Source organism: Schistocerca serialis, chromosome 1, assembly GCF_023864345.2.
Source record: "Schistocerca serialis cubense isolate TAMUIC-IGC-003099 chromosome 1, iqSchSeri2.2, whole genome shotgun sequence".
Lineage (NCBI taxonomy): Eukaryota > Metazoa > Arthropoda > Insecta > Orthoptera > Acrididae > Schistocerca > Schistocerca serialis.
Genome location: NC_064638.1, coordinates 537987379 through 538059467, shown reverse-complemented (window position 1 = coordinate 538059467; position 72089 = coordinate 537987379). Strand labels below are relative to the sequence as shown.

At 42.4% G+C, this 72089-nt stretch overlaps 1 non-coding gene across 1 annotated transcript; it reads left to right on the top strand.

Annotated features, from left to right (window-relative positions):
* Positions 1 to 33513: 33513 nt before the first annotated feature.
* Positions 33514 to 33589, top strand: Trnaa-ugc (transfer RNA alanine (anticodon UGC)). Its single transcript has one exon. It is a non-coding gene; the product is annotated as a tRNA-Ala (tRNA).
* The last annotated feature ends 38500 nt before the right edge of the window (positions 33590 to 72089 follow it).

Below are 72089 nucleotides of genomic sequence, written 5' to 3'. Positions count from 1 at the left end.
ATATTCCTAGCTGCTTCAAAAATATCAGCAAGATATTAATTCTAATAACTTTCTGATGAGCAATGACTACTTTTTGGCTAAGTGAGGAGTTTTAGCAGAATATCATCCCAAAAGACATCAGTAAATGAAAATATGCAAAATATATTAATCCACCAACTTATGCACCCCTAAGTGAATGTTGATTGTAACAGTAATAGTGCATTACAGAAGAAAAAGAACATACGAAATTTACTTGACACTCGGTTATATACATAAATTACACACTTGGATCACGAACACATCTGTGCAACATGAAAGTCCACAGAGCACTGAACATGAGGAAAGAGAGTCAAGAACATGACCTGCCTCTGTCGGTGATTAGGTTTTGCAACTGAAATAATTTCAGCGCCATAGCCCCAAAGTTGACAATTATTCCCATGGCAAAAGCAGATGAACCGATATATTTTAGTGCGTCTAACATACAGTTTTTCCTCTTTACGTTTTCAGCAATATGCTGCAACCTGGGAACATAGAATTTTCTGCGTCATTTATTATTTCTTGGTGGTACACTAAATTAATAGGTTGCGTCATTTTTTGAGTGTTGAAAACTAGATGAGTTGTGTTTTTTCAAAGTATAAAGCCAGCCAATTTTTGTAACAGCAGCCAGTAACTTTCCCGAAAACATTATATAGTATTTCCTCTGTTGATGCTTCTGTGTTCGGCTTCTCAACACAGATCGTTCCATCTGAAACGAAAAAAAAAAACTACTACTTCCGCCTAGTGATTCGAATAAAATGGGTGAGCATTAACATAAGACAAGAACTGTAGTGAACCAATAATCGAACATTGTTGGACTCCCATTCTAATTTCTTCCTTTTCAGATGAAGTGGCGTTCCTTTTAGCGTTTCTTCAACAACATAAGGTAATTTTCTACATTATATTCCTTAAATAAGAATCAAAGGAAGCATGTGGTGAACTACGTATACCTTAAAAGTTGCCTCATAGAATATTATGAGTGACACTGTCAAATGCCATTTATAAGTCGATGAAGAAGCCAACTGGTGATAATTTATCATTTATGGATTTCATTACGTAATTAGTAAACTTGTAAACAGCTGACAGTATACTGCCCTTTCGGAATCCAAACTATGGTTGGCTAAGTATCGCATTACTACGCTGGTGTGGGACAACCCTCGATTTCGTTACATTTCCTAAAATTTTAGAACAAGATATAAGGGATACAATGGCCGATGATTATTGACACCTGTGGGGTCACCCTTTTCATAGAGAAGCCTAACGACGAAAAATTTTAATGTACCTGGGAATAAATCCGGTCTTAATGATGCATTATCTAATATTATACACTGATCAGGCGTTAGCAGCGTCACCTCGCAAGGAATGACTGCTGTTCAGACACATGGACGGTACATGCAATGTCCGTGCGCAGAATGGGAAAGGCGCGCTACCTATCTGAGTTTGACCGAGGACAGATTGTGATGGTCTGGAGGCTCGGCATGAGCATTTTTAAACTGCACGGATTGTCGGATGTTCGAGGGGTGCTGTGGAGAGTGTCTACAACACGTGGCAAAACCAAGGTAAAACTATTTCCAGACGTCGAGGTGTTGAGGGCCACCCCACCATTATAGATGTCGGACGTCGTAGGTGGGGCAGGCTGGTAAAACAGGTCAGGCGACGAACTATGGTGAAACTAACGTCAGACTTTAATGCTGGGCAGAGTACAAATGTGTCTGAACACAGAGTGCACCGAACACTCCTAACGATGGACTCTGCAGCCGACGACACATGCATGTGCCAATGTTAACACCACGACATCGTCAATTATGACTGAAACGAGCGCGTGACCATCGGCACTGGACAATGGCGCAGTGGCGAAGCGTTGCATGGTCTGACAAGTCGGGTTATCATCTTCATCATGCCGATGGGAGGGTGCTAGTCCGTCGTCTTCCATGGGAACAGCGCCTTGATGCCCGTACGGCAGGTCGGAGACAAGTTGGCTGCGGCTCCATTATGCTCTGGGGAACACTCACATGGGCATTCATGAACCCAATGGAGCTCATGTAAGGCAACTAGATGGCCAATTAGTATCATACAGTGGTTGCAGACCACGTACACCCTTTTACGACGATCATGTTTCCCGAATTTTTCAACAAGATAATGCACCATGTAACAAGGCCAGGAGTGTGATGGAGTGGTTCGAGGAATACAATGGCGAGTTCGAACTGATGTGCTGGCCTACCAACTCGCCATATCTGAGCTTGATAGAACTCATCTGGCATGTGATTGAAGTGTCAGGGCTCAAAGCCAATCTCCCCGGAATTTATGAGAATTACCTGATTTGTGGGTGCAGGTGTGTTACCAACTCCCTACAGCGATCTACCGAGGCCTCGCTGCTTCCATACCACAACGCGTCGCCGCTGTTATCCGCGTCATTCGTGGACATGCCGGATATTAGATAGGTGGTCATAATGTTCTGGCTGCTCAGCGAGTATTACAGGGCTTTCTGGTGATATTGTCCATCCTGAGTGAACTTTTCATTTTTATAATCGTGACGATCTTCTACATGTAAGATAGAAATGTGACTAATTTTTATTTCACTGGTTCCTCTCTGTATTGTTTCTTTGGTGTACTGTTTTGCTTTCTCTTCTGGACTATTTTATCAATTTTTAAAACGTAATTATTGAAAAACTCTACTACACATGAACTTTTTTTTTAAAAAAAGCTCCAGTTCTCTTTACCTTCTAGGACTTCTTTCGCTAACTCTCTTTCCACAATATTTCTTATTACTTTAATTTTAGGTGGAGCTGTGAATTTAAAAAACGATGTGCAAAATCCTGGTTACTTTTAGAACTTTTCTTAATGTATTAACTACTGTTTATAATATGAAAGTAATTCTGCGCCATTACATATACAAGTCTTTTTTCTTGTTGTGAAGAAACCTTGATACGTGTAGCGATCCAAGGTTTCTTTACTGATTTCCCGTAATTACATTTAGTTATCTTCTTAGGAAAACCGCGTTCAAAAATGAATGCAAAATTATCAATATGATGAGTTTAGAGGATTACCTTGATGAAAGTAACTCGTAATAGTCGCCGAAATATTCGTCGATATTCTAGCGTATGTTGTAATGTGCAATGGGCCCTGGTGGGAGTGGCACCAGGTATATCTTTGGCTTAGGCACTATCGATTCCCTTTGGCAGAAGTTTGTCTATGGAGCCTGGGCCGGCTCAGGATATAGCGGGCAGTTTTTTTTTTTTTTTTGGTTATCAGTCTACTGACTGGTTTGATGCGGCCCGCCACGAATTCCTTTCCTGTGCTAACCTCTTCGTCTCAGAGTAGCACTTGCAACCTACGTCCTCAATTATTTGCTTGACGTATTCTGATCTCTGTCTTCCTCTACAGTTTTTGCCCTCTACAGTTCCCTCTACTACCATGGAAGTCATTCCCTCATGTCTTAGCAGATGTCCTATCATCCTGTCCCTTCTCCTTACCAATGTTTTCCACATATTCCTTTCCTCTCCGATTCTGCGTAGAAAGATTCCTTATCTTATCAGTCCACCTAATTTTCAACATTCGTCTATAGCACCACATCTCAAATGCTTCGATTCTCTTCTGTTTCGGTTTTCCCACAGTACATGTTTCACTACCATACAATGCTGTACTCCAGACGTACATCCTCAGAAATTTCTTCCTCAAATTAAGGCCGGTATTTGATATTAGTAGACTTCTCTTGGCCAGAAATGCCTTTTTTGCCATAGCGAGTCTGTTTTTGATGTCCTCCTTGCTCCGTCCGTCATTGGTTATTTTACTGCCTAGGTAGCAGAATTCCTTAACTTCATTGACTTCGTGACCATCAATCCTGATGTTAAGTTTCTCGCTGTTCTCATTTCTACTACTTCTCATTACCTTCGTCTTTCTCCGATTTACTCTCAAACCATACTGTGTACTCATTAGACTGTTCATTCCGTTCAGCAGATCATTTAATTCTTCTTCACTTTCACTCAGGATAGCAATGTCATCAGCGAATCGTATCATTGATATCCTTTCACCTTGTATTTTAATTCCACTCCTGAACCTTTCTTTTATTTCCATCATTGCTTCCTCGATGTACACATTGACGAGTAGGGGCGAAAGGCTACAGCCTTGTCTTACACCCTTCTTAATACGAGCACTTCGTTCTTGATCGTCCACTCTTATTATTCCCTCTTGGTTGTTGTACATATTGTATATGACCCGTCTCTCCCTATAGTTTACCCCTACTTTTTCGGAATGTCGAACAGCTTGTACCATTTTATATTGTCGAACGCTTTTTCCTGGTCGACAAATCCTATGAAAGTGTCTTGATTTTTCTTTAGCCTTGCTTCCATTATTAGCCGTAACGTCAGAATTGCCTCTCTCGTCCCTTTACATTTCCTAAAGCCAAACTGATCATCACCTAGCGCATCCTCAATTTTCTTTTCCATTCTTCTGTATATTATTCTTGTAAGCAGCTTCGATGCATGAGCTGTTAAGCTGATTGTGCGATAATTCTCGCACTTGTAAGCTCTTGCCGTCTTCGGAATTGTGTGGATGATGCTTTTCCGAAAGTCAGATGGTATATCGCCAGACTCATATATTCTACACACCAACGTGAATAGTCGTTTTGTTGCCACTTCCCCCAATGATTTTAGAAATTCTGATGGAATGTTATCTATCCCTTCTGCCTTATTTGACCGTAAGTCCTCCAAAGCTCTTTTAAATTCCGATTCTTATACTGGGTCCCCTATCTCTTCTAAATCGACTCCTGTTTCTTCTTCTATCACATCAGACAAATCTTCAGCCTCATAGAGGCTTTCAATGTATTCTTTCCACCTATCTGCTCTCTCCTCTGCATTTAACAGTGGAATTCCCGTTGCACTCTTAATGTTACCACCGTTGCTTTTAATGTCACCAAAGGTTGTTTTGACTTTCCTGTATGCTGAGTCTGTCCTTCCGACAATCATATCTTTTTCGATGTCTTCACATTTTTCCTGCAGTCACTTCGTCTTAGCTTCCCTGCACTTCCTATTTATTTCATTCCTCAGCGACTTGTATTTCTGTATTTTTGATTTTCCCGGAACATGTTTGTACTTCCTCCTTTCATCAGTCAACTGAAGTATTTCTTCTGTTACCCATCGTTTCTTCGCAGCTACCTTCTTTGTACCTATGTGGAAAGGGGGTACAACGTTGGGCACGGCACGTGGAGGTGCGCGTATTAGCGAGCCGTTGGATAGACGACAGCGAGCACGGTGTGCCTGAGTTTGGGCGGCAGTTAGCGCTTGATCGTACTGGGGTCAGGAACAGCAGGCCGGCTCTGTGGCTTCTTGGAAACCTCGTGAAGCTATGCATGTGCTCGCTTCCATGAAGGAACATGCTGTTACTGTCGGACTAAGCATGGTCTGGCGTCTTCGCCACATCGATCCAGCAGCTGGCATCAAGTTAAGTAATTTAAGTCCTACCAACGATTAGTGAAATATAAGGATGATTGCTCTTGAGGCAGCAAAGTGTTGCAAGGACTGTGATAAGATATTTCGTGCCTCTTAAGTGTGTGCTTCGCTCCTTAATAGTATTGTTCTTACTTCATCTGGAAAGTGTTAAAAAAAAAAAAAATTGGTACGTGCACGCATCCTTACCGAGCGATCTATATTTTGTGTCTAAAGATTGCCGTGTGGTACCTTACAGGCCCACATAAGGTGATCCATGTGATGCTTCGGTTTTAATGAGCCAGTTTCGTTTGCCTCATTAGTGTACGAGGTTCTGCTTGAAGGAATGAAATTAGTTTTATTATTGTCATTTTTATCGAAGTAGTTTTCTGTGTAAGTTTGAGTATTAAGGTGAAGGAAGGATTGTTTGGTTCCTTGTTGTCGCTTCTGATTTATGTTTCAGAGATCGGTAGCAGTGGGTCACCGAAGTGCAGAGCCTCCCCTTTTAAATTACTAGCGGACGTACTGACGGTGGATTTCGTCCGAGCTCGCGTGAGCTGTTTGGTTCCGATTTCGGTGTTCTGAACGGGTGGAAGTACAGACGAAGTCCACATCTTAATTCGAAGATAAGTACTCAGTCGCTTCCACCATTCACGGCTAAGTCGCGGCCTCACAATCTCGGGCCTCAGTTATTGTACAAGCTGCAGTTTTCTAAGACTTGTGGTAGCTCTGCAAGACTGCCCGGGTTAAATGTTTTAAATGTTTATCTTAAGAATTTTGAGGGATACTAGAATAATGTGTCTTAGTTGAAATCGTTTTCTAAAATTGCGGTGCAATTCAGCCTTAGTGGCGTATGTCAATTTTGATGGGTAAGTGACTGGGTTATTGATCAAACTGTCTATAACCTTGTAAAGCTGTTTTCAATGTATGTGGAGATAATAATTGATTTCCTGGTTATTTGATGTAAAGTTTATTTTAAATGATTTACTTGGCCCGAGTGGCGTTTTGTAAACGTTTGCAAAGAGATTAATTCGCTTGTGGTTTCATATAACAAGCTGTTTGTAAAATTGGCCTGAGTGGCGGGTTTTTAAATGTTTTTAAAGAGATTGATTCATTTGTGGTTTTATATAACAAGCAGTTTGTAAAGTTTGCCTGAATGGCGTTTCGTAAAGAAATTATCTGATTTATGATTGTTATTCTCCTAATGATTTATCTGTGATGCAAATAAATATGTTGAATTGAAATGGTCACTGTATGGGTCAAGTCCTGTCACTCCCTCTATATTAAAGGTTAAGGAAATTGCAGTTCAAAATAGAAATAACGTACAATGCAATCCATTTTCTCTCGTAATCTAGTGTCGCGCCGCTCGCAGAGCTAGCCGCGACACCGTTGTTTAAAAAACTGGGATGCTTCCGTTACGTCCTGTTCAGACAACGTCACAACATCCTCTGTAGCTTCGACATCTGCGGTAGGCCTCAGGTCAAACCCACGGGGCTTACCACCATGTTATACAGACGTGTGGATTCCTGTTAGCGTTTAATATTGGCTGCCCAACCACAGCGCTCGTGCATTGTCACTCAGCAAACATAATAAGGGCTGCGGATGCTAGTATTGATTTGACGATCAATCCAAACACGCGGCGGCTAGCCGCTCTGCTGTTTGATTTTACGGGCTCCATAACCGTTTATATAAATATTTAATCGAATACCAGTTCCCAGGGTACTGCGTTTGCTGTGATTGTCCTCGCTGGCTGTACGCAGAGAAGTTGTTTGTATTAATACTTAGAAACGTCTGATGCCGCACACTGCGGTACTGACAAGACAGTTTACTGCTGTTACATGCAAACACCAAATCCTAACTGGACAGAGTAATGTTATTCACATAGAGTTACACATTCCTTTGTGAGTACATCAAAGTTATCTTAAAAGCTCAAAACGGTTGTTCATATTTTTTTTCTTGAAACTTTTCTTCTCGATGGTTCCGAATTTATGTTTTTTGCTGTTCTTTCTGTGTTGTTTAGTCCGAAGAGCTGTTTGTTACTACTTTCCATGCTAGTCTATACTGTGAAGGTCTCTTTCTTTGAATAACAATTGCAACAGATGTCCATTTGAAACTGCGTACTGCATTCGCATGTTGATCTCCGTCTACAGTTTTTCTTTCACCTCTCCCACCTCTTACGCTTCATATTCCGATATCCTTGATCCTCAAAATGTTTTCTAATCAATGGTTGCATCGTTTAATCAGTTTTGCGGCAATTTCATTTTTCTCCAGTTCCATTCAGCATCCCCCCATTAGATATTCGATGTATGCTTATAATCCTTAGCACTGTTTTGTAACACAACATTTCAAAAGATTCTATTGTCTCCTTTCACGCTTCACTTCCATACAAGGCTATAAACTAGAAAAATATCTACAGAAAATATTTCCTATCAGTTAGATTCATATTCAATGCTAACAAATTTTTCTTTTACAGAAATGAGCTTCTTGTTAGATTTACAGAAGGCTTTTGACACTACGCACAACCGGAATGCAAGCAAACTGCATGTTTGTTGAATGTCGTCCTAGTCATGCACTGGATTCGTGACGTCCTGTCAGACAGGTATCGAGTAAAACATAAGTTATTTCTGGTGCTCCTCAAGGTTGTGGTGTAGGCCATCTGCTGTTCCTTATCTAAATAAACGATTTAATAGACACTCTGAGCAGATGTCGCAGGTCGTTTGCAGATGACGCTGTCTTTTATCGTCAAGTAAAGTCAGCAGAAGATCAAAGCAAATGGTTCAAATGGCTCTGAGCACTATGGGACTTAACATCTAGGGTCATCAGTCCCCTAGAACTTAGAACTACTTAAACCTAACTAACCTAAGGACATCACACAACACCCAGTCATCACGAGGCAGAGAAAATCCCTGACCCCGCCGGGAATCGAACCCGGGAACCCGGGCGCGGGAAGCGAGAACGCTACCGCACGACCACGAGCTGCGGACTCAATGCAAATGACCAAACGATTTAGAAAAGATCACTGTATGGTGCAAATTTTGGCAATGGGCCGTAAATAACGAAAAGTTTGAGGTCATTCATATGAGTGCTAAAAAGAATCCGTTAAGCTTCAGTACAGGATAAATCAGTCAAATCCAAATACCGTAAATCCAACTAAATACCTATAGACTACAACTTCGAACAACTTGAATTGGTAAGGACACAAAGAAAAAGTTGTGGGGAAGGATAACCAAAGTCTGCGATATATTGGCAGAACACTTAGAAGATGCAGCAGATCTTCTGTCCATCCTCTTTTGGAGTACTGCTACGCAGTGCGGTATCCTTGCCAGATGGGATTAACGGAGTAAGTCGTGAAAATTCAAAGAATAGCAGTACGTTTTGTGTTATCGAGAAATATGGTAGAGAGTGTCACAGACAAGATACAGGATTTGGGGTGGAGATCATTAAAGCAAAGGCGCTTATCGTTTCAGCGGGATGTTCTCATGAAATTTCAATCACCAAATTTCTCCTCCGAATTCGAAAATATTTTTTTGACGCCGAAGTACGTAGGGAGAAACGATCATCATAATAAAATAAATGAAATCAGAGCTCGCACGGAAAGGTACGGGTGTTCACTTTTCGACGCGGTGTTCGAGAGTAGAGTAATGGAGAATTATTTGAAGCTGCTTCGATTAACCCTCCTCCAGGCACTTAAGTGTGATTTGCAATCCATATAGATGTTTGTGTTGTCAGTGTGTAATTTACACTGATTAACCCAAAATATTTGACTACTGCTCACCGCGGAACCGAAGTGCGCCGGCACGTGACGTGGTAAGGAAATAACGTAGGTGGAAAGAGGAGAAATGGGGAATCACTATAGCAATATCTGACAAATCCGCTCAGATAAGCGACTCTGACGAAGGACAAACTGTTATAGCACGGCGCATGAGAACGATCGTCTAGGTAACGGCGAAGCTGGCGGGCTGTTTTCGAGCAACTGAAATCACTATTTACGGAAACCAGTTGAAGCTCTCTGGCTCTGAGCACTATGGGACCCTACTGCTGATGTCATCAGTCCCCTAGAACTTAGAACTAGTTAAACCTAACTAACCTAAGGACATCACAAACATCCATGCCCGAGGCAGGATTCGAACCTGCGACCGTAGCGGTCTTGCGGTTCCAGACTGCAGCGCCTTTAACCGCACGGCCACTTCGGCCGGCCCAGTTGAAGCACCGTGAAACCAAGTGTACGCCTCGTCACAGAATGTGGACGCAGGAAACCTCCCCGCCTTGTAAACCAAGCTAGGTGGTTGTTTGCGGCGGATCTGGCTACAAAGTACAATGCTGTGTTTTCGACTGCACATCGTTCAACGTGGCACTCGCAACATACGACCTCTATTTATTCTCACGTGGGCTAAACGAAATCGACAAATACGATTGCACCGACTACGGGATCACCGAAGGTGGTCCTTGGATCAATGGAAGTGTATCTTCTCGTAGGATGTATATGGTCGCGTTTTTCCGCTAGGTCGGTGGTCGTGTTCGGATAGAGTGTCATCCAGACAAACAGCTGCTTGAGACGAGCAGCTCACCACGGGCTCAGGCTAGTGGGGGTAGCATTATGCTATGGTGAACATTCACCTTGTCATCCTATGGGCTGTGGTAGCAGCCAAGGTGCCATGAAAGCTGTACTGTATATGAACACTATCGTGGACCACCAGTATGTATTCATGGTTCATGTCTTCCGAGACAGCAATGGTATCTTCCAGAAGGATAATAGTTGTTATGCAGTACCAGGACAAATAACAAGAGGGTGGGGAATAATTCCAGTAATTGATAAGATAAGGGGGTTTCGTGTTCCACGTCCAGGGCATCAAGCTACACCTGAGGGAACTGTATATCGCACCCCTCCCCTCCACCCCCCCCACCCGTCCACACACCCCTCCCCACACACCCCTCACACTCCACGCTCGCCCCTCTCCTCCTCCTTCCTCCTTCATAACGACAATAAATGCGTGGATTTCGTCATTCGAGGCCTGTGCACTGTAATGAGGGAATCAAGTTTGTTTGCAGTCAGGGTGTGGGTACTCATTAATAATACAACAATAATGATAATAACGAATTTATTTTATTATTATTCCTTTTACGCGACTTTCGTAATACGTGATGTCTACAACTGAATGAGAGGTCCATCAGTAGCAATAGATTCATCCTACTTAAAAATGGTAAACATTACCATAATTTAGGAGGTAAGGTTCTTTGACATTATTGAATGTGGCTGAATTACTATTTTTATGACGGTCTGGCATATTCTGCAAAATGGTGGAAAGTTTTGAAAAATTTTTCAATAAAGTGGGTGACTCCAACAGATTCATTATAAAGAAAGACATTGTTTCTAAATTTGGTTTCTAGATGTTTTGCATTTCAAATTCTACGACGTGCTAGAAAGTGTTAGTCCATCCACTCTTGTAGGCGAGTTGTATGACTGACTGCGTGCTATCCCCAATAAAAATAGTATCCAATATTGTCATAATTAATGGTTCAAAACGACAACCTCGAATTTCATACATTAATCAACACTATTGGAAATTTGTAATAAGATCTTATGGGACAAAACTGCTGAGGTCATCGGTCCCTAAGCTTACACACTATTTAATCTAACTAAAACTATCTTACGCTAAGGACTACACACACAACCACGCCCGAGGGAGGACTCGAACCTCCGATGGGGTGAGCCGCGCGGACCGTGACAAGACGCAACAGACCGCGCGGCTACCTCGGGCGGCCAACACTATTACCAGCAAAGTAAGCCCTCTGCAATCCACTGTAATTTGCTGTGATTTTAAGTCATCTTTCCACAAATACCCATCTAAATACACGATTAGTGCAAGAGTTAAACCGCTGCCCCGAGGAGACACGTCCCCGGAATTCTTCAGTGTTGTTTCGCACTGCCTATGCCAATCCTTCTACGCCCATCTCTTTGGTAAGGTTAACCTGGAGGGAACACACAGCAGTTTCCTTCAAACGTGGAGAGGAGTAGCATACCATATTTCCCCACAGGGACCACATTTCATCAGCAATAGACATACAGAAAAAAATTAATAACAAAAACATCTTCATGCTCATTGACGAGGATCACATCCATCCAATTCTGTTTTCTGATGTCTGAGATAGTCAACGGGACACAATCACGCACTAGAAAACTCTGACAGGTTCCAGCGATACACTTTTCTCTTACAAATGCATTGCAGTTCGCCATGACTATTAGATTTTCGTCTTCCTGTATGTACTGTGTTACCCTCTCAAAATTCTCATATTCTTTCTCTACCCCTTCATCTTCAACTAGCGATGTTGGCGTATATACCTGAATTATCGTTGTAGGTGTTGGTTTGCTGTCGATTCTGATAAGAACGTCGCTGTCACTGAACTGTTCACAGAAACACACTCTCCGACCTTACTTTCCTGTTCACAACGAATCCTACTCCTGTTACACCATTTTCTGCTGCTGTTGATATTACCCTATACTCATCTGACCAGAAATCCTTGTCTTCTTTCCACTTCACTTCACTGACCCCTACTATATCTAGATTGAGCCTTGGAATTTCCCTTTTCAGATTTTCAAGTTTCCCTACCATGTTCAAGCTTCTGACATTCCAGGCCCCAACCCGTAGAACGTTATCCTTCCGTTGATTATTCAATCTTTTTTTCTCATGGCAACCTCCCCCTTGGCAGTCCCATCTCGGAGATCCGAATGGAGAACTATTCCGGAATCCTTTGCCAATGGAGAGATCATCATGACACTTCTTCAATTACAGGCCACATGTCCTTGGATACACAGTACGTGTCTTTAATGCAGTGGTTTCCATTGCCTTATGCATCCTCATGTCTTTGATAATAGCTGATTCTTCCACCTTTGGTGGCAGTTTTCCACCCCTAGGGCAAGAGAGTGTCCTGAACCTTTGCCTTTTCCTTCACCCTCTTTGACAAGGTTGTCTCCTTATGCCTGAAGTCTCCTGCAGCCAATCCCGATTATTAATCAAAATTTAAGCCGTGGCGGGTTTCGAATATGGGACCGAAGACATTTTGATTAGTAATATAAGATGCTACCTCTAGACCCCGGATGTGAAAGCAGTCTACGAAAGGGTAGAGAGAGGGGAAAAGTTCAAGCCATATCTCTTAAAGCTTGGCACCGTTTTTTGTGTGACCAAGTGTCGCGCCCTACTAGTGGCGTATGTCGTTAAATATTTGAACACCTCGGCGTGTAGAGGTCTTCTGTGAATGTTCAGGATTCCTGAGAAGACCGAAACTTAGTTTATTTGGAAGAGTGTGGATGCAGAGGTTAGAGAAGAGTCTAGCTATGTAAGATACATGCAGCAGTTAAGGCTTCATAGTTTGTTGCAGTACACAGAAAACGAAAAGGAGAGCGCAGGCACAGTGGAGATCCCAAAAAATCATTTCTGCTGAACGCGCAACAGTCAAGTTCGTCCGCCAGCCCTGTGAGACACAGGGGGTGCAGCTCTCTGCAGGCGGCGGTGGCCCACATAGCGACTGCAGGGCAGCTGGTCGACATGACGTCATCGGGCTATGTGAATGGGGGCAGGTGCGGACGAGCTGTCAACGAAGGGCTGGTGCCCTGGTGGCAAGCAAGCACTTTTGCCGCCGCTTTCGGCTTCGAAGGTCCTGAGGGACGTACCGCTAAATGGAAGGGCGAGTGTGCGCCACAAGGACGAGGATGCAGAGCGCTGAATGGAGGTACTCAATGTCACTGGAGACACTGGTCGACACAGACAGTGACGGCAGGAGGTGATTCACCTCAAACCTGTGTCCATATGCTACCCGAGTCATCCCATGAGCGTCTTGGACCACGGCATCTCATTGCCGACTACCAGGTCATCCAAGACACTCAGTAATGGAGACACTACTGACTGCTGGCCACAGACAGGTTCTGCCACATCGAGGGTGCTGCTTGTACTGTACATGCAAAATAAAAAGGGTAACCCACCTTGGTAAACTCGTCTCGCATAGCTGCTACATCTAACCAGTTACATCACGTTTGTAATGCTGTGTTTATTCGTGTGAGAATTGTAAATTTAAAAATCAGACTCCCTAAGGACGTTTGAGAAGGGAGCTGCCGGACGTATTTGTTGTTTTAAATTAATATGTCTTATATGTGCCTTGCTGTTTTCATTTTTCCAAGATTACATGTATTTTCTGGCTTTTCTTACCAAGTCATTTTTTTTCATTTTGTGTAAAGTTTCACTTGTTTTATGTCACTTATATGTTGTTTTGTTGTGTAGACACATCTTGGTACTAAAGGAACAGACTGACATATGTTAAAGAAATAAGCTGAACAGATGAAAAATGGCAGACGACCAGTATGATTCTTCTATATCTGGTGAATGTGAGAACGTTTGTGATCGTTGTTCTGTCAAGGACTGAATGCGGCCATGTATATAATTGAGCAGGGGTAATAATTTTCCATGGGGCAGAGAATCATCAAAGAGAGCAATATTATATACTGGTTAGGGAAATAACCTTCTCTGTCCCCATCAGGATGAATGAGTAGATAAATGTCTGTATTACTCTGTAACCCTTTAGTAATTGTGATCAAAATCTGGTTCTACAAGAATATGACCCAATGGTATACCTATCACATTTTTATTTCTCACTTTAATTCTGTAGGCATGCAGCAGAGAGTTTATGTATGAACCCTTGTTTAATGTGGTTGCTGTATGCTGAGGTTTATGGTGAACAAAGATTGATTCATGTTTATTTCTCTGATAATGATCCAACTAAAGTGCCAAATATTCTGTTCCGTGTCACGCTAACCAATTTAAAGTGTGACGCTCCCCAAGAATAAATTGGAGAGGAAAAGGGAGGTTGTGAGAGATTGCAGGGCACTCTCACTTCTGATAGGGTGTCATGCTGCTTAATGTTCTTAGGGAAGATGATGATTATTACTTGGTCGCTAAACTACATACAGTCTAACTTCATTCATATGATGAAACGGTTGGCGGTAGTTAACGCTCTTGCTTGTGAGCTCTAGTAAGGAATAGCAATAAGCTTTACCTGTGGACAAAGGAACAGGGTGCTGAATTAATTAACTACAGTAAAAGCGTACACCAGCTGGGGGCCGAGGAGAGCGTTTTTTTCCACAGAACCTGGGTGAAAACGTTGCAGATTGCCAAGTCCCTCGGTCTTATTGTGCAGACACATTGGGTGGCGGCTGTCGGTTAGCGGCCGTGTCCAGGTAGGCTGACTAGAGCCTGTGTCCGTCACCATGTGAACCATCAGAGGTACCGTTTCTGCGAATTTCTGTGGGACTGGACAGTGGCGCCCAGGCGCCCAGACTCTGCAACAAAACATATTTGTGAAGGCACAAGGCTTTTAACGAGTTTATGGATATTCTGTGGAAAGTTTGAAATGGGCACAACAGGAGAGATAACGATCTCTTTATTGAGGGCTGTGGTTCCATCCAGGTCATGCTTTTAGCGAAGACACGGCGTAAATACGTGGGACAGAGGCCTCGAAGCTGAATCTTTTTCCTTTTCTCCCAATTAATATTTAAAGTCGCTGGTTGGTCAAATTTGTTTGCGGAGCAGGGGGCGGTCTCCCAGCTTCGAATGCCGAGCTCCAGCTCGTGATTGGCTTGTGCTAAAGGGGATGTTGTCTAAGCATGTAAATGTACTATGCTACTGAGCTGGAGAGAAAAGCTGAGAGAAAGAGAAGAACTCAGTCTTGTACTGGCACTTTGCTAGTAAAGAATGGCAGGTCTTTACCTAAACGGTCAGACTTGTGTCCTTTGCTAGTGTGCCACTTAGAGCCTGTGTCCGTCTCCATGTGAACCATCAGAGGTACCGTTTCTTGCATCACTCACACAACGAGTGATGTGTGGGTGTACTTATTTGTTTTTAGTCGGCATTTCACATATTACATCACACACAGCCGTGTCACAGAGTCAAATTGGTGTGGCAGACCAGCAAACAGGTCCACCTGCGCACTGGAATCCACTGTGGTTTCAAGGGATCATAAGGAAGTATCTGCATTCTTAATCTACTTCCATACTTCTGGGCTCGTGGTTTTAGTAACAGATCCTTGCTGTCCGTGACATCAGTTGGCGACCGCGTCGTGCTGTACTGCCCTCACCTGCAGATAGGTAAAGTATTCGCTGCTACGGCGGAGGGTTCCAATGTACGCTTCTCAGCATCCTGTAGCGTAGTTTTTGGGCCATAGCACGGATTCACATTTATGAAATCAAACAAGGCGATTAGTTCTGGTTAGTGTCGTATGTTGATCCCCAGCTTATCACTTTATTAGCCATACACTCCATATTATTGAGAGTGTTTGTCAAATAAAAATGCTTGTGCGCCGTTTCCTTTGGCCGTTTTTTGTCATGTGATGCTAAGAATGAGTAAATAAATTGTTATTTAAACCACATTTCCTCCCAGTGTTATGGTTAACATTACCTTTACCATCTTCATTAAAGTCTTTGATTGCGATGGAAAGAGTTGAACCATGCAACGTAAATTTGAACGTCTACTCGTTCCTAAGAAGAGGGGTTCTTAATAGTCGGACAGACAGACAAACAACAACAAAGCGATCCTATACCGGTCCCATTTTTAATTTTTACAGATTGAGGCACGGAATGCAAAAAAAAAAAAAAAAAAAAAAAAAAAAAAAAAAAAAAAAGAACAAACTGCTTTCATATTTAAGTGGAAGTATGGATAAAATTTCATTTTCACTTATTCATGAAACCAACTTAGAAATTATGAAACAGTCGTACAAAGAAAAATGCCTAGTGTGTAGTATTCAAATTAAGAAACACGATCCCAGACAGTTTCTGTAAGCTGCGTGCACCTGCTTCGCGTGTCTACAACGCCATGTTATAAACTTTTCTACGGCAATGTCTTTTCGTAGCTCCATAGTCGGCTATTGTTTTCGCCTTCAGCCGTTAGCGCTTAGCAGTTGCAAGTTGTTGAAAGCGCTGCCAGGTGCCAAGGAATTCCTTAAGTGACTAGACTGTAGGGGTCTCTTAATATAAAGAATAAATGTTTTGACACTTCATGCATGATGCGCTATTTTTTGACGTATCTCAGTGGTATTTAATTTAGAAGGGAGGACCCAATGTAACTTTCTTTTCACACATCCTGTTTATTTAACAATAGATAATCGTACATTAATAATCGTACATTAGTTTTCTTTACAAATTAACAAATTTGAGAAATGAATAAGATTTTACAAGAGACATCAAAACGAGAACAACATGACAATAATTACAATGGCCCGGACCTGCAGCCCGTCCATTTTCGGGTGGAACAGCGGTGTTTACTACCGCGCTGGACACAGTTTCTCTTATTAAATGCCCTTCTGCAACACATGAAAACATGCAAGTAATATTGTAGATAAGAGTGTTTCAGTTACTCGAAAACATTTTTATTTGGAAACTATACGTCGAAAGGGGTAGGCGTTAAGATACGCAGCTATGCTTAAAGGTTAAACAAATTAGGAAACAATTATAACAATGATAAGGGTTGCTTCAAAGATAGCAACCTTTTCATTCAATCAGCAACAAGGTGCTACTGGATCCCAACCCGTCCCTTTTGACAGTCTTATTCTGACTAAAGCCCTGGTTACTCGGCAAGCAAAGACCTTCTAAGGACACAACTCACGGATACCAACTCTTCCAAATAGATATTGACAATGGGGCCACAAGAGGGATTGTGGATACTACCCTTGAGCTTGTGGAGCCAGAAAGAACAGTCTACTAACTTAATGGCGCCACGGCTTGATATTTTCGTAGGTACATTCAGCAACATATGGAGGATACTATCAGAGAAATACGTTGCGAATAGAGTTCGTAGAAAGAAAGTAATTAATTACAACGTCGTGCATGATGTGGCAGTTTTTAACGCATCTCACAGTCTATGAAGTCATATCTCCTGAAATGTGACAGATATGAGGTCTTACCCCACATCGATTGTTGCCTGACTGTAAGGGACATGCGTGGCAAGTTTCTTTGAAATCGGTCCAGAGATTTAGGAGGAGATATCGGATATAAACACACAAACTGACACTCATCCATTTTTGTAGTATAGATGGCCACCTGAAAGTGCACAGAAAATACACTACTGGCCATTATAATTGCTACACCAAGAAGAAATGCAGATGATAAACGGGTATTCATTGGACCAATATATTATACTAGAACTGACATGTGATTACATTTTCACGTAATTTGGGTGCATAGATCCTGAGAAATCAGTACCCAGAACAACCACCTCTGGCCGTAATAACGGCCTTGACACGCCTGGACATTGAGTCAAACAGAGCTTGGATGGCGTGTACAGTTACAGCTGACCATGCAGCTTCAACGCGATACCACAGTTAATCAAGGGTAATGACTAGCGTATTGTGACGAGCCAGTTGCACTGCCACCATTGACCAGACGTTTTCAATTGGTAATAGATCTGGAGAATGTGCTGGCCAGGGCAGCAGTCGAACATTTTCTGTATCCAGAAAGGCCCGTACAGGAACTGCAACATGCGGTCGTGCATTATCCTGCTGACATGTAAGGTTTCGCAGAGATCGAATGAAGGGTAGAGCCACGGGTGGTAACACATCTGAAATGTAACGTCCACTGTTCAAGGAGAACAAGAGGTGACCGAGACGTCTAACCAATGGCACCCCATACCATCATGCTGGGTGATACGCCAGTATAGCGATGACGAATACACGCTTCCAATGTGCGTTCACTGCGATGTCGCCAAACACGGATGCGACCATCATGATGCAATAAACAGAATCTGGATTCATCCGAAAAAATGACGTTTCGCCATACGTGCACCCAGGTTCGTCGTTGAGTACACCTCCGCAGGCGCTCCTGTCTGTGATGCAGCGTTAAGGGTAATCGCAGCCATGGTCTCCGAGCTGATAGTCCAATCTGCTGCAAACGTCGTCGAACTGTTCGTGCAGGTGGTTGTTGTCTTGCAAACGTCCCCATCTGTTGACTCAGGGATCGAGACGTGGCTGCACGATCCATTACAGCCATGCGGATAAGATGCCTGTCATCTCGAGTGCTAGTGATACGAGGCCGTTGGGATCCAGCACGGCGTTCCGTATTGCCCTCCTGAACCCACCTATTCCATATTCTGCTAACAGTCATTGGATCTCGACCAACGCGAGTAGCAATATCGCGATACGCTAAACCGCAATAGCGATAGGCTATAATCCGACCTTTATCAAAGTCGGAAACGTGATGGTACGCATTTCACCTCCTTACACTAGGCATTACAACAACGTTTCACCAGGCAACGGCGGTCAACTGCTGTTTGTGCATGAGAAATCGGTTTGGAAACTTTCCTCGTGTAAGCACGTTGTAGGTGTCGCCACCGGCGCCAACCTTGTGTGAATGTTCTGAAGAGCTAATCATTTGCAAAAAAATGGTTCAAATGGCTCTGAGCACTGTGGTACTTAACATCCGAGGTCATCAGTCCCCTAGAACTTAGAACTACTTAAACCTATCTAACCTAAGGACATCACACACATGCATGCCCGTGGCAGGATTCGAACCTGCGACTGTAGCGGTCGCGCGGTTCCAGACTGAAGCGCTAGAACCGCTCGGCCATATTGGCCGGCTATCATTTGCATATCACCGTATCTTCTTCCTGTCGGTTAAATTTCGCGTTTGTAGCACGTCATCTTCGTTGTGTAGCAATTTTAATGGGCAGTAGTGTAGAATCATGATAGGCCAGCTATACGGAAATTATTGATATTTCCACAATATAACGAAACAATGAGACTGACGATACGTCGCTATCTCCGTTTGTGCCAGGGTAACGGTAATAATTATTTACATAATAAATCATATGTGTGCGTATTTTATGGGTAAATATGTAGGTAGGGAAGCAAGAAGATACTGTAATGTGAAAAGAGACCGACGAGATACGTACAGCAGGCCTCGCCAACGCATTGGTAGGTGCTACGTGACGTCACTGCTGCGAGCGAGCCCGGCCGCCAGCAGGTACGGCGGGCTGCATACTTCCGGGCGCTGGCGCGGTGCCTTGCAGGCGCTTCCCTTGTAGCGCTGTGCGGGCGGTGACATTAATCGCGGCGCTGCCGCCCGCCGGGAAGGTGGCGGAGGGCGAGCAGGGGCTGAAACAATCCGACGCGGCCGCTTCGGCATTCCTGGGATACCGCAGAGCGGCGCAGCCAGATACAGACGCCAGATTGCGCGCACGCCCTACCTGCAGTAACCGTTCGTCTCCGCCACCAGCCGGTGCCTGAGATACTATCTAGTCTGCCGCCTTCCCTGCGGCTACAACACACCGTACAGCCCACACACGGCTCCAGTATTGTGGCACCCCGTGCCCCACTGGGTACAACACCTGCCGACGTTTAGCGTGGTTACCTGCGTAAAATATGACCGTGTATGTTTCACTGTGTTGCGCTATACACGTAATGCAAAGGGCTTGCAGATATAGTCTACTTAGAATAAAGCAAGCGTCATCAAGCCACTAAAAATATGTCTCACGACAAAAACTATTATTTGTGTGGGGAGAAATTATAATCAGAAGAGAAAAGGGGTTTCCAAACTTTCAGTGTGAAGGAACTCGTAGAGAATCCTGGTGTTTTTATGGAACACCTTGCTTATTTTGAAGGACAATAAAATTCATAAAATTTCTAAAAGTGAGTAAAATTTGTTTTATCCAGTGATTACTTCAGTTTTAAATCATAATCAATAACATAGAAATCATAATAACAATTTAAGGTTTTAGGCACCACAGTCTGGAACCGCGCGACCGCTACGGTCGCAGGTTCGAATCCTACCTCGAGCATGGATGTGTGTGATGTCTTTAGGTTGGTTAGGTTTAAGTAGTTCTGAGTTTAAGGACTGATGACCTTAGAAGTTAAGTCCCTTAGTGATCGGAGCCATTAGATTTTTGAACAATTTAAAAAAATAAGAAATAATGCCGAGATAAACGCCTTGTTACACAGGGTTTTTCACGGAGCGCTTATTCACTTTCCGCAAAACATCAGTGCTCCGTGGCACACAATTTGAGAAGCCCTGATCTACATGGTTAGTCTGCAGTTTGTACTTTTTGGTAGAGTGCGCCGAGCCACTTTCAAATTTCTTTTGTCGAATTAGTCTCGAATATTACGCAAGAAAAATGCACCATTAAATCTTTCTATGGGCTGTCTGATTTCCTTTAAAGGTTCTCGATACAGCAACAATTCACTTGTATCCATGACACTCTCTGTGTGCACAAAACGAGCTATCCTTCTTTGAAATTTTCGATGTTCTCCGTCAAATCTACTTATTCAGGGTCAAAGGCCGTGCTGCAATGGCCCAGTAGAGTACAGATGAGCATAATACATGGGATCTAAAATGCCTATCTTTGTAGCTCTGAAGACTAGTTTCGTAGAAAACATATGTTTCGCAGTAGCAAAGATGAACAAGTGCTCATAGCTCTTAAGGTATGTACTTTAGAGTCTTTCTTTACTGGACATGTTTTTCTTGTTTTGGTCCACACTGCCTCTTCCCAAAATATGGAAACCAAAAAGCTTTCATTAGATGACGTCCACTTTCAGAGCAATCAAAACGATTTGCGCTTATAACTTTCTATTCAGTCGTTTCTGGACCACAGTCTCCTACCTCAAACTGATTCATTAAACCTTGACATCATCCCTGAAAGTCTGTAGCATCATAACAAAATCATCTCATATGGATCTACAGTTCAGCAAATAACTTGTATTTACCTGTCTTTGTATTCGTGTGATATGTGAATGTTTCATGCCTTTAGGTACGGACGTTTCGTCAAACAGTTGGTAAAGTATGATTACACAAATGGAGCTAGTTCATCAGCATGCCCTGAAAAGGATCTAATTGGTATAAAATCTTGACATTCCTCTATTAATTGACTGAAGACTCCCTCACTTTAACAACATCGTCTGTCGAATTAATATTCATATTTTAGGTCAGTGTTCCCTAGTATTACATTTGGTACGTGTGGTTTATGACTTTTGTATAAGGAAATTGTGGGCAGAATGTTCATATAACAGCACTGTAGCGGTAGAGAACTTGTACCTGAGGGGCCGTAATGGAGGCAACGGAGAGCAGGGAGAAAGATGGATTGTGGGCCATAAATGCTGTGTCCAGCGATCTGGCTTTGCAAGTGATTCTGGAAAGCATCGTTCTGTGGATCGTACCTGCAGAGGGACTTCGGGCTGTGGCACTCCCCTCGTCCCACTTGGGGTTGGAGCAGGGGGCGCTGGTTTGCAAAACATTTTATCTGTGCCAGATGACACTCGTGAAGGTAGTCAGTTGGAAGAAAATGGGTGGGGGAAGCCATTTAAGATACACTGCTGTAATCTGAGCTTTTCTGCAAACGGTTGGATGGTCATAAAACTATAAGATTTCTGATATTAGAAGCTGGAACGATACACGCAGAGCAGCTGATGCACGTGTTTATTGGTGGCATCACTGTAACTCCTCTGATGACAGCAAATCGCCAGGTTCTTTTAGCAAGCGGCAAAACCTTACATTTCTCAGGCACTGCTGTGTTGGAAGCTTAACAGCCTTATTACAGAAATTGGGAATGGGCGGCCTGGAAATATTAGATCGCTTCCTAAATGAGGGCTGCGGTCCCGTCCAAGTAGATGTTTTTTGTCGAAACATGGAAATGCTTATCGTGAGAACGGCGACTTCCTAGTCTAAAATTTTCTTTTTTCAGACAAGAGAGATATTGTGATTGGTTCCTCTCAGGATATACAAAGCAGAGGCTTGCTGCCCGATTGTGGGAATCCCGGTGCTGTGTCTGGATTCGCTACCAGGCCAGCAGAACAGTCAAGAGGGGAAATTGAACGAGCAGAGGATAGTTCGATTGGTTCGCACAACGTAGAGGCGTTTTTTTGTGCTAATTCGGCTCCCATACCAAGGCTTGGTGGAAAGTGATTGTGATTTGATCCTTTACTTCTTTGTCTTCTCGTCCTCCCCTGATGGAGGACTTCAGGTTTTTCCCTAGTGGTTGAGACTTGTGATGGACTAAGAATTGGGAAATTTGTGGTAATTTTCTATAGGACCAAACTGCTGAGGTCATCGGTCCTTAGGCTTACACACTAATTAATGTAACTTACGCTAAGAACAACACACACACCCATGCCCGAGGGAGGACTCGAACCTCCAGCGGAGGGAGCCGCACAAACTATGACAAGGCAGCCGGCCGCTGTAGACGAGCGGTTCTAGGCGCTTCAGTCCGGAACCTCGCGCCCGTCTGTCAGTCTACCTTTTATTTAAGAGGACTGATGGGTGAGTTTTTTGACAATAAAAACTTATTATCGCTATACACTACTCGGGAACAGTTTTATGGTAAGTACGTTTCTGGTACTGTTATCCTTTTCACGTGTACGCTTACGCTGATTCTCAATGTGTTTTCAGTATGTTTTACAACTGTCGGTTGTTTTACACAGCCTCCGCGCAATTTTCCATAGTCATCGACCTATTTTTCCTGTAGTAACTGTCATCTTTCGGTAACAGACATAAATGTTTACATTGCGCACATACAGGTACATCAATTTGTTTTTTCTTCAACTTGTGATAGAAGCGTGTCACAGTTTGTGCTCAAGAGATGTGGGACAGGTACACACAGAATATCTGTTGTGAATTATTACTGGTAAATTCGAAAGGTCTTAGTTTCAGAGCATATTTGAACCAGTAAGCTCATGTTAAGGTTAAAGTCCAATCTTTTCAAGGAATAAGCTCAGTGCATTCAGCTTCAGTCAAATTAGGGTGTAAATTAAATGCATTTAAATTATTTTCCTGTAAGAGGTAAACAAATTTCAGTTCAATTTGTGGAATTAACTGACAAGCATTATTCCACATAGAAGTTTCGAAGAGTTTCTTTCATTTCTCTTTCTCTAAGTTTAAAGTACAGTCATAGCTACTTCAGTCAAAACAAATTATAACTTAATAACACTCGTACTTTCAAGTTTAACTATCAGATATCAGTGAAGACTTATAGTAATCTCTCTGCACGACTGTTCAACTGTTTTAGTAACTCTAATGGGGAAATTTCCATAATGACAGTAACCAGATTGAAAACAATAAAATAGCGATGAGCCTGAGCGCAAAGTAGAGCTTATTAAGAGTGAAATTTTCGCCTAGTAAACAATGACTATAATTGTAAGTGCGCTATGTTAGTTACTGAACATAAATCAGGCAATGTCTATCTACAATATCGTAAGTACGTTAAACTGTATTAAAAGATCGAAACAAAGCCATGCAATGGGTATTACACACACGGTCACAGCTCTTAACCTATCCCGGTTCATCCGGATGCGAGTTCTTCCTTCCCGCCTCCCCAACAAATGTCCGATCGGCCTTAATTAAATTTTTTGACTGCTAATAAACGTCGATATTTAGTAAAAGTGATAGATGCTTTCAATCTATATCGTGTGGTGGTTGGAGAAAAAATATGGAAACATTGTGAGACATGCAAGCTTGAACATAAATGGAGGTTATAGCCAAGCCTGCAGGTTGCGCTGAAGTATTTGACTACCAATGGTACCTGGGCGACTTCCTAAATACGTTGAAAGCGTCAACCGTGGTTAGAACAGTTTTCTGAGTGCATTAACGTCGGAGCTAAGTGACCTGGGACACGGGCAAATCGTTGGTCCTCGTATGGTCAGTGCTTCTGTAATCAAGGTAGCCGAAGTGTTTTCTGTTTCAGGAGGCACAGTGCCGACGATTTATACTGCATATAGAAAAACACAAAAACGTCATCCAGTAAGTCACAACCCGCACGGGAAGTGTGTTTTGAGTGATCGTGACTGACGGTCATTCAGGAGAATTGTGACGAAAAATAAGCGGACGACAACAGTAAAAATCACTGCAAAGCTGAAAGTCAAACTAGCAGATAGCGTCAGCATCAAAATAACACGAAATGGGAACTGCAGGGACAGCAGGAATTTCTAAAATATACATCAGTGATGCAAATGCCTGTCATAGGAAAACGGGGTGCCGAAGCCATAAAAGCAGGACTATGGAGGAATGGAAGAACGTCGTTCGCTCGGGTGACTGTTGTTTCATACTGTTTTCGACTTCTGGCCTAGTTTAAGTCCCAAGAGTGAAACATGGTGCGAGTTCGGTGATGATTGGGCAGCCATATCGTGACATTCGATGGGCTCCGTGGTTACTCTGAGAAGTCCCATTACTGCCAAGTATCTTTTAATCTGATCAGATCCATCCCACAGTCCAGTGTTTGTTCTGAGAGACCCTGTTCACGTAACTCGCATCATCCACGATTGATTTTGTCAACACGAGAACGGATTGTCACATCTCCCCTTGCCACCAAGGATATTAGATCTCAATATTATTTAGCCTTTAGGGTCTAACTTGGGAAGAAGTGTGCATGATCGCCATTCACCTCCATCATCATTGCTTGAACTTGGCATTATTTTGTATGAAGGATGACATAAGAATCCCTTGAAAACCACACACGACCTATCCGAGAAGACTGGAAGCTGTTTCGAATGCCGCCGTATTAGGCATGGTAATGTGCTTTTTGTGGTTCCACGCTCTTGCCCACTCCCTGTGTATACTCCAAAGACATCTTACGACGTACTGTATGATGGTGGGAACATTTCTCGTTCTCGTGCACCAGAAGAGGGAAGTTTGGTAAGGCTTCCTGTGAACTTTAATCGAAATATCTTTGATTTTCCGATCGTGGCCAGTTGTGGAGACAGGGAAGAAGCGAAATTTTACCTTACCAGTCATTGAAAATACACTGTCGGGAATTTAACAGCAATCTTTCCCGTGATGCACAACACTTCTATTTCAGGGCCTGAGATTGAAGTATGGTAGCGTTTACTGAATACACCTGTGATGAAATACATCGTTCCTCTTCGTATTTCGTGTCGTTCATCCATATCTGTTATGGATCCTAGTATTCAACATTGCATTTTTTCTGCTACTTTTATTTTTTTTAAAAAAAAGCCATGAAGGCATACAGGAAACCTGATACCTAGTTTCCATCTTTACCGGTCATCTTCAGATCATACACAGCAGTGTCAAAGATGATGCTAGACAAAGTATCATCTTATCTGAAAACTAGGCGTATCGTGTGGCTCATTTTTGAAGCACGAGGGCTTTTCGAGGGACCGTACCTCAATCCATAATCATCGCACGGCGAAAAACTCCAGTGAATCATTTGAAGAGTTGTACAACTCAGCAAAATTTTTAAATGACAGCACCGCCATTTGATTGTATTGTTGTTTATTTGATTGCGACCCAGGTTTCGTCCTTTTGTGCTATTTGAAAATGATTGAGTTTATGTAATAACCAAAATTTCATCGCGCAAGCCCACCTGCAAGTACGAAAGATTTACATGTTATAGCAATATCGTCACGTGGGTCATTTTTGACCCATACGCATTTTAACGCAATTTGTTATCAGACACTAAATAGTTTCTGGATTTTCCTCGACGCTATTCACGAGATGTTGGAGTATATTACTACAGTCTGAGCCAAAACGAACGTGAAATACGAAGAATTCGAAGGTCGGACGATACTTTACATTAACGCGGCTTTCCGTTTTCTATGGACTGGCGGCACCCAGATCTACGAACTGACACCGGGAAGCCACAGAGTAATATATTGTACAGTGGGGAAGCCCCCCTCCCCTTACATACCACTGTCTGGGCTCTGCTAATAGTTCTCTTACACGACAGCAAATGTCAGGCGCGTCGCCTTTACGGAAATTTCCTGTCAGTATATCTTTGTCTGCGGTGAAGCCGAGTGGACTGAGGCAGTTCTGACGCCAGCGAAGTGAGTTTGCAGTTTATTTTCGCGAGTTCGCATCATTGAAGCTACGGTGGCCAGATGACGTGGCCTTACGGAGGTCAAGATTCCCTAATATCTGGAGAATATTTCACTGTAGCAATCGAGTGATGGATCCGTTAGTGAGACGAATACGGAAGAGGACGACGGCTTTGTACCAGTGGAAATTGCTGACTCAAGTTGTTCAGACGCAATAGCAAGCAGAATCTAATCTATCTGACGATGAGGTGCCTCTGGCACAACGTAAGCTACCTAAGTTTCTGAACCAAAGAGCGCACAGTCCTCCGTATGCCTTTCTTTCTACCACTCTTTAGGTGTCGGATTTATGGACGCCACTCCCAGCGACGAGGCAAACGTGTGTGCAATGCAGGAGGGGCCTTCAACAAGTACGAGGGTGGCAGGCTGGAGAAGTTGTCCGTCAGCTACCTGATGGAGTCGGTAAGTCACTGATAAATAAATCTTTATTCAAATTTCGAACGCAGTATCACTGATCATCTAACATGAAAGCATAAGTCAAACCGCATCTAGGCAGGTCACTCGCCACCATTCCCTGTCACTTACTAATTACAAACAATTTGGACATACAGCTCGGTTTATAGCTGACAACGACGAAGTTCCAGGTGTTCTGGAAGATTCGCAAGACGGCGACGAAGTGGCGGTCAGTGCATTTGGCGGAGCAGCTAGAGGTGGACATGATCGCGGTATAACGAGAGCCAGACGTGGTGCAGCAGCTCGTCGTGGACGCGGAAGAGGAAGCGCCGTGTGGCATCCACTGCCTGGAGAGAAAGCGGAGTGTTTCAGTGGCACCAAATGGGCACGGATTGAACCAGGTAGGCGCAGTGCCCAGAATGTGATGCAGAAAATACCCGGACCGACAGGACACGCCAAACGACATGTTGTGGACGACTCGTCACTCTCCACGTTGCGGCTATATGTCAGCGACCCAGTTACTGCAGTACTGAAGCAAAGGCTCACAACATTGGTAATGTGAGGTCCCTAAGCTTAAAAGACCTAGATGCCTTGAATGGATTGCTCTATGCTCGTGAAGCGTATGGCACTTGGGCTATTTCGTACAAAGACTTAAGGAGCAATATGAGCGGACCTCCTTTCTCTGAAAGCACCATGCCAAGGAACAGATTTGCAGAAATATGTAGTCAGCTTAAGTTTGATTGTATGTCATCAAGAAGGCAATGTAAGAAAACTGATAAATTTTGCCTTGCTGCAGAAGTGTGGAACCTATTTACTGATAACTGCATTGCCTGCTACAAGGCAGGCGAGAATATGACTATCGAGAAGCAAGTGTACCCTTGCAAGTGATGGAGCCCATTCGTACAGTATATGCCGAATAAACCTGATAAGTATGGGATAAACCAGAGGCTTTTATGTGATGCTGACAAGCGATACATCCTTAATCGATTCCCTTACCGTGGCAACGTGAAAACTCATGATCTAATCACGGGTCTTGGCCACCATATCGTTATGAAGCTGCTAAAGCCGTTGATCAACTGTGGTTGTAACATTACGATTGACAACTCCTTCACCTCTATGAAACTGTTGGATGAACTGAAACAGGAAAAAGTTTGGAGATAACTCAAAGAGGTTCCTTCTGTTGCGTGAGGTGGAGACAACGCATTGTTTGCAACACACCAGTAGAAGTCTGGCGACAGTCTTGTCACAGCACACCAAGGGAAAAAGAAAAAAAATGTCGTTATTCGGAGTATCTTGCATGCTGGATGTCAGGTGAATGAGAATAATGAGAAGAAACTTCCAGAAACTGTGAAGTTTTATAATAAAGCTAAGGGTAGCGTTTTTGATAATTAATTAAAACATCCTCGGCCCCTGGTTCAAAACCTGTTACCGCTTAAATTTTGATTGATAATCAGTATTGGCGGCCAAAGACTTCCGGCAACAGGAGTCGCCCTCATTCAGATACAGCAATAAGGAACAGCTCAGTAGAGAGTACAGAGGAATGGACAATCTCAGAAGTTGAAAAGGAAAACATAGATACAAAGACCGTAACTGTGAAGAAACCAAGAGTGACTGAAGAAATACTTCGGTTGATCAGTGAAAGAAGGAAGTACAAAAATGTTTAAGGAAATTCCGGAATGACAAATACAAGTCGCTGTGAAATGAAATAAAATGGAAGTGCATGGATGCTAAGACGAAATGGCTGCAGAAAAAACGTGAAGAAATCTAAAAAGAAATGATTGGTGGAAGGACTGATTCAACATATAGGAAAGCCGAAATAATCTTCGGCGAAAATAAAAACAAGGGTGGTAACATTAACAATTTAACGGAAATTCCACTGTTAAATGCAGAAGAGAGAACGGATACGTGGAATGAGTACATTGAAGGCCTGTATGAGGGGAAGGATTTTTCTGATGTAATAGAAGAAGATGAAACGGGAATCGAGTTAAAAGAGATAGGTGATCCAGTACTGGAATAAGAGTTTAAGCGACCTTTGGAATAGTTTAGATCAAATAAGGCAGAAGGGACAGATAACATTCCATCACAATTTCTAAAATAATTGGGGGAAGTGGTAACAAACGGACTATTCTAGTTGGTGTGTACAGTGTATGAGTCTGGCGACATACCATCTGACTTTCGGAAAAATATCAACCACACAATTCCGAAGACTGCGAGAGCTGACAAGTGCGAGAATTATCGCATTGTGAGCTTAACAGCTCATGTAATCAAGCTGCTGACAAGGATCATATGCAGAAGAATGGAGAAGGAAATTGAGGCTGTATTAGGTGATCATTTTTTTATTTAGGAAAGGTAAAGGCATCAAAGAGGCAATTCTGACGTTGAAGTTGATAATGGAAACAAGACTAAAGAAAAATCAAGACACTTTCATAGGATATGTCGACCTGGAAAAAGCGTTCGACAACGTAAAATGGTGCAAAATTATCGAAATGCTGAGAAGGCAGCAGTGGAATTCCCTAAACGTAGATAAATGTAATATAATGCGCATACATAGGGGCAGAAATCCATTCCAGTACGATTATGCCATAGGTGGTAAATCACTGGAAGCGGTAACGACCGTAAAATACTTAGGAGTTACTATCCGGAGCGATCTGAAGTGGAATGATCACATAAAACAAATAGTGGGAAAAGCAGGCGCCAGGTTGAGATTCATAGGAAGAATTCTAAGAAAATGTGCACTACACACCGGAAGCAGCTACTAGGGTAGCAGAGTACGTGTGGCGTGCACACGGGGGTTTTTTAGGTTAGAGGGACCCCCCCTTGGGCGAAACGATAAAATACCTGACGGCTTACCAGAGAGGACATTATCATCGTTGATAAAGAATGTCCGTCCTCAGAGACCAAAAACAGGAAAAGTTAACGTAATATTGGTAAACTGCAGGAGTATCCAGGGCAAGGTTCCTGAATTAGTATCTCTTATTGAAGGAAATAGTGCGCATATAGTATTAGGAACGGAAAGTTGGTTAAAACCGGAAGTGAACAGTAACGAAATCCTAGACACAGAATGGAATATATACCGCAAGGATAGGATAAACGCCAATGGTGGAGGAGTATTTATAGCAGTAAAGAATTCAATAATATCCAGTGAAGTTATTAGCGAATGCGAATGTGAAATAATCTGGGTTAAGTTAAGTATCAAAGGTGGGTCAGATATGATAGTCGGATGCTTCTATAGACCACCTGCATCAGCAACCGTAGTAGTTGAGCGCCTCAGAGAGAACCTGCAGAACGTCGTCAAGAAGTTTCGTGATCATACTATTGTAATAGGGGGAGACTTCAATCTACCAGGTATAGAATGGGATAGTCACACAATCAGAACTGGAGCCAGGGACAGAGACTCTTGTGACATTATCCTGACTGCCTTGTCCGAGAATTACTTCGAGCAGATAGTTAGAGAACCAACTCGTGAAGCTAACGTTTTAGACCTCATAGCAACAAATAGACCGGAACTTTTCGACTCCGTGAATGTAGAAGAGGGTATCAGTGATCATAAGTCAGTGGTTGCATCAATGACTACAAGTGTAATAAGAAATGCCAAGAAAGGAAGGAAAATATATTTGCTTAACAAGAGTGATAGGGCACAAATCGCAGAATATCTGAGTGACCACCATCAAACGTTCATTTCTGAGGAAGAGGATGTGGAACAAAAACGGAAAAAATTCAGAAACATCGTCCAGTACGCCTCAGATAAGTTCGTACCGACTAAGGTCCAAAGCGAGGGGAAAGATCCACCGTGGTATAACAATCATGTACGAAAGGTACTACGGAAACAAAGAAAGCTTCATCATAGGTTTAAGAGTAGTCGAATCATAGCTGATAAGGAAAAGCTGAACGAAGCGAAAAAGAGCGTAAAGAGAGCAATGAGAGAAGCATTCAACGAATTCGAACATAAAACATTGGCAAACAATCTAAACAAGAACCCTAAAAAGTTTTGGTCATATGTAAAATCGGTAAGCGGATCTAAATCCCCTATTCAGTCACTCGTTGACCACGATGGCACCGAAACAGAGGACGACCGAAGAAAGGCGGAAATACTGAATTCAGTGTTCCGAAACAGTTTCACTGCGGAAAATCGTAACACGGTCCCTGACTTCAGCCGTCGCACGGACGCCAAAATGGAAAATATTGAAATAAACGATATCGGAATTGAAAAGCAACTGCTATCACTTAGTAGCGAAAAAGCATCCGGACCAGACGAGATACCCTTAAGATTCTACAGTGATTATGCTAAAGAACTTGCCCCCTTTCTATCAGCAATTTATCGTAGATCGCTGGAAGAACGTAAAGTACCTAGCGACTGGAAGAAAGCGCAGGTCGTTCCCATTTTCAAGAAGGGTCATAAATCAGATGCGAATAATTATAGGCCTATTTCGCTTACGTCAATCTGTTGTAGAATAATGGAACATGTTTTGTGTTCTCGTATTATGACGTTCTTAGATAATACAAATCTCCTTCATCATAACCAACATGGATTCCGCAAACAGAGATCATGTGAAACTCAGCTCGCCCTATTTGCCCAAGAAATTCACAGTGCCGTAGACACTGGCGAGCAGATTGATGCCGTATTCCTGGACTTCAGGAAGGCATTTGATACGGTTCCGCACTTACGTTTAGTGAAAAAAATACGAGCTTACGGAATATCGGACCAGGTTTGTGATTGGATTCAGGATTTCCTAGAAGAAAGAACACAACATGTCATTCTTAACGGTTCAAAATCTGCAGATGTAGAGGTAATTTCGGGAGTACCGCAGGGAAGCGTGATAGGACCTTTATTGTTTACAATATACATAAATGACTTAGTTGACAACATCGGTAGCTCCGTGAGGCTATTTGCAGATGACACGGTTGTCTACAAGAAAGTAGCAACATCAGAAGACTCGTACGTACTCCAGGAGGACCTGCAGAGGATTAATGCATGGTGCGACAGCTGGCAGCTTTCCCTAAACGTAGATAAATGTAATATAATGCGCACATATAGGGGCAGAAATCCATTCCAGTACGATTATGCCATAGGTGGTAAATCATTGGAAGCGGTAACGACCGTAAAATACTTAGGAGTTACTATCCGGAGCGATCTGAAGTGGAATGATCACATAAAACAAATAGTGGGAAAGCAGGCGCCAGGTTGAGATTCATAGGAAGAATTCTAAGAAAATGTGACTCATCGACGAAAGAAGTAGCTTACAAAACGCTTGTTCGTCCGATTCTTGAGTATTGCTCATCAGTATGGGACCCTTACCAGGTTGGATTAATAGAAGAGATAGACATGATCCAGCGAAAAGCAGCGCGATTCGTCGTGGGGACATTTAGTCAGCGCGAGAGCGTTACGGAGATGCTGAACAAGCTCCAGTGGCGGACACTTCAAGAAAGGCGTTACGCAATACGGAGAGGTTTATTATCGAAATTACGAGAGAGCACATTCCGGGAAGAGATGGGCAACATATTACTACCGCCCACATATATCTCGCGTAATGATCACAACGAAAAGATCCGAGAAATTAGAGCAAATACGGAGACTTACAAGCAGTCGTTCTTTCCACGCACAATTCGTGAATGGAACAGGGAAGGGGGGATCAGATAGTGGTACAATAAGTACCCTCCGCCACACACCGTAAGGTGGCTCGCGGAGTATAGATGTAGATGTAGATGTAGAAAAGCAGGGATGAGCTACAGGGAGAGACAGCTAATATGCAACATGTACGAGAGCCAAGACGGAATAATAAGCGTTGACGACCAAGAACAAAATGCTCGGATTAAGAAGGGTTTGCGACACAGACGTAGTCTTTCGCCCTTACTGTTGAATCTGTACATCGAAGAAGCAATGACGAAAATAATACAAAGGTTGGGGAGTGGACTTCAAATTCAAGGTGAAAGGATATCAACGATACGATTCGCTGGTGACATTGGTATCCTGAGTAAAAGTGAAGAAGAATTATATGATCTGCTGAATGGAATGAACAGTGTAATTACAGAATATGGATTGAGAATAAATCGAAGAAAGACGAAAGTGATGAGAAGTAGCTGAAACCAGTAGAGCTATAAACATAACATCAGGACTGATTGTTACGAAGTAGATGAAGGAAGGGATTCTACTACCTATGTAGCAAAATAACAAATGACTGACGGAGCAAGGAGGACATAAAAAGCAGACTAGCACTGGCAAAAAGGGGATTCCAACCGATGAGAAGACTACTACCACCAAAAAACGGCCTTAATTTGAGGAAGAAATGTCTGAGAATGTACGTTTGGAGTACAGCTTTGTATGGTAGTGAAACATGAACTGTGGGAAAATCAGAACAGAAGAGAATTGAAGCATTTGAGGTACAGTGCTACAGGCGAATGCTGAAAATTAGATGGACTGGTAAGTTAAGGAATGACGAGGTTCTGCGCAGAATCGGAGAGGAAACATACATGTGGAAAATCCTGACACGAAGAAGGGAGAGAATGATAGGACATGTGCTATGACTTCCATAGTAGGGAGCTGTAGAGGACGAAAACTGTAGAGGGAGACAAAGACTACAATACATTCAGCAAATAATTGAGTACGTGGGTTGCAAGTGCTACTCTGAGATAAAGAGGTTTGCAGAGGAGAGGAAGTCATGGCGGGCCGCGTCAAACCAGTTAGATCACTGATGTCTGGAATGGGAATCGGCAAAAAGCCGCGAGTAATGAGTATAATGGGCAGGGGCACTATGAATATAGTGCGAGACAATAAGTTGGGAATGTGGGTCTCACGGGAGGCGTGCCAGAGATAAGTCTCTGCAGTCGCAATAGTGTCTTTGTCCTCTGTGGCTCAGATAGGTAGAGCGTCTGCCATGCAAGCAGGAGATCCCGGGTTCGAGTCCCGGCGGGGCACACATTTTCAACTGTCCCCGTTGACTTCTATCAACCCCTATATGCAGCTAGGGGTATTGATTTCATTGTAATTTCATAAATACTTTGTATATAAAACTGAAAATACTGTTAGTACTCACATAAACAGAATGTTTTGAGTCTGTTTCAGTCTTTGTGTAAAGAAAACTATTGGAACATTGTTTTACCTACTGGTTTTAACGATGATTCATGAAAGGATATGGAATTTCTTTTACAAAATTTAAAATAAAAAAGTTTTTTCTGAAAACTTATGTTTGATAGTATACTATTCAATTTAGAGACCAAATCGCCCGCTTTTCCTAAGCCTAATTTTATGCAGACGCTCCACTTACGATCGCTTCGGAAGCTTTAATAGTTGATGATGTTTGTCTTGACATATCGCCTATTGTTGTTGTTGTTGTCTTCAGTCCCGGGACTGGTTTGATGCAGCTCTCCATGCTACTCTATCCTGTGCAAGCTTCTTCATCTCCCAGTACTTACTGCAACCTACATCCTTCTGAATCTGCTTAGTGTATTCATCTCTTGGTCTCCCTCTACGATTTTTACCCTCCACGCTGCTCTCCAATGCTAAATTTGTGATCCCTTGATGCCTCAGAACATGTCCTACGAACCGGTCCCTTCTTCTTGTCAAGTTGTGCCACAAACTCCTCTTCTCCCCAATTCTATTCAATACCTCTTCATTAGTTATGTGATCTACCCATCTAATCTTAAGCATTCTTCTGTAGCACTACAGTGTGCCCGAAACAGTAATCATCCATTCCGCCAATTTATGAGCAACATGTTACATTTATGTATGATCAGCGTTAACTGTCAGCATCTGCAATAAGCGTCAGTCCTCCGTAGATTTCCTTACTTTACAAGACGCTGCACTTTTCCTATACAAAACGAATCCCAACTCAGATGACTGACTTTCGCAGATTACTGAGAGATATTTTCTAAGTACTATGGTATAAGAAATTTGTGGGCTGAGGTGGTTCGTAGCAGAGTGATTATGTAATTGAGATCTGTTCAGGGTTTTAGCCCAACCACTCTAGCTGTTGCAACTGCTCAGAACTGTGATTCTGAAAGGACTGGTTAGCCTTCACAGCCGTATGCGAGCGGATGTTATTCTCAAAGAAAATTAGACCTTTTAGAAACTTCTGTCTTTTCTTCGTTTCGATTTTAGGTTGTGGATCTCGTAGTACCTCGCAGCAGCTGTCACTATTCACTTTCTAACCTACAGCAGCTAAATAACTCAGTAGTGGACCCTTCCTGCAGATTTTTTGTTTTTTTTGTTTTTTTTGCTATTGGCGAATATAATTTTCCTACACCATTCCTTGCCGCTTACTCAGCGATTCGTTGTCTCCTCCTTCCACTAAAAACGCGTTAACATCTCCAAACGTTCCTGTTTGTGTTCCTTTTTCAATTAACGTGGGAGTCAACTGACTCACGCAATGCTGAACGGTGACTAATATTCAACTCGTGCTCAGTGTCAACAAATCTAGCGTGAATCATTTGCACGGCTATCTCGACGTTCCCGTTACTGTTAGAAGAGGGTAGCTTACCCTCCACGCTCTTCGTCTCAGATAGGTAGGCGACCGGTTTTAAATCGATTTACCTACTAGTAAAATTTTCGGTCTTAAAGATAGATATCACAATGCTCCAACTACTTTCCGCGAATAACTTCCACGGAGTACGGGAACTACTCCATCACCTCATTTCTTTCTTTTCACGTATATACAACAGAACACTCAAAATACAACGCCCGAAAATCACTAGGAGTAGAGCTATTCAATGAACGAACACAGGTAACGTTTAGCAAGCTGCAAGAGTTAGCTCATCATTGTGAGTCAGTGCGATCAAACTATGAAGCAGAAAAGAAAATTGTTTTTATGTATTGACTTGCTATTCTATTTAGTTTTTTAAGTGTTTTGGATGCTAACCATTACGATTACAAATCTACAGTGAAGGTATAATCAGACTCTTCCAAGAAATCAGCAAGGGCAGCTCCGAGTCAGAAGTCATGAAGCCTCGCCCACACACCGCTTTTGTAACCCAACACGCTTTAAAGTGTTGGAATATTCCTTGGTCAGCTGGATCACCACATCTGTCTCCAGTCGAACACACATGGGACATCATCCGACGACAACCTTGCCAAATGAATCCCCCTAATTTCATTAATCTACATTGTTTTTGGTGTTGTGATTTTTTTTCGTCAATTTTAATTTCTTGGACGCAGATACGTGTTAATTTGGGCTGCTAAAAAGTCGAAACATATCAAGAACGTCGTGTAACAGCCACCACAGAAACGTAGTACAGTTCGAAGATTTCTCATTATGAGGACAAAGCACGTAGGGTAAATTAAAAATGTAGCAGTAAGTAATGCAGTAACCATTTTAATTAATGTTCCTGGATTTTATTCACACATAATAAGGAATCATCTTGCAAGACTTTGCGTGTATGTAAATGCATGTCCTAGTATAATTTCTAATTGTGACGTTGTTATTTTCGCAATTATTGAAGAGAGGAATTTCATCATTATTGTCCGTATTTTTTATACGTTTAATGAGATATTTTTGTCATCACCAGAGCAAATTTTGAAACTAAAAAATGTATATTGGAAGGGGGAGGTAGATGGAAATATGAAGGGTGATGTACTTGATAACTTGCGTTAGGCAAGTAACCGAATTCGTGAACAGACTGGAGTTCCAAAAAAATGTAGAACAACGTAAGTGCAATTAAATTTAATAAACTAGCACAAAAATCTGACTTACGGTAAATATTTTACGTTGCACAGTAATTACGGCCAGCTATTGTATTAGCAAATTTACAGCGCGAGTTGATGGTTTCAATGGCAATAATTTTCGTGCCTCAGGATTCACGCAGCAAATGCTGACGTTGTTGAACCTTTCTAATGACCTCGCAGTCGACCGGGAATCGAACCCTGAACAGAAGAAAAATAAATAAATAAAAAAAAAGCACGATGTGGAGAGGGCGACTACAAATATCGAAAAATAATGATGACGGGAACATAACGAGGAGATTGAAAAAATAAGTTCCTTTGATTCAGATTTGAATTACTCGAATATATCGCTGGGGTGGATTAAAAATAAAAAAAGGAAAAACATAAAAGGGAGGAAGAGCCCTTGTATACGGTGTAGGAGCAACCTCGAGATAGCCGTATACGAGAATGAAGGCCACCGGACGGGGCGAGGTGGGATCGGTTGTGGAGTGGGGAGGGTATGGGGAGGGGGTGACGCCGCGGGAGGGGAGGAACGGGATGCGCCTGGACCCCTGCCGGCCGATATGAACCGGCGCCCGCTAGCAAGATTTAATTATCGGGAAAACAATAACTGCAGCACACACAAGAGTGTTTCGGCGTGGTAGAGGTTTGTGAACTAGAGCAGGGATGGGGGCGGCAGCCTGCGGCAGTGCTGGATGGCCAGAATTAGCCACACTCGTAAGTCCTGCCTCGCAACCACTTTCCTAGGGTTGGGCTTTTGATGTCAGTCACTACAGACGTCTGCGCTGGTCAGTCATTACTTCTTATTATTGATATCTTCCACTATTACTAACTAGTATCAGCAGCCCACAATACTCTGCAGTGATGACAGTTCGTCATTAAGGGTATTAAGGACAATAAGATTTGCACTGAAATTTTAACGTCGCTCACGGAATAATGCCTCATTCTCTTTCATCAGTGCATTTACGAACATTACTCACCCGTTAAACTTCAACGCCCCGCACGACCGATACACACACAAAAAGTGCACTCATGTACACACGTGTACGAGAGGTACACACACAGTTTTAATTATTACCTGCCGGACGGAGTGGCCGAGCGGTTCTAGGCACTTCAGTCTGGAACCGCGCGACCGCTACGGTCGCGGGTTCGAATCCTGCCTCGGGCATGGATGTGTGTGGTGTCCTTAGCTTAATTAGATTTAAGTAGTTCTAAGTTCGAGGGGACTGATGACCTCAGAAGTTGAGTCCCATACTGTTCAGAGCCATTTGAACCATTTGAGAAGCGGTGAGGAACAACATTTTTTTTTTACTCTTATCCGCGATGTGGATCATTAAATGTATTACATGCCCAAGTTTGTAAAGGACAATAACAATTTCGATTATATCTATGTTTGTATGTTAGCAAGAATTAATCTTTCTTTTGAATTGTGTGCTTCTTTTAAAGGCCCACGTGTTAAAAATTAAAAGAAGTTAACCTTTGGAAGACTTTGTTATTGTAAACTTACCATGTTTAGTCCTTGCCTGTTGAGTAGGTAGAGTTCTTTAATTGGATACTATAATTAAATAAATTATTTTGTACTTTCAACATTGCAGCACAGTCAGGAATCGTGATAATTTAATATATAAGAAACTATCAACCTCGATTGCGGCAATGAAACCAACCTTTACCTAGGTTTCAGCCCAAATAATTTACCCTTCTTCAGAAGATATATATGAATCTATAATTTGTCTAAGAGGGCATGGTCTAGAAATAACCTATTCAGGCTGTTTTAGATTTATTTCTAGACTATGTCCTCTCAAATTATAGATTCAAGTATATCTTCCGAAGAACGCTCAATTATTTGCGCTGAAGCCTAGGTAAAGGTTTTTTTCGTTACCGCAAACGAGACTGATAGTTTCTTATATATTAAATTATTTTGGCCCTGTAGTGTTTAATAAATCACCACTCAGAAAGTTAGTGATTAAGGGACGCATCATACTACTAAAGCAAACTATCATTTCAAAGAACTCAATTTATTACAAGTAAGTAATCAACTTTCACAAGAAAAACTCTCAAAATACCTGAAAACAATAAACTAGTGCCTTAGTAACTTCGATAAAGTGTCCGGAATGGTGACTAAAAGTTAACGTGTATCTACACAAAAGATCTACGTTCGTGGAGGTCATACCATGCCTGCAGTAGGTTAGTACACAGGGGTAGAAAGTACTACAGAAGGATTTGCGTGTGTCTCTACTGCCAGAGCTGAAAGCAAGTTGAACTACTAAATGCAAATAAGATTTTAATATGAGGAATCGCATTAATGAACGTCGTTACTAAAACTTCGCCTTTCCTACAGTTCACTTTACTGTAATGACTGAGTCTCACCATACTTGAAATTTAAAAGTGCTGCAAAATCTGTCACTGGCCCGGTAGCAACAACTCATCTCCACCAGTGTCTAAGTTCTCAGCCAGGAGAAAGCTGCTCATCACAGACGAGCAAAATTTTCGAAGACGATGTCTGGAATTGGAGCCTAGAAATGCAAATATCGAAATCTGGATGAAAAGTAACTATCTTCAGAGCATTTCCGACAAGGAAATTTTGAGCGCTGTGTTTTTGGGCATTGCGTGATTTTGGTTGATTGAATACTACTTCTTGTGAGTGCCAACCGGTATTATGTTGCCTTACAAGATACTGACTTGCTTTTCTTACTCGTATTTCAGTTGGTTAACGAGTTAAAAAAAAATTTTGTTTGTCTTGGGACTCCAAAATGTGTGCAATTTTCTCCCTCTCTCTGCTTACTTTCGTGAGCTGGATGTCTGTAAGCACAGTCACACTCTCTACTCCCGTTCTTACTTATGTGAACCAATGAAGCTCTCTCTGAATTTCTTTAGAAATTGCGTTTGGTGTAGCCTGGGTGGATGTCAGCGTCTCATGCAACACAAAGAAGTACCAACTTTCTGACCCTGTTCCCCTTCCTAAGAAGTTAGCTTAACTGCCCCCCTTTTTTGTGGTGACGTTTGACTTTCCACTGTTTTCCTCTTCAATAGTAGTTTTTCTGGGAGTGTGACTACAAAGGTGTGTGAGCATGAAAGCTGGGGGGGGGGGGGGGGGATTAGAGCGGCAGTTTCCCCTGCACAGAGCACGTGGCTGGCGGTTGCTACGTGGCCGTGGCGAGCGGCTAGCGTTTACGTGGCCGGCCTTGGAAAAACCGGAGCGGAAGCTTGGCAGGGGCGCCTATGGCTGTGTTTTCGCGCTTGGAGGAATTTATATGCCAGAGAATAATAGGTAAAAACAAAACTAAGAGTGACACGGAGGTGCGAGTTGGCACTCAGGGACAGAAAAATATGTAAAGCTAAATTATCTAGACATGCCAAAAATTATATAATAGTTTAAAAGTTATTGTAACCCTAAAAATTGTAAATTTATGAAAGTTCAAAAGCTAATACCTCGGCAGTGCTTCGGCCGATTAATATGAACAAAGTGTTTACGGATGCGGCTAGTAGAGTAATCATAGCCAATTTAGCAGAATATGTAGTATTTATGAATGAGTAATCATAACCAATTTACCTGAATATCTACCACTTTTGAAGGAGAGGTCGGAACATGGGATTTCACTGAGGGAAACTGGGTTTTTGGTAATTAATAAATTTAAAGAGACGAAACTAGCAGCAGCAGTCTAAAGATTAAAGAGGTAGGTGAGTAATTAAGTATGTATTTTTATTTGTTTATTTATGTTTAGTATAAAAATTCGGGAAATGGTGCTCGAAATCCTGCGTATGACTCTCGAGGGCCGAAAAATGCAAATTAGTCACGGATCAGTTATCAACATCAAAACGGTTGCAGAGACCAGCGCCCACTGGGTTCTGTGACTGCTTACGCCCACTCAAAAAGCCACAGAATCGAGGCGGCTGCGGAAATATTGCAGCCGTGTCAGGCCAATACAGCTGTCTCTCTTACCACTGTGGGCGAGGTCTGAGAGCGACTCTGTGACTCTGAGACAAAAATGCGCAACAACAAGGGTAAGCATGTAGAATGCTCACTGCCGAATACATAACACAGCCATCATCGGGCAAGGTGGTGGTAAGGTTTATAGCGACTGCCACGGTTGTGCAAACATATTCTTAATAAGCGAAACTCCCCATCGCACCCCCTTCAGATATCTACATCTACATGACTACTCTGCAATTCACATTTAAGTGCCTGGCAGAGGGTTCATCGAACCCAATCATATTATATCTCTACCATTCCACTCCCGAACAGCGCGCGGGAAAAACGAACACCTAAACCTTTCTGTTCGAGCTCTGATTTCTCTTATTTTATTTGATGATCATTCCTACCTATGTAGGTTGGGCTCAACAAAATATTTTCGCATTCGGAAGAGAAAGTTGGTGACTGAAATTTCGTAAATAGATCTCGCCGCTACGAAAAACGTCTTTGCTTTAATGACTTCCATCCCAACTCGCGTATCATATCTGCCACACTCTCTCCCCTATTACGTGATAATACAAAACGAGCTGCCCTTTTTTGCACCCTTTCGATGTCCTCCGTGAATCCCGCCTGGTAAGAATCCCACACCGCGCAGCAATATTCTAACAGAGGACGAACGAGTGTAGTGTAAGCTGTCTCTTTAGTGGACTTGTTGCATCTTCTAAGTGTCCTGCCAATGAAACGCAACCTTTGGCTTGCCTTCCCCACAATATTATCTATGTAGTCTTTCCAACTGAAGTTGTTCGTAATTTTAACACCCAGGTACTTAGTTGAATTGACAGCCTTGAGAATTGTACTATTTATCGAGTAATCGAATTCCAACGGATTTCTTTTGGAACTCATGTGGATCACCTCAAACTTTTCGTTATTTAGCGTCAACTACCACCTGCCACACCATACAGCAATCTTTTCTAAATCGCTTTGCAACTGATACTGGTCTTCGGATGACCTTACTAGACGGTAAATTACAGCATCATCTGCGAACAACCTATGAGAACTCAGATTGTCACCCAGGTCATTTGTATAGATCAGGAACAGCAGAGGTCCCAGGACGCTTCCCTGGGGAACACCTGATATCACTTCAGTTTTAATTGATGATTTGCCGTCTATTACTACGAACTGCGACCTTCCTGACAGGAAATCACGAATCCAGTCGCACAACTGAGACGATACCCCATAGGCCCGCAGCTTGATTAGAAGTCACTTGTGAGGAACGGTGTCAAAAACTTTCCGAAAATCTAGAAATACGGAATGAACTTGAGATCCCCTGTCGATAGCGGTCATTACGAGGTGCATTCAAGTTCTAAGGCCTCCGTTTTTTTTTTTTCTAATTAACTACTCACCCGAAATCGATGAAACTGGCGTTACTTCACGACGTAATCGCCCTGCAGACGTACACATTTTTCACAACGCTGGCGCCATGATTCCATGGCAGCGGCGAAGGCTTTTTTAGGAGTCTGTTTTGACCACTGGAAAATCGCTGAGGCAATAGCAGCACGGCTGGTGAATGTGCGGCCACGGAGAGTGTCTTTCATTGTTGGAAAAAGCCAAAAGTCACTAGGAGCCAGGTCAGGTGAGTAGGGAGTATGAGGAATCACTTCAAAGGTATTATCACGAAGAAACTGTTGCGTAACGTTAGCTCGATGTGCAGGTGCGTTGTCTTGGTGAAACAGCACACACGCAGCCCTTCCAGGACGTTTTCGTTGCAGTGCAGGAAGGAATTTGTTCTTCAAAACATTTTCGTAGGATGCACCTGTTACCGTAGTGCCCTTTCGAACGCAATGGGTAAGGATTACGCCCTCGCTGTCCCAGAACATGGACACCATTTTTTCAGCACTGGCGGTTACCCAGAATTTTTTTGGTGGCGGTGAATCTGTGTGCTTCCATTGAGATGACTGGCGCTTTGTTTCTGCATTGAAAAATGGCATCCATGTCTCATCCATCGTCACAACCGACAAAAAGAAAGTCCCATTCATGCTGTTGTTGCGCGTCAACATTGCTTGGCAACATGCCACACGGGCAGCCATGTGGTCGTCCGTCAGCATTCGTGGCACCCACCTGGATGACACTTTTCGCATTTTCAGGTCGTCATGCAGTATTGTGTGCACAGAACCCACAGAAATGCCAACTCTGGAGGCGATCTGTTCAACAGTCATTCGGCGATCCCCCAAAACAATTCTCTCCACTTTCTTGATCATGTCGTCAGACCAGCTTGTGCGAGCACGAGGTTGTTTCGGTTTGTTGTCACACGATGTTTTGTCTCCATTAAACTGTCGCACCCACAAATGCACTTTCGACACATCTATAACTCCATCACCACATGTCTCCTTCAACTGTCGATGAATTTCAATTGGTTTCACACCACGAAAATTCAGAAAACGAATGATTGCACGCTGTTCAAGTAAGGAAAACGTCGCCATTTTACGTATTTAAAACAGTTCTCATTCTCGCCGCTGGCGGTAAAATTCCATCTGCCGTACGGTGCTGCCATCTCTGGGACGTATTGACAATGAACGCGGCCTCATTTTAAAACAATGCGCATGTTTCTATCTCTTTCCAGTCCGGAGAAAAATAATCGGAGGCCTTAGAACTTGAATGCACCTCGTACTTCGTACGAATAAAGAGCTAGCCGCGTTGCACAAGAACGATGTTTTCTGAAACCATGCTGATTACGTATCAATAGATCGTTCCCTTCGAGGTGATTCATAATGTTTGAATACAGTATATGTTCCAAAACCCTACTGCAAACCGACGTCAGTGATATAGTGGTAAGATGGCCCAGTGCGTAGCCCATCTGAAAATGAACACAGATGAAGCAGGAAAACGGGAAGAATGTGTATTGAACTGTGAAAAGAGTAGCAAAATCCAAACAGTGAACGGTCCTAGCTCAAGATGTGCAACATCGTGCGAATTTGAATAGCGACAGCGTCGTGATGGTACTTGTGACGGTAATGGTTCAAATGGTTCAAATGGCTCTGAGCACTATGGGACTTAACTACTGAGGTCTTCAGTCCCCTAGAACTTAGAACTACTTAAATTTAACTAACCTAAGGACATCACACACATCCACGCCCGAGGCAGGATTCGAACCTGCGACCGTTGCGTCGCGCGGTTCCAGACTGTAGCGCCTAGAACCGCTCGGCCACTTCAGCCGGCGTGTGACGGTAATGCAGTCTTGTCACATGACTCATATTCAATAACCAATGAGAATTACAAAGACTACGGAAGGAGAGCAGACTCGTCAATGACCGGACGGAAAGTTTATAATTTTGCAAAAAACGTAGCATGAGGGACATTTGAACTGGGAACTCCGCTCTGCAATCCATCACTGTGACCGCACAACCACTGCGCCATAATTCCTCGAATTCGCTCGATGTTGCATATCTTGAGCTTGGACCGTTTACTGTTTCAACGTGAATTATGCTTCTTTTTTCACAGTTCAGTAACATTCTTCCTGTTTTCATGCCTGATCTGTGCTCAGTTTCTTACGTTTTCTCCGCAGGGCCATTTTACCACTAACTCTGAGAGGAGTGCACTGGGGAGTTTCCCTTGTAATACCAAACCATCACAGAGCATACTACTTCGAAACCTCCCGACGAGATTAAGGGTGGCCGTCAAGACGCAGCGTCGTGGGAGACTGTCCAACATTATCCGTCTGTTAAACGATAACACCCTATCTCATTTTGTGCAAGACGCATCTTTGAGCTAGCTGGTTCTGCCTCACATAGCGTTTTCTCCCGACGTTTTACCCGGTGACTTCTTCCTCATTCCTCTGATGAACCATAGTGCGACAGGCATTTCGTGAAAGACGACGAGATGATGTTTGAGCTATAACATTTTCTGAACAGCCAAAATGTAGACCTCTTCAATCAAGGTCTCCGCCAAGTTATCAGTGGGGAAACTGTGTCGCTTTGATGGGTGCTTATTAAAAGGAAATCTAAAACAAATTTTGTGGACACTGCCTGACTTTTTCAAGGTGCTCATTAAAGGTTTTTAACTACCTGTACAGACACACACACACACACACACACACACACACACACACACACACAAATTGACAGGATACCATCTTCAGTAAGCTAGACACTGGGTCACATTGACAGTCAGAGGAGTAGCCTTATAGTTGTCATGTTGAGTGCACCAATGGAATTTTCTGTCTTGTGGCCGTTAGTGCTCTGGTTACCTGCCCTGGGCACTGACGTAAATTCAGACAGTGTTCTTTGAGTGAAGTTAACTATATTACCGTGTTTCCAATTCAAGTGTACCAGCGGAATTTTCTGCCTAGTGACCGTTAGTGTTCCGGTTACCTGCCCTGGCCACTAACGTGATTTCAGGCAGCGTCCTTTCCTCACCTGTTGTTGCTGTCCAACATGGTGTGTAATTTTGACAGCTAATACATACTCCATTGTGGATTATCACGTTTGTAACAATTCCGGTTTGAGTTCTCATGTACTGATTGACGGGAAGCAAATCGTTGTGTCGGTCGGTCCGTAACTGTCCCCTGGTTGGGTTCCGACGGATCAAGTATAGTTGGGCTCACCACCTATCTCGCCTAAGTGAACGAGGGCAGACCGACCTCCCTGAAGGCTTCTGAGTGCCACCAGTGTTTAGTTATCTGTTGGAAGCTACTTTAAATTTAAGGGTTATGGTTATTTGTTTTTATTTTCTTAAAAATTTTGCAAAATTAATTTTTAAATTTATCTTTCAAGCTTAAACATTGCGGCCTTCTGCATTTAAAAGATTATAGTAATGTATTTTAAAATCTTAAACTTAATTGTGGTCTTCAGCCATTGGTGTTGCACCTTGCATATGTATGTTCTACCTGCTTAGCCTTAAGGCTTTCCACGTAGCCGTGATACCTTTTTTGATTTGCCTCTTTAATTGCATTTTAATCTTGTTGATTTTTAAGATTTCTTGCGGTGATACATTCTGGTCTTCCGCACTTAAAAGTCTATGGTAATATATTCCAAAATTTTGAAATTTAATTGTGGCCCTCAGCCTTTGGTATTGCACTTTGCATATGTTTGTTGGTTTCTTTTTTTAAATTATGTTATTGCTATCTTAATTGGATTTTTATCTTGTTGGTTGTTAAGATTTCTTGTTTGGAGGCCTTCAGTCTTGAAGGAGTTGCATTCGGTAAAGGTCCGGCTGTGTGCTGCTTTGGTTGTAAAGGTTATTAAATTACAATAAATGACAATTAGAAGGAGAAACTGACGTCGACTTTGGCCCTTTCCACAATCCTATTACCTGTTCCGCCCAGCGGGATTAGCGGGCGTTTCACCCTCCTTCACCTTAAGGATACTACGGTGTGCCTCCACCCAACAGCAGTCTTTCGAATACGTTATATGTGAACTAGACGTGAATTAAATTGCTCGAGGCGTTTAAGAGATTCCGCGTACCAAACGTGTAAGGGCGATACAGTAAGTGCGTCACCACTATACTATATTTTCCTAGATACTACACACTTGTACATCGACATTTCGTTCAAATTGCTGAGTGGTACTATAGTTATTTCCAGATGTCTTTTCTTGCCGTACTTTTCCACACATCTAGCGGTGCCATGCGGGTCACAACCGACCAGGAAGTATCTTTGAAAGTGTGTCCCATTTTCAGTTGACATTATTTCAGGCGTTACAGACTCCTGCTGTAAAATGCTCCCACATCATGAACTAATCCGAGCCGCTTGCGAGCAATGATGTCAAGGACGTTTTAGTTACAACCAAAATTAATAAAAGCGACAAACTGCAGGGGCGGATTGCTGACTGGAAATGAAGGAAACAAGGTGCCACGATAGATGGCGCTGACGAATGAACCTTCTTCTGACTACGTGCAGTGAGGCGACAGACTGCGCGCAGATTTGGAGAACCGGGATCTACGGGATATTGAGACGCCTCCTTATACAAGCTCCAGGCAAGTGACCCTCAAACTTGGTGTAAGAAAAAAAAAAGTACGATTATGTGTATCGTCGTTAGGGAAACGAATGTGACTTTTTTGGTGGAAGGCTTCGGCCGCTGTTGCTGAAGGTTTTTGTTCAAAATTTAAGCAATGGCTATGTTCGACACAGAGGCCTAGGTCATTGTGACTACTTGCGAATAACGCTACCCTAGGACCACGGATCAGACTTTCATTTCCTCATAACCATTGTTTGATCACTATTCTACTACTGCAGATAGCATCCTAGTACTTCGCTCTCATCCAAAACGACACCTTCTAAACAGAAACTTCTAACTTTCACGAATACTGCCATGGTATGGCACTCACAAAACTATCATCAACCATATCTACATCTACATCCATACTCCGCAAGTCAGCGTATTGCGTGCGGCAGAGGGTACTTTGTACCATTAATAGTACGTTTCCTGTTCCACTCGCAAACAGAGCGCGGGAAAAACAACTGCCTATATGCCTCTGTTGAGCTCCTAATTTGTCTTACCTTCATGCTCCTTTTGCGAAATGTAAGTTGGCGAAAGTAAAATCATATTTCAGTCAGCTTCAAATGCCGGTTCTCTAAATGTTCTCAATACTGTTGCTCGAAACGAAAGTAGCCTTCCCCCCAGGAATTCCCATTTGAGTTTCCGAAGCATCTCTGTGATACTTGTGTGTTGATCGAACCTACCAGTAACAAATCTAGGAGCCCGCCTTCGAATTGCTTTGACGTCTCTCTCTGAACCGACCTGGTGGGGATCCTAAACACTCGAACAGTATTCAGGAATGTGTCAAACTAGTGTTCTATATGCGGTTTCCTTTTTTAGATGAACTACGGTTACCTAAAATTCTCCCTGTAAATAGAAGGCTACCATTCACCATCCCTAGTACAATCCTTATATGCTCGTTCCATTTCATACCGCTTTGAAATATTACGCCTTTTATTAATCGATGTGACTGTATCAAAAAGCACACCACTAATGCTGTATTTGAACATTACCGCTCTCTGTTTCGTACTCATCTGCACTGACTTACATTTTTCTACATTTAGAACTGGCTGCCATTCGTCACACCAACTAGAAATTGTGTCTAACATATCTTGTATCCTCCTACAGTCACTGAACGACGACACTTTCCGGTACGCCACAGAGTCATCAGCAAACAGCCGTAAATTGATGCTCACCACGTCCGTCAGATCAGTTATGCCTGCTGTACAGATAATAGTAGCGGTCCTATCACACGTCCCTGGGGCACTAATGACGATACCGTTGTCTCTGATGAACAATGGCCACCGAGGACAACGTACTGGATTCTGTAACTTAAGAAGTCCCCGAGTCACTGACATACCGGTATCTGGAAACTATACATATACTCGTACCTTCGTTAACAGTTTGCAGTGGGGCATCGTGTGGAACACTTCTGGGAAATCTAGGAATACGGAATGTGGACTATACCTACGAATACTAACTGAAAGAAAATACGTTAGTTGTTGTAACTGTGCAGCGTCATACATAAGTTTAATTCATACGTCACGCCGAAGTACGATTATGCTGTTTGTTGCTCACTTGTGTCTTATATTTGCTATTATTTGGACAGAATATCTCTTTTGCGCCCATTATTACAATTTTACACAGGATTTCATTTTAGTGGGAAGCTAAATTTTTTATTCGAGTGCTAACCTGTTATCTTTGTTGCCAAACAAAAAAGAGTCGCACTCGAGCATCTCCCGATGTTGACGAGGCGGGAAGTCACTTTGCATTCCCGACAGACGCTGACGAAAAAGAAGAAAAAGGAGGAAAAAATACCGCTACGCCAGAGCCGTTGGTGCCCCGTTGATGAATAATGCATGGCTGTTCTTCCGAGCGTGAATCGAAAATTGGGCGTGTGGTCAGAGGTGATGCCATCGTCGGCTCATCTCAGTCGCACATCCTCCACCAACAAGCCCTGAAAGGACTCCACAGCGCGACGATCAAAATTAGCATTTCAGTTTACACGCGATATAAATTTGTTTTAAAGATAACTTGCTCTTTTTTATTACTATAAACTGCAGTTTAGCTATTTTAACGGTAGTATTATTCGAGAACCAACGATACCACGTACGCGTTTAGAGGGAATTTACACAAGAAAAGGAAACGAATATGTAAGTGAAACGCGCTCGGAAAAAAACGCGTTTTCTTATGCAATGCCAGTTCAGTTTACCCGTCCTCTGCGATCGAGAACCCCAAAAAACGGTACGGAGGAGTTCGGCACTGAAGTTACCTCCTTGAGTTCTGATTGCAGAAGGTCTTCTCATTCCTGGGGCTTAGCCAGAATGGGTGTAGAAATTAGAGACGCACCAATACTTATCTAAAAATTATGCCCCAGACCCTGTCTCCGTAGCAACGGCCGGTAACGCATGCGACAACGGGAAGCTCGATTGGCTAGCCGAGAATGACGGTGGCCTTTGCAATATTCACCGCCAGTATCTGGCCACAAGGAGAGGAGAGGTTATGGCGTAATGTTCCTGAGCATCGAACTTTGTGCCAGTGTTAAATTCCAAACCTCTGTGTGGTGTTTCATGGAGTGAGGACATGAAACACTGTTGATTGTAACGTGTCGGACAGAAACGTCAACCTCAGCAGCCCCCTTCATGCTGTTCGAGAGAAAAAGGCCTTCTGCCTGCACCGGGTTTCATTGTCTCCGTGTTTTCAATGGTAGTGCATCACAAACACTACTCCACATCATCTACTATACCAATATGTTCAGTCCAAAAAGTTTCGAAACGGGATTAATACAAAAACAGAGAAACCTTGTGATTTTAATTTTTGAGGTCTTCTGCTTAGTACACTCTCCCATCTTCCACTTGCATATAACGCAACGAAGGTCCATAGGACTATATGAAACTGTCCGCGTGTCACATTTACTTCAATGTCGGTTATGTCAAAGCGTTGGTATGTAATGTGACTTTCTGAACTTTGTCATTTGGTGGTAGATTCGTATGTGGTACAATATCGTCAACAGTGATTTTTTTGTCAGAAAAGAATTGTCCAGAATTTTCATTTCGATCCGGTCTGGGTAGGTGTCCAGGCAACGTTGTTTTAATTCGGGAGCGAGGTGTGCGTAAAAAATTTCTCATAATTCTCTTTCAAAACATTCTGGGCAAAGTCTTGAACACTTGATTTGCAGATGTTGCTCCATTGGAACTTGGGACACAACAATGGTGCATACGTTACAGTCGTACATCCACTACTTAATACCGTCTCGTCGCAACTGACTCATCGCACACAATCTGTTGCTTGTGCAGGTGTTAGGTCGAGCTGCAAACTGAGTCGCCTGTACGCCGGGAATAAAATCGGCCTCGGAACTTTTTGGAAGGTGTACATACTCTGTAAGCTATCATATGGTAGCTTGCGAAGGCCACTTTGTACCTTGCTAGTAATAACCTTCCCTCTCGATTTACAAATGGAACGAGCGAAATATGACTTTCGTACGAGCCCTAGTTTTTGTTTTATTTAGGGTCCTTGGGCGTAATGTATGTTGGTGGTTGTACGTAACATCATTCTGCGGTATGTCGCAAATGCCTGAATAGTGTTTCGCGGAAAAATTCTTATTTAGTCCAGGGCTTCCCATCTGATTTCGCGGTGCATTTAGATAATACTTGCGTATTGGTGGAACCTACCGGTAACAATTCCACCAATATGACTCTGAATTGCTTCAAAGTCTTTCTTTAATCCGATCTATTAGGGATCCCAAACACAGGAGCAGTACTCACAAGTGTGTAGTGCAAGTGTTCTATACACTGTCTTTTTTACAGATAAGCTAGATTTTCCTAGAACGAACGTCTTACACAATATAGTAAAAAAATTGGGATATATTGTTCTCTCAACGGCCTCGGACACAACAGGCAATAAACGTCTGATATTGTCTTTACTGTAAACCGCATTCACAGTTCCTGGTGCGTGCAGTGCATACATAATTTCTAAGGGCACCAGGTGGTCTTGTGATAAGTTTGTGAAATTCTTTAACATTGCTGTTTTATCTTACTAGCATAAGGAAAGTCTATTATTTCTCGCGGAAAATGGCAGACATAATCTTCTGTTATGGTCGAGGAAATCGTCGAGCACATGTCCCGTATGCTGAAAGCTTTCTGGAACGCAGAGTATCCACAGCCAAAACAGAGGAATGCGTTCTCATTTGTTTATAATATTCTATAGGTCGTTCTTGATAGCAAAGGGCTTGCAGTGGAAGCGAAGAGTTTCACAGCAGCGAATATGAATAGGAGCTTACAGCTCTTAGGGTATACATTTAAGAGGCCCGCCTGCGTCTGATGCGGTTGCCTCCCTGTGGTCGTACCTCTGGTAGTATTCCACTGAACCAGCCCATTGAGACGTCTGTATCCTAGGCGGACAACATCGGTGATGAGGTGTATAGAGTGATGGAACCCCCTTTGTGGGGTCGGATCCCTCCCTGGCACAGTGACGTAACCTTCCATGGGGCCTAATAGGGAGCTCCATTTGCTAGAATCAGGCGTCCTCTTGGCGATGGCAGCTTTTCAGTCTTATCGGATAGTAATGGTGAATGTCAATACTATTCGCGAGTGCCATAAACTGACTTTACTCCCGAAATGCTGCGTGATCCCCTGGGCTTTACAGCACATGTCTCCCATGCTTCCCCTAGTGGTAGAGAGGAGTAGCGATCCTCCTATGTGACGGTATCTTCGCTGATACAGTTGCATATCTCCCTGATGCCAGAAATATGGCTGTCACGTTTAGTGGTGTCACGATCAACATCTATGTGCGATCTGGTTCGTGTCGCCGCCGCTAGCATTCCACTTCGTTCTACGAGACAGTCTCTTCATGGGTCGGCAGGATGCATTGATAATGGGAGGCGATTTCAACTTCATCAAGGTGCCCAGGGACTAACTGCCCCGTCACTCTCCAAGTGCGGTGCTAGTGGCAGTTCCCAAGCACCAAAGCCTAGAGTGTTCTTGGGAGCATGTTCATGGTGATCGTACGGGGTTTACCTTTTCGCTAACCATTTTTTCTGCCGCCTTGATCGTGTTTACATCTCCCTCGATATTGTCTACTGGATACAAGTCTCTGAGGTCTGACCCGTTGTCTTCTCTGAGCATGACGCACATATCTCTGCCATCAATCTCTGCCGCCAAAGAGTTTGGCGCTGCCGAGGACCATGGAAACTGGACACCATACATCCTACTTCAACCTATTTCCGGCACCTCATCGAAACCACGTGAACGGCTTCTTGTCTACGCCGTGATGCACATCAATCTGCTCTGTCATGGTGGGTGCTCTGCATAAAGCCTGCTCTCCGCAAGGCTTTGATTGGCTACGCAAGGTAGGTCGCGGCGTTGCGGCGACGAACCCAGGATTTCTGTTTCACCATTTGCGGAGAATGTATTGTCATGCCATATTCGCTAGAGCTCCAGATGATGGTGAATCATGCCAAGGCATAGTTCACATCCCTTTCTCGCTATCACCTTGAAGGAGCTACGGTCAAGGCATACACACACGATGGATTAGCACAGAAGCGTCCATCTACCTTCATGTGATAGCGGATAGGCACCAGTGTGGAAGATTTTGATTAATGTTCTTACGACTGATGATGGGCGTCGCTTAGATATCCAACGAGATGTAGGGTCTGCCCTCCATGCACATTATGTTATGTTGTACTCTGCCCAATGGCACCATCTCCCGACTCAGCTTTGGCTCTGTTCCTCGGGATGGAACGATGGATCAGCCTTTCGCGGGCAGGTGCTCTACCGACTGAGCTACACAAGCACGAATCACGATCCGTTATCACATCTCCTCTTCCGCCATTACGTCGTCGCTTACCTTCAGCTTGTGTAGCTCAGTCGATAGAGCACTTGCCTGTGAAATGAAAAGGTCCCGAGTTCGAGTTCCGGTCCGGCACACAGTTTTATCTGTCCATAAGTTTCATATGAGCACACACTACTGTGCAAAGTGAAAATTTCACTCAGGATCGATGGTGCTCACGGCGTTAGCACCTGATTCCCTAGTTATGGTATGGTAATATTTTGTGTTTGTGATTGTTCTACTGCTGGTCTTGCTGTCGCAAGGGACGATCAGCAATCCGAGGCCACAGCTGACGAAATAGATCGTTCAGTACTGACGTCAACATAGCGCCAGTACCTCTGGGTAGACCTAGAGTCTACCAATATGACACCACTCCAGAGCAGAGACTGCCCTAAACTCCAGTGTTGCATGAATCTCAAAGCCTACCGTATCGGCAGGCACCGCACTTCTCCGATTACGTTGCTGCCAGTCGGAGCAGAAGAACCAGCAAGGGCTTGTAATTTCAGCAATAAATGACATAATACTGAATATTGTTTGATTGCGTCTAACGACGACGCACAGGTCATTGGTCTGCATCCTGACGATTCAGTAGGGGTTTCTAGCCGGGCAGAGGGCAGCCCCTACAAATGTGCAGAAGAGTTCCAGCCCAGCGTCAGTTAGAGACGCTCTCCAGCGATCCGGCACACTAACAACTGTCACAGAGGATAAGTCAAAGAGAAGCCTTTGTTGTTTTGCAATATCCAGGTTAGGGCTTAAGACCTGTCGGATTTATCGCAGTTAACGGTAACAGTTGGCAAGATTATCTTGTTCCGAACAGCGCGGGATTAGCCGAGCGGTCTTAAGTTCTGCAGTCATGTACTGTGCGGCTGGTCCCGGCGGAGGTTCGAGTCCTCCCTCGGGCATGGTTGTGTGTGTTTGTCCTTAGGATAATTTAGGTTAAGTAGTGTGTAACCTTAGGGACTGATGACCTTAGCAGTTAAGTCCCATAAGATTTCACACACATTTGAAAATTTTTTATCTTGTTCTGAGACTTTGAAAAATTTGTAATTTAACCGGACATAGCACAGGGTGTGATATATTTGTACCAGCAACATGTACTATTTGTAGAAAATACAGTAACATGCCAGATGATTTCGTCGGGTGTCGTTGATTAATGATTCAGCGTAGGAATTAAATGTGTTTGTTTTATTTTTGTAACTGTGGCTGTTGACTTTTGTCGGAAGCAATACTAATTTAATTCGTATAACACAGGAAGGGATAAATTGTTTAACTTTCAAAAACACTAATGTGGCGATAGATGTCCTTACAGAACAACTTTCTAAATTACTGTAGTATAATGAACACCATAAAAAATCAACGAACAGCTAACTTAATAAGTGAAATCGTTATTGGCGCATCAAAAATCTCAATCACACTTATGTGGCAGTAGTAAGTGCTTTTTCGTCATTCAATCATCCTCCAGCCGCAAACCTAATAACCACCTTCTCCAGGAAAATAATAAACGTTATTGTGTTTACAGACGATATGTTAGCCACTGCCGCGTTAAGTAGCTAGTCAGGTAAAACATGCCTGCGGATGCTCAAGTTACTGAATCACTGGCGAGGCGAAAAGCTGCATTTGTCCTATGAAGCACTTAATAGAGTACCCACGTTCAGTGAGTGAGCGGAAGGTTTGCATCAGAGGTACAGGAAACAGAACAGTGCACGGTTGTTTAGGGAGAAATTCTAGAGTTTAACGCGAATGGTGAATGAAACAGTGGAATATCTTTCTGACGGAATACGCAGAATTAATGTACATACTTATCAGTTGGCACACAAATCTCTGGTGCCGACAACGGGAATCTCCTGACGGGGTCTCAGCACTGTTGCGAGAGGACGCAGCGTCACAGGAAGCTGTCAAAGAGGTCGTCCTTGTGATCTATGACAACGCCACAGTTCATTCTGAGCACATAGTTACACATTCTGCTTCTTTGAGATACCAGATTTTGCCTCTTTCTTCTGACGAAGAAAACATGCGTCAAAGGTATTTCCAGAAAGACGAGGAGGTGGTCTGCTAGATGGAACGTCTCATGAACTTACAAAATTCGGGTTTTTACAATCGTAAATGAGAAAAACGTGTTGTTGTGAGGGGCGGACTTACAGTGAAGAACTAAGACTAACGAGGTGAACACGGCAAATGTCATAGCCCGATTTCCCAGAAACTTCGCTCAGTGGAAGAGGAGTCAAAATAAACGATCATGTGTCTCGGTCTATCCATAGTTACTCACCCGTTTCTGAGAAAACGACAGCCTAAGTTTTTGAGGTAGTTTATGTGACGTTCAGCACGTAACCACTTCAGGCGCAGTGGTGGCACAGTGGTTAGTGTTTGGTGCTGCACACTTTTGGAATCCTGTTAGAAATTCCATTATGGCTTTTTTCACTTTTTAATGTTTTTTTTTTTCATATGTCTACCCGTATCCGCAGGACATTACTACACGAATGGGTAAAACAATGAATGAATGAGAAAAATTTGATTTTGTTTTCAGTAATATTCCTGTTGTGTGTCTTGCCAGTAACATTGATGGTGTTGCGTAGTTGCTCCCGACAGTAGGTTTCGGTCGGCTACCAAGTATAACAGTTTATTCCTGCAGCGTGCAAGAAGGGTGTTCTTTTTAATCGATTCTGACCTGTACAGCTGGTTTTGTTCTCTTGAGGGAGTGAGTAAAGGTGGCAAATCATTCCCGTATTAGTTCTCAAATTGAATATATAGCAATGGCCCGTATACACATATGTTACATAATAAATCCATGACACTTACTGAAAAACCCAGTTGTAACTTTACAATTAATATAACGCCCTTCCATCCCCTAACTTTACAGGAAACATTCGTGTAGTAACCTCCTACGGAAATGGGTAGATACGTAAGAAAGAAAATAAGGAAAGGAATGATCGGGTTTGGAACATGGGGTGCAAAATTCTGAAGCTGTGGCGCTATCCAGTGTGCCAACGCTTCAGTTGAACTGAATGCGCAATGAAAATCTTCTAAATTACGTTGAAAACCTTGTCTTTCGTTTTCTCGGAAACGGTCGAGTATCTAAAAATAAGCGAGACACTTTGTAACACCATAGCTCTAATGCTGTACTGATTTATTTTGCTTTTGTTTCATTTAATGTTACATTGCTGTGCTTCTGTAAATGTGTGTGATTGAATCGATAACATAAAACTGTATACTGCTTTCTTTATACAAACTTTGATGGCATGGTTTGGTTCTATGCTGTATAGTGTATCTGTCATTCAAATACTTTGTCTCAACTGGAGGGAACAAATCCTACAGTACATAATTGTAATTTTGTGTGAATAATTTTGGTAGAAATGTCAATATGTGCAAATGTTCTGTTTTATTTAATGTATTTGGTTGCTGTTATGTAAACTGCTGATCCTCACTTAGGGTTCCTAGTTAGTCTGTATGTAAAAGGTGTAGTGGTTCCCCTCGGGAACGGAACTGTGTAGCGCGCGCAAATTGTGGTTGGCCTAGGTGGAAAAGGTGGAACTGATAGTCAGTCGGGGACGAGCTACGAGTCGGGGACGAGCCACCAGCCCGTGCACTGCCATGTAAGACGAGCCACCAGCCCGTGCACTGCCATGTAAAAGATGGATATTGTGCTGATTTCGAGAGAGGCTTTTCTTGCTTCTTTCCAAGGCCTCGGATGGATGGATAAATAGCTGGAAATATTCTGGAATTTGTATCTATCATCGCCACCAAGAAATGACCGAGTCCAGCAATGCTGCCTGCAATTCCTCCTACCAACATGCAGTTGCCACCACATTGCGCAATCATTGCAACGTAATACTATAATGATGTACAGTGAAGGATCAGCTTAATGGATGTGCTAATGTGCTGAAATATAAGGTAATTTATATCTGAATTTATGTACCTACCTTGATTTTTCTCCTCATCATAACACCTCTCAGGTTCCTCTCCGTTTCAACTAAAGTGATTACCGAGTGTCCTTACTGAAAGTACATTAAAACCCAGTTTTCTAATTAATGCCTCTTGAACATAGTGAAGAGAAAGTCAAAGTTAATGTGGCAAGAGAGTGAGTTAAAGTTAATGATGCTTGCTGAAATAATATTCCTAGTAAAACTGCTTATTTATGTGTTGTTGCCAACTTCAAATTAAAATTTCTCAAGACTGAGGCTTATAAAGTTTTGCTTAGTAAATGATCACATTACTGCCTGTTGTTAATCGCAGAAAGTGAGTCAGTATCTTACTTAAATGTTAATTTTATGTCTCACGGTAGTAAAAGTGGAAAACTGCATAGTAGGAAATTATATGTTCATGATTACTAAGTGTTTGTCTCTCTTGTGTGCATATTAACAGTATAAAGACCACTCAGTTTGTGTAAGCCCTGAAAGTGATAGTGTTTTTCTGTACCTGTTATAATTTTACAAATAATTTGTGCTGCTCCAACTGTTAGTTTCACTCTTACCGTAAACATATGAGTGTGTCAGAGTTCACTGCACTCGCGTGTGACAAAGTATAGGGTGTGTTTATCCATTAAAGTTACCAATAACTATTTTCTTGAACGAGAATATTAATCATTCTCTTGCCTAGTTAGGCTGGCGACCGTTTTCGTGATCCGTTAAACAGTGCAGATAGGCAATATTTTGTTAGTCACTGTTTAAATATTTACGTAATTCTGACTTTCATTTCCGATAAGCCACCTCCGTTAGGAACAACACGGTCAACATAACAAAATTCCTCTCAGAGGGTAACACTGCTCTATTACTTTATACCATAATTGCTATAACAAAATAGTTTTATTTCACAACCTGTTTCCAGCTTTAAGGTTATGGTACAGTAGTAGCAGACAGGAGTGTTATAACTTGTTCCCTTATTTTGACCCCCCCTTACACTGACCCTGGGAAATTGGATTATGGCACTTCCCGTGTTCTCCTTGTAGGTTTCAAGGCGGTAGCTTAATATTTTCAACACATGTTTTACGCTTCACGATGGTAAAGATGAAAAACTTAAGGCAATAAGAATATTTTTTTCCTTGACTATGAGCACGACAAACATCGCTTCCATTTCACGTTCGCATTGCCATACCAGTGATGGGCGAACCTGTGTGTTTTTGGCTACAGTTCCTGGTGCCTCGCCACAGCGGTGTCGCCTGCTGGCGAACGTGCTCGCCGGCGTCAGCGCGCTCATCCATCTTGCCGGCGCGACCATCCTGAGCTGCCACGGCGTATTTCAATTCCGGCAGCCAATATTTCGGTAATGCGGCTTCACGCTGCCCGCAAGGCGGAGTCACGGTGCGGGGCCGCCCCCGCCAGATGACGTATTTGCAGCGTTCTGCGTGCCGTCATAAATAACGGCCTGGCAGAAGCTATTTTAGCGCAATGAAGCGCGCAGACACGTTAGTCCTCGGGCGCGGTCTCCCGGGGCAACCGGGGCCCGCTAGCGCGCTCGGCCATCGCCGGCTGACGTGACGAGAATCAACCTCAGGTACTCATCACGTGGGCCGGAGCCGCCCCCGTCCACCTAAAGTGCGGCCGCACAGAGCGCGCGGTGGCCCGAGGCGATAATCTGCATGTTGAGGGTTGACTGAGGTTCACCCAGTGGTCTCTTATACACGATCAATACAGAAAGAGAATGCCTGTTCCCTGTCGTGTTCGTTCTCTCGATGGTGGAAGATTTCAGTGTGAAAAGAGAACAAAACCCAATGATTGACAATGGCGCACAGCCTAATTTCATTTTAGGTCGGCATAATAAAACCACCAAAATATGTCCCAAAAATATTAAATATTTGTACACAGCCGTGAAGCGACTTCGTAAGTAGTTAGCATTACGCGCAAGATGAGGCGGCTCTTGGTTTTAATATAAGGGAACGCCGCCAATTTGTTACCTATTGGATCAAATTTTTGAGTGTTCCAAAATCTACCTATTCTTTTCCTCCCAGCAATTAGTTCTAAAACTACGTGTTTTTGGCAGTTATCTGTATTGCACAAGTTGAGAAAACCGTTGAAATATACCTCAAATAAGAAACGGAACTTGGAAATAACACACTTTATCAAACAAGTGCTGTGAGCAAGGAACTTATCAGCAACTCAAAGTAACGAAACATGTTTCACGCATTAATCTAATTTAATCAATCTTGAATGTTCAGTGTTATTAACCGATTGCTTTGAAATTTTGGCACAACGTTGAATTCTGATATGGGCGTGGTTTTTGATACTTATTCTTTAACATATGATGTGCAATGTACACTCTTTGACATAAAACATGACCGGTGGCCGGCCGCTTCAGAGGCTAAGTCCGCGCCGATCGCGACATGGGACAAAAAAACTGGCCAACTCGCTAATTCTCTAAGTCCGATTATCTGCACAATCTGGCAACACTGTAGACTGCGGCACTTCCTGGAGGAAAACTTGTCCCATGATAGAGAAACTCTAGGCTGATTACCCCTGTGGTCTAGCGGTAGCGTGCGTTGTTTCTGTTCATAATGTCAGTGGATCGAGAGCAGCTGGCATAAAATATTTTTATAGCCTCTTCTGTCTGAATGCTGAAGACGTGAATGTAATGGTAGCGCAGATTCAATCTATTTCACTTTGTGACACACCGATATCAAAATTTTATCCAGTAACGATTTTGCGGCAGATTTCCTGCAGACTGTCCTCCTCTGGACGCCGTATGCGGCAAAGCTCCGGGATCCATTTGCTGGCTACTGGCAGCGGCCGTGGCGACAGCAGCGGCGCTGCACTCCCCCGTTCTTTATCGAAAGCGCCTGCTACCGCTCATCGCTTTTGATGATTTAAAACTCTTTATTATTAAATGTTGCTCCACAGAAAATTTCTACAATTTCCATTCACGCTCAAAAGCAACGGAGACAGACGCCCTGATAAGTAGGCGGGTATTATATTACATTAATCGGCAAGAGCTGAGTATGGCCCGAAATTAATTTTATAGACTGGGACGAAATTAAACCACCTCACTACATTCGATGAATTTATAAATGCTTCATACCTCGTTTCTTTTCCTTTCAAACTCAATTATTTGTGCAACTTTTGGTCAATGTTTGGATGTTTTCGTCAAGCCAGAGTGAGCGTCTGTGGTGTAAAGTGTATTACAGTTCTTGTTTCATTCCTTATGGTAAGTCTATGCGATAAACTGTGTGAATACCTTGCAATGCATGCTCTGTAGCAGTGCAGGAACACTGCACATTTGGAGTTCCACGTATGGGTTCATGAAGTATTTATTGTTGATCGGAAGTGATAGTTAAGGTCATCAGATTTAAACCAGAAAAATTTGTCGTTTTGAAGGTTTCAGAGAACGGAAAGGAATTGCTAACGCCGGTGTTAGAAAACGTCTACAGTTAAATGCTATTGCCAAAATTTAGAAGAAGGGAACTACATTAATGAACATGTGCACTTCATAAACAACCTTCTGACATGTTAGACCTATATGACGAACAAAGCTCAAATTTATATCGTTGACAGTCGGTTTGAATCTTTTCAGGGTCTATTTTACAGTGAAGCACCTTGGAATTTGCAAAGCAGAAATCCATGATATTAACTTAATTTACTAAGTCGAAATCGGACGAAGATTGATGTTTAAAGGCATTCTTCAGATTTCGCATAAGACATTTTTACTAGCAGTTTGCAACTCCATTAATTAAAATGGAAAATAAAAGGTTGTAGTCAGCGGCTTCTACCGTGATTCGAACTGCTATGTCTTATAGTACAAGCACTGCAACGCACAAGGGAACCTCTGAGCTAACGACACACTGGCGACCACAGGCGGAATATAGTCACTGCGATGTTGCCTGAGCCTCAAAACGCAACCTTAAACACACGAACAGAGGAGGTGGAGATTACTGTTTTAACGTCCCGTCGACAACGATGTCATTAGAGACGGAGCACAAGCTCGGATTAGGGAAGGATGGGGAAGGAAATCGGCCGTGCCCTTCCTAAGGAACCATCCCGGCATTTGCCTGAAGCGATTTAGGGAAATCATTGAAAACCTAAATCAGGATGGCCGGGCGCGGGATTGCACCGTCGTCCTCCCGAATGCACACACAAACAGGTGTTACTTATGTGAAAAACGCCGTTCTTGGAGTCCAGAAATTAAATATACTTTCTAATTGTGTCATCTTGCAGTGGATTATATCGTACGAGTCTTCGATGTGGAAAACGAATGTCAAGTGAATTTAGCGAGGTAACGCCGACCTACACCCGGAAGTAAATGCACTATCAGAGTGTTGACAAATACTTGCTACGACGCTGCCATTTCTAGGCTCTCTGACGAGGCAGCTCTTCAGCGAAATGCTTGCCGTGATTCTCCGATACGGTTCTTCAGAGTGGAGACGCGCGCGCACGTTTGGTTTTTATGCGGCGTTCTCCCCTGATGGTTTCTGACGTCGCCTTGTGGGCTATGTATACATATGAGACATTCAATTATCATTAATCCAGAATGATACAAGTTTCAGCTTCCGGCGTGGAAGAAGGCTGTTGACGCCGACATTATATCATTTCAACGTAGGGAAAGCAAAACGGATCATTCAATGTTTCTCATTCAACATAAAGCATGTGAGATAATTTTCCGTAACGTTCATAATCATCTAAAAATACAAACGAAGTAAAAATACACCGGAAGCTTATTCGAATTGAATATAACGCTTTGCACCTCGATGTCGAATTTGTCCACTTGCAATCTTTTGCAGCATACACATAGAATGTCATGATTACCACGAGAATGAAGAAATATGTTGGTAAGGATGGAAGCAAGAAGAGACGCAGTCAACAAATATTCTATTCCTCATGGCATTCATTTCATTTGACACGTAAGAAGAGGTAAAGCGGGAATTTACTTTCGTTAACACGAAATATATGCCGCACATATTGATAACGAGGAAGTCTGCGTCTTCATACGTTTCCTCCTTGAAATCTGTATGCTCTATTATATACTAAGTAGCCCGATCATTGTTTCAGTAATGTTACCCTCTTGTTTGACCCTGTAACGATGAACAGATTCCAAATGCATGTCTCCCTTCCTGGGTTGTTTTTTGTGTTTTATTGCTTGGAATTCCTGAAGCAGACCACTGTGCCTTCCCCCCTCGTGGGTTAGGTCTCAAAACTAAACCGCTTTGTATCCAATGGCATAATTTATTCAGACAGCATCAGCATAGGACTATCAAACAAAGCCTTCCATTTACAGTTGCAGCACTAACCAGCACTGACCAAAGTGTAATCCACGGTCATGGTCCTAAATTACCAGCTGTCTGCTACTGTGGCAAAGTCCGTACTACACTGTCGATTCCGCAGCACCATTTTATCTGGTAACACTGTGTAGTTGCACAGTTGTGCTACCAGGTCTGTCCTCACACTGTCAACTTTATGTATCTCACTTCTCCTGTAGCGTAGATCACGAGGAGCCGAAGTAAATGAGTGTATTCTGCATGACGTAACATTCAGTATTCCCTTCTTTCATAGCCACTCTTCATGTGCATCGATACCAAATAGGAATGCGAAAACTCTTGCGAGTGAGAGAATGACAATAACAATCGTAACAAGAACAAGCAAATAATGAATGATGTTTATTCCAACGCAGAACGAGAATGGCTTTAAATATAAAAATCTGTATCTATATCTATATCCATATCTATTGATCTTTGAGTTGGCACAATGCAAATATATTCTAAGCATTTAGTTACTGAATTTAGTTCTGGATGTTTGCAGAGAAAAGGAAAAGCCGGTACTTCTCGCTAGTGTAATATAATGTGAACCAGCAACTACCCTTTCCTTAGAACACGACTCAAGCAGGTCCTCAAGTAGGTAGCAAGGCACTGCTGCATTCTGTTCCCTGACATTGCTCTGATGACGGTTAATGCAGATAGTTCCGATTATGAAATACAAAACGTATTGCAGGTTAGTTCCTAGGATAGTAACATTAAATTTGCGTTGTAGACGGCACATGAACGTGACGACTATCCATATTACTCATCAGTATAAAAAGACAATATTTTGGGAATTTAGCAGGATTACTCAAAATGAATTCTGAAATTGGGTGACTGACTGCACAGGTGCTAAACGTCGTCAAGAGTATACGATGTCCTAATCGCATTAGGAATATGAAGAACGTCTTCGACAGCTCGCAACTTTCACATTGCTATCTCCACCCTACTCCAGACAGCCCTCGGTGGAGTTGCACTACGTTACCGATGTTATGGAAGGCCTTCAAACCGACAACAGACCACATATTGAAAAATACAAACGAATTCTCTTGCAGCGTAAGCTTATTGTAACTAATCTAAAAATTATTGGAGAGGAACATTGTCCTATTCAAAAAAAGTAAAATGTTACACACTGTTGACGTCAAACGGACATTATCTATGTCCTGTCTTGTGTCCTACTCATCTATAATATCAAGTGTACTATGAAAATGATTATATATAATGGATGATAGGGTAATGCATTGATACCAGAGAGTGGGGGCCGGCCGGTGTGGCCGTGCGGTTCTAGGCGTTTCAGTCTGGAACCGCGTGACCACTACGGTCGCAGGTTCGAATCCTGCCTCGGGCATGGATGTGAGTGATGTCCTTAGGTTAGTTAGGTTTAAGCAGTTCTAAGTTCTAGGGGACTGATGACCTTAGAAGTTAAGTCCCATAGTGCTCAGAGCCATCTGAACCATTTGAACTATTTAACACAAAATGACATTAAAAATTAAAGTTATTCACGAGCAGCTAGTTGAGAATATGTATGAACATTAAATGACACGACGAACTGAAATAATATGACGAAGAGTTCAGCGCTCACTGGGAATAGAGCCCCACACATATCGTTGTTGACTACATACAAAGAGACGTCAGCTACCGAATTTTTCTCCACCAGCTGCTCAGAATAGCATCTTGAACTTACAGTCATCTCGCAAATAGTTCTGTGTCTCATTGGGAGTTAAAAACGTCAGATATCGTTAGTGTTGACAACGAATGAAAATACATTAAAAATCAAAATTATTATCCACCAGCAGATAGGTGTTCTCATGATAGAGCTTGATAATACATAATTAAATCTTTAGTGCCGGGCCAGGATTCGATCCCATTCACGCGTAATATGTGAAGGTGTTGAGGAATCTGCAGTTTTGAACAAACAACAAATTGTAGCCGAGCTGTATTGCCACGAAGGGATCAAATTCCGCGTTAAGGGCGGTCTGAGTTGCATTCCCAGTTTAGAACCAATTTTATCGACATACAGAAGCTCAAATAAAAGATGGAATAAGTGTCCTGTGACCATACATAGCGTTTGTGTCGTCACTTGAAATAAATAACTAGTATAAGAAAGGTTACTGGTGATAGAGTTTCTACATGTCGCCACTCCAGACTTTATTGTGGTTCAACCTACCGTCTACTTGGTAAAGAAGGAATATCATCTTTAATGTGAATTTTCAAACCACGCAGCCATTATATCTCCTTCACTTGGTGTAGCCAGGAGAGAATGGAATCTGTCTCTCCCTATCTAAAATCATTGACGGAAGTGGGAATCGAACCCAGCCCATAGGTATAACAACCTACCATCCGTCCAACAGACCACGAAATCCTCTTCTCTGCGAGTCATTTTTCTATCGTAACGCAGTTGCGCCACACTGGATGAGAATTCTGACACACAGGCTCCCTGTAGTAATTTGCAGCATGTTCAGTAAATTCATTTACTTGGTTGACCGAATCACCATGAACTAGCTGCCTCGGCTACCCAGTGCATACATTCGACTATTTTGTAATCACAGAAATAAAATCACGTAATTGCCACCTACACACAACTGCCAACAGTGTAGGATGCAGAAGTTTAAATAGGAAGTGTTCCTTTCCACTTGAGCTATTCTATTGCGCTATCTGTTACTAGAAAACGTCGTTCAGTCCAAAAGAAAAGCTGTAACTGTTTGTCTCTCAGAAGTCAAGACCTGGCCATATGCATAATCTCACAGTGCTGTGGAATCCAAAAGTTCTGGAGGAATAGTTGCCGAGCTCTGGAGCTGCTGTAGCTACGTGCCAGCTTGTAGCATAGATAAGATGTCGCGAGTTCGAATACATTCAGTGCTACATTTTTTAAAACGCAATTCTGCTCTTTGCTGAAGGTATCAATCTAATGGAATTTTGAACATAATTCCCTTCACTTCTCAACCCAAAGTAGTCGCATGTGGAAAAAGGGCTAACTACTGCGACATTTTGTTCTATTCAGGTTTAATAGACAGCAGGCAGCAGATGCATCTCGAAGATGTGCAGGGAGAGCGCATCGTGCCATAATATGTCAGAAAAGTATTTTCTACATTAGCCGTCGTGTGGTAGTGATATTTTATTCTTCTTCAAACTTTGTTTGACAGCTTTAACTCAGAACAAGTTTTCTACATGCATGTAATCAATAAACTGCATGTGCATTGTCAGACTGTCATAGGTAACATCTGAGAATTCGCATATATCGTTGATGATTAATTTATCTCTGATGTTTACTATTGTTTTAACAACACTAAAGGAAACCTTACGAAAATTGTGCACTGTATTATAAGAAATGAAATAAAACTAACCATGATAACCTTACGACGAAAGTATCTGTACACAAGCATGCCTCTATCGCCACGAATTAGTAAAATACTACTCACTTAGATTTTGATTGTGTCTGTGTTTAATTGGTATGCTGTGTCATACTCAAGAGGTATGCAAATGTGGCATTTCAGATATATAGTTACGTATTCCTAGAAACCCAAAATTCGCTTGTCAGCAGCGGAAAGAGGCCTTACCTGTTGTGCAGCATTGTAAGTTTTTCAACATTGCACTATGAGCTGAAAGCATTTTCTTGCAATTTCCTTATTGATGTTTGATCTGACTGCTTGTAGCTCTTTCACAGAAGGGATAAAAACGTTACAGTCAGTGAGACTGGAACTGCGAACCGTAACAGACGCTTTTTCACAGGTCAGCACGTTACCACAGAGCTGGCGAGGAGGTATGGGTCTTAGCTTCCTATTACGAGGGTAATAGTAACTAGAACTCGTAAACCGCTATTTGAAGGTCGAGATTAGTTGCGGTTTCCACCTGCAACGACTTTCCTGGGCTGAAAACCGTAAATTTTCAATCTTTTGTTATCCCTCAAGCGATAATAACTCAGATTATTCAATGGAAATGACAGGTAAAATCAAGTGAACTTTGAGGCTGAATTCCGTGCATACCAGGAAGTAACTCGTCGATCACAGAGTTGCCAAACATACGTTGCCTTGTTGCCAAATCTCAGTTACAGTACCAGCAGGAAGAAGACGAACCGATGTGATCCTACAGCGGTCTGGGAAGTGACCATAGCTGGTGTCTCCAAGTCACGGCTGCTACGGCCTGGAATACGTAATGCGTCTGATTCGCTTTCTGTAACTAGTTTTAGGGACTGGAGCGTAGTTACTAATAATACTCAGAACTGACTGCAAACTGAGCATCATAAATCAGTAACTCTCATTGTTGTTTTTATATTTCCTTCGTAAGTTTACTCAAAACTAAGAAAGTCATTCACAGGCGTTTTCGTGCCTCGCCGATAGTCGAGCACAACATACAAATAAAAATAAAAAAGAATGAGTGTGTGTGTGTTTGTGAGAGAGAGAGAGAGATAAATAAAAAGCAATGAGAGAGAGTGTAAAAGATTGTTGTAAAGAAATTGAATCACGGTATTTAAAGAAATCTTTCATTAAAATGACACGTTCCACGTAATTACGAAATGTCGTATTCATGATCTATGGAACAAGAGTTTATCTAATGTAATCTAATCTAATCTAATCTAATCACATCATATTGATGAGTAGCCATGAAGAGTCATGAATTACCGAAATTTTGGCCAATATCAGTAACCAAAACTAAACTTGAAAATAAAAGACGACAATTTTTGTAATAAACCGTGACTCCTATCAAGACCCTTTCGTCCCTGTTACCTAACCACGAAAGATGTCTGATATACCTCCATTCTGAAGTAACAAAGTGTGCATGCATTTAAAGATGAAGTGCATGATGTGAAGTTCTGTGACGGAGATACGAACCCAACACGTAATCCGATTGTTAACTAAGAAAAATCAAATGTTACGTATCGGTTTTTCTTACGAGCCGCTAGGTGTCTGAATCTAAAATAAGGATACAAACTTTTGTGCCTAAGCGACAATCGAACTGCACACCTACCGTGCATCCACGAATATAGCTTAAGTATCAGTTGCTTACTCATGAACAGTAAGATGTGTGCGTGTTTGACCAGAAATAACGACACCTGTTGCGATTGTTGGAAACACATGAACAGACATTGAAATTGCGCGTTAATTTTCACTAGCAGGTGGGTGTGCACTTGATAAAGCTAGAAATGAAATTATGAATATTTTTGTACTGGATCAGGTTTCAGACCCACATACTTACCTTTGGAGGAGACCTAGAGAAGATTGTAGTCTTGGGAAAAGGAACGAAATGACTGAACTATACTGTTCCGAGAGATTCAGATCCTCGAAAGAGGAGATACGAATTCGAATCACAGTCCAGCACCAAATTTTTAAACGTCTCTAGTTCAATCAAGTACAAGTAAAATAAGAGCCCTGTCCCTTTAAATGGCTATCGGTTCATCAAATAAAATAAAATTTTCTAATGTAAGTAAGCTTACTGGCGACTGTATTTCTGTTTACCATGATTTCCGCTGTGTCATTTCCCAACGTATACCGGCTCTGCCCAGTTGGTAATGAAGGAACGTGATGTTTAATGCGGATTCTGGATTATAACGTCTTTCTCTTGAGGTTACCAGAGGTAAAATAAATCTGTTTGTGCCTCTTAAAAGTAAATGCCTGAACCCACGCATTGCACCTGTGATAGCTCGTTCCACCATACCATTGTGGCCACATTACCCAGCCCCAAGAGTGTGCTGTAACGGATGATGTGCTTAGCTTACAAAATTAGTCACGGTGGAAAAAATGCGAGTCTATTAAATGGTCAAGTAGAAGCAAGCTTCTGACGCAGAGATTATGCTATTCTCATGTCAGCAGGATGTAAAGACTCTTCTAGGCATCATAGGCTGGATGTGAAGCCATTTTGATTTTTCACAAATTCAGCAAATTTCTTAGTTCGAGAAAATCCACTGTGAAGTGTGAAGTTGCCGGATAATTCGATTATTACTGTTATTATTAATATCATTCTATTCATACCGCTGCTGTAACACAAGTGCTTGAACATCATTTAATGCCTTTTGGTCACTATAGATGTAGTTTCCCAAGAACAGGTTCTTTTCCTGTCTACGGAATCCTTTTCATGTTAATATCAAACACCAGCAATTACTCGTAGATTACTTTAAAACTAAAGTAATTGACGAAGACGTTACTTGGTAACAAAAACGCACTGCCTTTCTTCATTTACTTTCGCCTAGAAATGGCTATCGAGTACTGACAAACCAAAAGGCAAGAGATCTTACTGCCTTCCGATATACGTTGCTGTTAGTTCTTCCACATGATTTGGTCGACATGACCTATTTTAAGTTGTGTATGACAGACAGTGTTTTAGAAAATCTATTGTTTCCCTTTGAAATAAACAGAAGTATTTTCATTCTAAGCTGTCCAAGTACAAAATTTTCGCAATATTAGTTCAAATTTAATATTCGCTTCTATAATGTAGGAAAATATTTCACAGTCGCAAAACTCGCATCCGAAACGTTGACCTTACACTTAGTCGCTGACCATAAATTCTAGCTCAGAGTGACACCAGTTTAAATAACCTAATGTAGCGAAGACTGTTTGCCAGTGCTCTTTCTCACCGGAAAATACGCAATTCACTCATTTGGCTCCATAAGTACACTGTAACTGTAATTCTGTGTGAAATTTGTCAGTAAGCTTTTGCCTTCCAACCGGCAAAATACGGCAGAGTACGGCCGGTAAACAATTCACAAACCACGATTTAGTGCCAATAAGACGATTTCTTTAAACATTGTCGAAGCTGAGGGAATTTAGTTTCTGCTTAAATCGTCTTAAGTAGCAACGTTCACAGATATCTCAAATAGGAAAAAGCTGAATATCCAGGTACGAAGGTTGTAAAACAAACTTCCCACAGTTTGTGTCAGGTTGATCTTTTCGTCTGATAACACTGCTTAAGTATTTTGTGTAAGAGGTATCACAAGTAGTATCCCTGTAGCTGTGGGAATCATTGGTTGAAAACGAGTTTAACACCAGTGGGTACAGTGCTGCTAAATTTTCACAATTATTATCAACCTAAGTCTGAGTTCATCCACAAACTGAGGCGTATTTATAATATTGGAGCTAGACTGTGTATCCTTGTCTTTCTTGAGTGGTCATTGGAAGGCGTTTACACACACGTATACAATACTATGAATACTTCTACCGCTATGGTTAACGTTGCTCTCATAAACTACTTTTTTTTTAAATTCTTCTGGGTCTTCAGCGTGCAATATGTGTTGTAGATACAGTCTCAGACCAAAAAATTGACCGCCGAGTCGTTCACGTAAGGTCGACAATACAGTCGTGCTCCTCTCAGAATTCTATGTCTGGCAATATGCTCGATCTAGCAACATGTAGACTGCGGCACTTCCCAGAGGAAGTCTTGACTCCAGTCTTAGTACATTACTCTTGACTACGACCGTAGTCTTGAGGTAAAACGCGAGACCAGCTAATATGATATTGTAGATTCGCTTGAATTACACTCATAGCTTCAGCACCGAGAGGAAAGGGGCGACAAATATTTTGTCGATATGTGCTTTCGGTCGCCAGACGTCATATTAGCTGGTCTCGCGTTTTACCTGAAGACTATGGTCGTGTTCCAGCAGCGGTATGAATAAAATGATAGTAGTAATAACAGTAATACTCGAATTATCCGGCAACTTCACACTTCACAGTGGATTTTCTCGAACTAAGAAATTTGCTGAATTTGTGAAAAATCAAAATGGCTTCACATCCAGCCTATGATGCCTAGAAGAGTCTTTACATCCTGCTGACATGAGAATAGCATAATCTCTGCGTCAGAAGCTTGCTTCTACTTGACCATTTAATAGACTCGCATTTTTTCCACCGTGACTAATTTTGTAAGCTAAGCACATCATCCGTTACAGCACACTCTTGGGGCTGGGTAATGTGGCCACAATGGTATGGTGGAACGAGCTATCACAGGTGCAATGCGTGGGTTCAGGCATTTACTTTTAAGAGGCACAAACAGATTTATTTTACCTCTGGTAACCTCAAGAGAAAGACGTTATAATCCAGAATCCGCATTAAACATCACGTTCCTTCATTACCAACTGGGCAGAGCCGGTATACGTTGGGAAATGACACAGCGGAAGTCATGGTAAACAGAAATACAGTCGCCAGTAAGCTTACTTACATTAGAAAATTTTATTTTATTTGATGAACCGATAGCCATTTAAAGGGACAGGGCTCTTATTTTACTTGTACTTGATTGAACTAGAGACGTTTAAAAATTTGGTGCTGGACTGTGATTCGAATTCGTATCTCCTCTTTCGAGGATCTGAATCTCTCGGAACAGTATAGTTCAGTCATTTCGTTCCTTTTCCCAAGACTGCAATCTTCTCTAGGTCTCCTCCAAAGGTAAGTATGTGGGTCTGAAACCTGATCCAGTACAAAAATATTCATAATTTCATTTCTAGCTTTATCAAGTGCACACCCACCTGCTAGTGAAAATTAACGCGCAATTTCAATGTCTGTTCATGTGTTTCCAACAATCGCAACAGGTGTCGTTATTTCTGGTCAAACACGCACACATCTTACTGTTCATGAGTAAGCAACTGATACTTAAGCTATATTCGTGGATGCACGGTAGGTGTGCAGTTCGATTGTCGCTTAGGCACAAAAGTTTGTATCCTTATTTTAGATTCAGACACCTAGCGGCTCGTAAGAAAAACCGATACGTAACATTTGATTTTTCTTAGTTAACAATCGGATTACGTGTTGGGTTCGTATCTCCGTCACAGAACTTCACATCATGCACTTCATCTTTAAATGAATGCACACTTTGTTACTTCAGAATGGAGGTATATCAGACATCTTTCGTGGTTAGGTAACAGGGACGAAAGGGTCTTGAAAGGAGTCACGGTTTATTACAAAAATTGTCGTCTTTTATTTTCAAGTTTAGATTTGGTTACTGATATTGGCCAAAATTTCGGTAATTCATGACTCTTCATGGCTAATCATCAATATGATGTGATTAGATTAGATTAGATTACATTAGATAAACTCTTGTTCCATAGATCATGAATACGACATTTCGTAATTATGTGGAACGTGTCATTTTAATGAAAGATTTCTTTAAATACCGTGATTCAATTTCTTTACAACAATCTTTTACACTCTCTCTCATTGCTTTTTATTTATCTCTCTCTCTCTCTCTCTCTCTCTCTCTCACACAAACACACACACACACATTCTTTTTTATTTTTATTTGTATGTTGTGCTCGACTATCGGCGAGGCACGAAAACGCCTGTGAATGACTTTCTTAGTTTTGAGTACACTTACGAAAGAAATATAAAAACAACAATGAGAGTTACTGATTTATGATGCTCAGTTTGCAGTCAGTTCTGAGTATTATTAGTAACTACGCTCCAGTCCCTAAAACTAGTTACAGAAAGCGAATCAGACGCATTACGTATTCCAAGCCGTAGCAGCCGTGACTTGGAGACACCAGCTATGGTCACTTCCCAGACCGCTGTAGGATCACATCGGTTCGTCTTCTTCCTGCTGGTACTGTAACTGAGATTTGGCAACAAGGCAACGTATGTTTGGCAACTCTGTGATCGACGAGTTACTTCCTGGTGTGCACGGAATTCAGCCTCAAAGTTCACTTGATTTTACCTGTCATTTCCATTGAATAATCTGAGTTATTATCGCTTGAGGGGTAACAAAAGATTGAAAATTTACGGTTTTCAGCCCAGGAAAGTCGTTGCAGGTGGAAACCGCAACTAATCTCGACCTTCAAATAGCGGTTTACGAGTTCTAGTTACTATTGCCCTCGTAATAGGAAGCTAAGACCCATACCTCCTCGCCAGCTCTGTGGTAACGTGCTGACCTGTGAAAAAGCGTCTGTTACGGTTCGCAGTTCCAGTCTCACTGACTGTAACGTTTTTATCCCTTCTGTGAAAGAGCTACAAGCAGTCAGATCAAACATCAATAAGGAAATCGCAAGAAAATGCTTTCAGCTCATAGTGCAATGTTGAAAAACTTACAATGCTGCACAACAGGTAAGGCCTCTTTCCGCTGCTGACAAGCGAATTTTGGGTTTCTAGGAATACGTAACTATATATCTGAAATGCCACATTTGCATACCTCTTGAGTATGACACAGCATACCAATTAAACACAGACACAATCAAAATCTAAGTGAGTAGTATTTTACTAATTCGTGGCGATAGAGGCATGCTTGTGTACAGATACTTTCGTCGTAAGGTTATCATGGTTAGTTTTATTTCATTTCTTATAATACAGTGCACAATTTTCGTAAGGTTTCCTTTAGTGTTGTTAAAACAATAGTAAACATCAGAGATAAATTAATCATCAACGATATATGCGAATTCTCAGATGTTACCTATGACAGTCTGACAATGCACATGCAGTTTATTGATTACATGCATGTAGAAAACTTGTTCTGAGTTAAAGCTGTCAAACAAAGTTTGAAGAAGAATAAAATATCACTACCACACGACGGCTAATGTAGAAAATACTTTTCTGACATATTATGGCACGATGCGCTCTCCCTGCACATCTTCGAGATGCATCTGCTGCCTGCTGTCTATTAAACCTGAATAGAACAAAATGTCGCAGTAGTTAGCCCTTTTTCCACATGCGACTACTTTGGGTTGAGAAGTGAAGGGAATTATGTTCAAAATTCCATTAGATTGATACCTTCAGCAAAGAGCAGAATTGCGTTTTAAAAAATGTAGCACTGAATGTATTCGAACTCGCGACATCTTATCTATGCTACAAGCTGGCACGTAGCTACAGCAGCTCCAGAGCTCGGCAACTATTCCTCCAGAACTTTTGGATTCCACAGCACTGTGAGATTATGCATATGG